At 45.4% G+C, this 71,314-nt stretch overlaps 3 protein-coding genes across 6 annotated transcripts in view; 1 reads left to right on the top strand and 2 right to left on the bottom strand.

Annotated features, from left to right (window-relative positions):
* The window catches only part of LOC115203077 (centrosome-associated protein CEP250), a 193,935-nt gene extending 168,064 nt beyond the window's left edge, over positions 1 to 25,871 (top strand). For 2 of the 3 annotated variants that reach the window (XM_029767425.1, XM_029767424.1), the window contains 19 exons: positions 311 to 541; positions 2,950 to 3,072; positions 4,411 to 4,537; positions 4,795 to 4,952; positions 5,176 to 5,422; positions 6,057 to 6,246; positions 8,543 to 8,696; positions 10,161 to 10,328; positions 11,533 to 11,700; positions 11,793 to 11,960; positions 12,157 to 12,324; positions 16,267 to 16,434; positions 16,766 to 16,828; positions 16,950 to 17,059; positions 17,158 to 17,232; positions 17,979 to 18,072; positions 18,216 to 18,292; positions 22,596 to 22,725; positions 23,020 to 25,871. In XM_029767425.1, the coding sequence (XP_029623285.1) occupies positions 311 to 541; positions 2,950 to 3,072; positions 4,411 to 4,537; positions 4,795 to 4,952; positions 5,176 to 5,422; positions 6,057 to 6,246; positions 8,543 to 8,696; positions 10,161 to 10,328; positions 11,533 to 11,700; positions 11,793 to 11,960; positions 12,157 to 12,324; positions 16,267 to 16,434; positions 16,766 to 16,828; positions 16,950 to 17,059; positions 17,158 to 17,232; positions 17,979 to 18,072; positions 18,216 to 18,292; positions 22,596 to 22,725; positions 23,020 to 23,295 (2,895 nt within the window). In that variant the 3' untranslated portion in view covers positions 23,296 to 25,871. The remainder of the gene's footprint in view (positions 1 to 310; positions 542 to 2,949; positions 3,073 to 4,410; positions 4,538 to 4,794; positions 4,953 to 5,175; positions 5,423 to 6,056; positions 6,247 to 8,542; positions 8,697 to 10,160; positions 10,329 to 11,532; positions 11,701 to 11,792; positions 11,961 to 12,156; positions 12,325 to 16,266; positions 16,435 to 16,765; positions 16,829 to 16,949; positions 17,060 to 17,157; positions 17,233 to 17,978; positions 18,073 to 18,215; positions 18,293 to 22,595; positions 22,726 to 23,019) is intronic. The other variant, XM_029767426.1, reaches the window with a different exon arrangement.
* Positions 25,872 to 46,722: 20,851 nt separating this feature from the next.
* dhx38 (DEAH (Asp-Glu-Ala-His) box polypeptide 38) lies at positions 46,723 to 62,985 on the bottom strand. Of its 2 annotated transcripts, none has more exons than XM_029767422.1 (25): positions 62,702 to 62,985; positions 61,933 to 62,277; positions 61,573 to 61,778; positions 61,306 to 61,470; positions 61,026 to 61,194; positions 60,771 to 60,889; positions 60,588 to 60,661; positions 60,328 to 60,483; positions 60,010 to 60,171; positions 56,660 to 56,767; positions 56,439 to 56,563; positions 56,171 to 56,308; positions 55,642 to 55,828; positions 54,950 to 55,135; positions 54,513 to 54,653; positions 53,592 to 53,819; positions 53,288 to 53,395; positions 53,076 to 53,188; positions 51,251 to 51,459; positions 50,437 to 50,591; positions 50,139 to 50,294; positions 49,704 to 49,964; positions 49,448 to 49,543; positions 49,216 to 49,337; positions 46,723 to 47,130 (listed from the first exon to the last, which is right to left on the bottom strand). In XM_029767422.1, exons 2-25 carry the CDS (start codon positions 62,259 to 62,261, stop codon positions 47,049 to 47,051), a joined length of 3,795 nt encoding a protein of 1,264 aa, XP_029623282.1. In that variant the 5' UTR covers positions 62,262 to 62,277; positions 62,702 to 62,985; the 3' UTR covers positions 46,723 to 47,048. The 2 variants fall into 2 exon arrangements, with proteins under 2 accessions (XP_029623282.1, XP_029623283.1); XM_029767423.1 differs by having other exon boundaries at positions 61,573 to 61,775.
* A 4,885-nt stretch (positions 62,986 to 67,870) lies between these two features.
* On the bottom strand, positions 67,871 to 71,019 carry LOC115203075 (cytochrome b5). The gene is made up of 5 exons (XM_029767420.1): positions 70,719 to 71,019; positions 69,757 to 69,885; positions 69,576 to 69,602; positions 69,435 to 69,466; positions 67,871 to 69,304 (listed from the first exon to the last, which is right to left on the bottom strand). Exons 1-5 carry the CDS (start codon positions 70,863 to 70,865, stop codon positions 69,214 to 69,216), a joined length of 426 nt encoding a protein of 141 aa, XP_029623280.1. The 5' UTR covers positions 70,866 to 71,019; the 3' UTR covers positions 67,871 to 69,213.
* Between the last annotated feature and the right edge of the window lie 295 nt (positions 71,020 to 71,314).

Below are 71,314 nucleotides of genomic sequence, written 5' to 3'. Positions count from 1 at the left end.
GAATGGTGTCAGCAATTTTTATGTAGTATATCTTTTTTTACACAACAACATGAATTGGGGTATTTAGAGTACTATATAGGTAGAGAACATTGAACAGAACAAGGCTGTCAATAACTCCATTTGGACAAAAAAGCAGAAAGAACCATATAGCCCCAAGCGCTCCATGTGTTGTGGTTTTATCTCTGCTGTTTATACCCATGTTGCCAGGAGTTGTTCTTGCGTACATCTCTAGGCCTGATTTATGAGTGTTAATAGCATGTCTTGTTTATATGTGTGTTTGTGTGCCTGCCTGTGTGTCCCTGTGTCCCAGGTGGTGGAGCGGGACGAGCATGTGCTGCATCTGTGTGCCCAGGCGGTGGTGTTGCAGGGGGAGCTGAAGGCCCACAGCGCCCAGCTGGAGAGCGGGGATGACGCCCTGAGTGCCCTGAGCCAGCACCTCCGAGACACCCAGAGAGACCTGGAGGACAGCCGCAAACACAGCCAGGAGTGTGAGATGGTCATCAGCACTATGAGAGACAGCACCGCTGCATTGAGACGACAGGTCAGACAGACAGTCAGTCTCACCAGTTAGGCCAGCCAGTCAGTCAGGCAGATCGGTCAGTGGATCAGTCAGTCAGGCCGAGCCTCATCCACAGGGCTGTAGCTTCCCAATGACAGACTCGTCCGCAAACCCGGTCGCACTGTGCTGATCACTCCCTTTCCACTACAAACATAGATTAATCTACTAGTCCACTCAGTGGTTTCCCCCTACACAGTCAGGCCCACTCATCCTGCTCACTACCCCTGCTACCTGGAACAGTGCCAGTCATGCGGCTAAGTCAAAGCCAGTCAAGTAGTACTAGCACTGTAGTATACCCAACTGGCCTCTCAGGTGAGTGAAGCTACATGCAGGTCAGTTGTCTCGCCACACCTCTGTAGGTAAGGCTCCATCTCTGCTCCTGATCTGTAAACGGGTGGAGTCCGACAGGGTACAACACACTGGGAGTCAGAGGGTCTGGGGACCTGTGGAAGTGTTTGCACTGATTCCTATTGATCGGCGTCATGGCCCCCATACAGGAGGAAACACAATGAGAAAACACAGGCAGTGTGAGCCCCCTGGACAGCACAGAGCACAGCACAGAGTACAGCACAGAGCACAGCCGTTAATGGCTGGCAGGAGGAAGCAGAGAGGAGGGGATGACTGGATTACATGGGCAGAGCAGTGGAGAGGAAGGTTCGATGTTTGGACTTGTTTGGGTGTGTGTGGTTGTGTGCATGCATGTGTGTGTGAGACACGGGGTGGTTGACAGTTCCATGCACGGAAGAAGCAAAGTGGAAAATCATGCTGGGGATGCGATATGTGTCTGAAATAATGGCGGCCGTGCCCAGTGGAGCTCAGCGTTTATGTGGTGTGGAGGTGGCTGGAGATGCAGGGGGGCGCTTACCTCCTGTGAGCCCACAATGGAGGCGCCGTTCCCATCACCTCCAACTCTCACCCTCCCCTCTCCACTGCTGTAACCAAGGCCTTCCCTCTCCACTGCTGTAACCAAGGCCTTCCCTCTCCACTGTATACCCCCCCACACACACCACCTGAGTCCCTAACAACACCCCTTCCCACACAGCAGAGCTCCATTAGCAACACAGAGGCTCTCAATCGCACACACACACACACACACACAGTATTGATCTCTCCCGTCCTCAGCTGGGTCCTTAGAGCACACAGCGCAACACACCACCCGCTCGGTTCATCAGTCTCTATCTCTAACCCACGGTGTGTGTGTGGTGTGTGTGTGGTGTGTGTGCGTGAGTGAGTGTTGACCTGCATACCTTTTAAGTGATCACTTCCTGCCAAGGTATTTTTTCACACCAATGTTTCTTTACCTCTTTCCCAAGTTTACATGTGTTGTCTGGAAACTGGGGTGTGTGTATGTCTGTGTGAGAGAGGGAGGTAGAGAGGGAGGTAGAGAGGGAGGTAGAGAGGGAGGTAGAGAGGGAGGTAGAGAGGGAGGTAGAGAGGGAGGTAGAGAGGGAGGTAGAGAGGGAGGTAGAGAGGGAGGTAGAGAGGGAGGTAGAGAGGGAGGTAGAGAGGGAGGTAGAGAGGGAGGTAGAGAGGGAGGTAGAGAGAGAGGTAGAGAGGGAGGTAGAGAGGGAGGTAGAGAGGGAGGTAGAGAGGGAGGTAGAGAGGGAGGTAGAGAGGGAGGTAGAGAGGGAGGTAGAGAGGGAGGTAGAGAGAGAGAGAGTCTGATTTCATTTAATGAGCCGATCGCTCTGAGTCTGCTGTGAGACATCAATACAACTAGCTGATTTCACCACCTCTCACTCCATCTTCATCCTGGCTTTATGAACACTACAGACACGCTGCAGTGAAGGCTGTCTGGAAAACATAGACAACAAACAACAACAGTGGGTAATGAGAGGAACACTGTATTCAGATATATTATCCAAAATAAACGTACAGGCCATTTGGGAGTGTTTTATAAGTGCAGCAGCACAAAGTCATCCTGACAAACCACCGAAACCTGATAGGACATTTTGTGTGTGCGTGCGTGTGCGCGTACGTGCGTGCGCCTCAGACAGACCGACTCATCTGTGAGAAGCAGAATGTGCTCCAGTCACTAGCCATCAGGCCCAGCACAGCTTCCAGATGGGGGCGACTGAGGGGAAACGTTCTGTTTGCCTGTCTCTGCTTCATTACTGTGAACTCACCCAGTACCTCAGCCCCAAACTTACAGTCTCATAGTGACCCCTGCCTGCCTCACAGTCAGACAGGAGGACCCCATGCAGTCTGCCCTTCAACCATAGTCTCACAGAGTAGCCCGTCCCTTCTGTCTCTACCTCTCAACACTCAACTACACAACACAGGAAGGAAATGGGAGGAGAGACCTACTAAAGTCAACCGCATGACAGTGTTTCTGTACCGGTCTGTCAACGGATATATCTGTGCACTCTGTTCCGGTGTGCCTCTCTCAGGTGGAGGAACAGGAGGAGAGTGTGGTGAAGAGCCAAGCTGATTTCTCTGTCTACAGAGCCACTCACATCCACTCTGACTCAGACTACGACTCTCAGCTCTGCCGCGTCCAGGATCTACAACAGGTACAGTAGGGCAGACACTTCACCTCTTCATGCTGGAGTCCTGCTAACACAACCAGTCACTGTGGCCAGTGAAATCACAGTGACCAGAGAAAGTCATTGTCTTTAAAACTTCACTCATCAACTATAGTTAGAAGTTTGGTCCTACTGTATGTTCAGTAAGTTCACTGTAGTTCTGTGTATTCCAAACCTGGCATTAAACTGACCCTAGACAGGAAGCCAGAGCAGCCATCGCCAGACAGACCCTGACCCACACCAACCAAGGTCCATAACGGCCGCGGTGACTAATTGTTTGTTATGTCAGCGTGCGTGTGCCCGTTTGCCGTTAATGGAGTGTAGTGGGGCGATCCATCAGGCTGTCAAGCAGGCCCAGTGTCAGCTGGAGTGGCTGGCGTGTCAGAGGAGCGCCCGCGCTGCGCTGACGTGATTTACTGCACTGCTCCCAACGCACGCAGCCATCCCTCCCCGCTGCACTTCGACTCAGCCCAGATTGATTACCCACGATGCCCGCCATCTTCTGGCAACCTTTTAGCTGCGTTTTATAGATGGTTAGAGCACCTCGTTTGACTATTTATACATCTGTAAGTGGCCATGAAATCTAGATTTGTCTTGACGGGTGTCAGCGTCAGGGGGTAGTGAAACCAGAGCCTGGTGACAACTCGTTATTTTAATGGTCTGAGATGAAGGGGGAGATGGCAGGATCTTCCCTCCGCAACATGGCTGAATTCTACTTTTTTTTAACTTAATGTTTACGTACATATTTCACTCAAAGCTGTTGGCTTTGGCTTGGTAGGGTCTGAGAGCACTGGGGAGATGACTGGCACACATACACACACACTCTACTGGAGGAAGAGTGAATGTGACATGTTGACCTGTCAGCTGCCTGTGCTCACACACACACACACACACACACACACACACACACACACACACACACACACACACACACACACACACACACACACACACACAAGTTATCTTAGGTAAATATGTCATGGCAGCCACACAGTGCAGTTGGCTGGTTAATTGAATAGTTAAAACATCAGTAGGTCTGTGCAGATTGGATGTGACACCTGTCAGATAGGTGCTCCCCTAACACAGGACACTTCCTCCACACACTGATACTCATGCCATCATGGTGGAAATGCCAAATTAGGGGCAGGCGCTTCACTGAACGCGCTTGAGCAGGTGTGGAGTTGTCCTGGGGGGTGGAGGGGGGGGGGGGGGCATTGCTATGCTGGGTCTCTCAGGTGAGGATGTGGAAAGCCTGGGGCTTTGGTCCTCCCGTTCCCCTCAGGCATAGTCATAGGTGTGTGTGCGTGTGCGCGCGCGTGTGTGTAGGCATTCTCCCAGGCCGTGGAGCAGTGTGCCCAGGGCAGCCAGGACCTCAGTGTGTGCCAGTCGGAGGTTCGTCAGCTGAGAGAGGAGGTGTCCAGACTCACCCAGCTCAAAGACAGCACTGTGGCAGGTGTGGAGGGCATGACACAACTCAACCAATAACTTTGTGTTTACGATAGAATACATAAAGTGTTTATTTTTTACTGCATAGTGTGTGTGTGTGTGTGTGTGTGTGTGTGTGTGTGTGTGTGTGTGTGTGTGTGTGTGTGTGTGTGTGTGTGTGTGTGTGTGTGTGTGTTTGTGTGTGTGTGTGTGTGTGTGTGTGTGTGTGTGTGTGTGTGTGTGTGCATCCATGTGTGTGTTTACGGTGTACTGTGTGTGCTGCAGAGGTGCTGCGGCTGCAAGAGGCTGGGAGGCAACTCCAGGCAGAGGCCATGATGGAGGACCAGCGCAGGCTGGAGGAGGCGGGAGCTCAAGAGCAGAGGGCTGTCAGGCTGGAGCAGGACCTGCAGGCCGCCCACACCCAGTGTGCCAAGAGACAGCAGGTACACACTGGCATGATGCCAGGCCAGGCCCTCACCTCCAACATACCTGGAGGATAGGATAGAAAGAGCTTACATACACCTACTCACTCAGAACTTCAGGAAGTGGAAAACACGCACACACACATAAATGGAACACTCTGGGTAAGAAGATACACACACACAGGAGTTTATGTTCACACACACACTCACACTATGACTGAGCCTTCCCTCTTTTCCCTCCCAGGCGGTGCAGAAGAGGGATAACCTCCTGAGGCGTTCGGAGGCTGACCTGCTGGAGGCCCGGGAGACTCTGAGGAGTCGGGCTGTGGAGGTGGAGCGGCAGGCGGCTGCAGCCAGGGGCCTGGAGGCTGACGTCCAGAGGGCCAGGAGGGAAGGACAGCAGAGAGAGGCCGAGTGTGGCTCTCTCAGGACCCAGCTGATGACCCTCAGGGAGGAACTAAAGGAGGCCCAGGGACGCTGCAGGGACACGGGTAGGAGGAGGACACAGTCCTGGGGGGTGAGCTGGGTGACTGGTGTCTATAAAGGGGCTTGTGTTTCAGAGTGTAGTCAGGTACATTTGTAGCTCTCTCTCTCTCTCTCCCTATTTTTTTGTCTCTTTGTCTGTTTGTCTCTCTCTCCTTCCCCCTTCCTTGGTGGAGAATAGGTTCTAAAAACAGTTAAAAGCAGAAGAGGCATGAGGAAGAAGGAATGAGAGTGATGCTGATGGAAGGAGGGAAGGGGAGAAAGAGGAGAGTGACATGGTTGTAGTGGCAGCAGCAGCAGTGCAGCCTCTAGGGCTGACCTTAATGAGCAGTCTGAGATGGTCACCTGTTTACGTCCTGCCTGCCCCAGAAGCCTCAGCAGCTAGTCAGCAATGAAACAGCCCATCAATTCACAGCCTGGGGCCTTTTGACTGACACACACACTCACTCACACTCACACATGCATACTAACATATGCATATGCACTCAGAGGGACCATCAAAATAAGAAATAACAGAACATGCATGGATGAAGAAGGGCAAATCAACACACAAGATAACAGATAAGATATGTAATATAATAGCGTTGTTGATAGTAAATGATCTGAATATGTTATGTGTCTGTGTTTGTGTCTGTGTCTCAGCCCAGGAGCTGGCTCGTCAGGAGGAGAAGGTGTTGCTGGTGGAGGGGGGGCAGCATCGGACACAGGAACACCTGGCAGAGCGGGTGACAGAGGTGGTGAGGGCAGAGCAGGCCCAGAGGAAGCTACAGGCAGAGCTACGCACCTTAAAGGAGAGACTCCGCACCACAGAACATGAGCTGCAGGGCTACAGGTACTCTACAGGGCTTTGGGCTCCCTAAGTCTGTCTCTATCTGACTCCAAGTAGAAGTCTGCGCATGACTGATTTATTCATGCCATTCCCACCCGCACCCACAGCTTTTCATACCGCACCTACCTACTCCCGCTGGCTTTCTGTCTAACTCCCACCCGCTCCCGTAAAAACTGGTCCCGAACCCAACCACAGTCCCGCAATGTTATTTTAGGCGTATGTGTTGCAGCTAGTTTACTAGCCATGGTCCTAGCAATTTTGCGCTCTATAGTCAATATCAGAATGCGCAAAAATAACCTAAGAAATAGGTTAAATTACCAGAGATCCTCACATTCTCCATTATATTAGGCTATCTATATTACTGGGCTATATCAGCCAATAGGTTAGACGTTGTTTGAAGAGAGCAGAGTTGGAGAGAGAGAGGACACTTGCATTTTCTCTTGAGCTACGTTTAATAGCCTACCTTTTAGGATCGGGACGATTTTCAGACAGAGACAAAATAATATGGGTGATCAATATTTATTACTAGGCAGTGTAGTAAACTATAGCCTAATCATATTTAAGTTAATTTCCTTGGAAAGATTAATCCAAATTCATCCCAAAGTTGTATGTCTGATGAGTGATGAATGCAGGATGAAAAATGCCGACCATGACTCAATGATGTCTGTTGGGACCTGCAGCCCTCTACCGCCAAGCACACAGCATGTCATGAACCTGTCTTTAACCCCAATCCTTTACATTTCACTGTGCCATTAGTTCAACAGTGACTTGAGTATTTACTTATTCCCATTTAGATCCAAACTGAACCTTTTGGTCAGTAAGGCACAGTGTCTTTATAACAGACAAGCCTCTCAAACAATCACTCTAAATAATGCCTGTGAAACAAACACCCATCTGATGTTAAATGTGTTTAAAAACCCACTGTGCCTCACACACTCTCTCTCAATCTTGTCTGTATCTTAGTGGCTGAGAGAAAGAGAGAAAAGTGTTTTGGCTTTGTGACCCTTGGCACGCTGCCTCCCCCGCTCTCCCCCTCCTCCCCCCTGTCCATCTGGGCTGTGTGTGCTCCGGCCGCTCGATAGGCAGATCATTCCAGGTCGGGGCCCTCTTGTGAAATCAGATGTTTAACTGGCCAGGAGAAGAGGGATGGGAGCATCTTAACCAGCACCTTGCCAAAGGTCTCCTGTTCAGTCAGCCGTCCCGCCGCTTGGAGTGAGCCCACTGCCTGCCAATAGGCATTAGGGAGGATTTAGTAATTAAGTGATAGGCTGAGGACTAAATTGGGTGTTTGTGGGCTGGCGAGCCACCCAGAGGTCCCCACAGCCATGCAGATAGGGGATTCTAATTGCCAGGGATATTGATCAACCTGGAGAGGGGGGATGCAGGGGATTCACGAGCCATCGATTTGCTGTTACTGCGGCCGCCTTGTCAATGGGAGAGGGAGGTGAGCACTGAGAAGGCTCTGGGCTTTCCCCCCCCCCACACCCACACACACACACACGCTCTCAAACACTCACTCACTTCTGGAAGGGCTTTACCCCTCAACCCCCGCCCACCTCCTCTATATCTCTCGTTCTCCCTTTTTCTTAGACTGTCTAAAGGTGTTGCTTCTCGGATGGGTATTGGCAGAGAGGAGGGGCAACACCTTGGTAGAACATGTCCCTAGGGAATGCCACCCTCACACTTTGCTCTACATACAGTATAAGTTCCTCCTTCACACTCTGCTGGTGTGTCCCTCGTCACCCTCCCTAACGCGTGGTGTGTCCCTCCCTGGGCAGGCGAGGGCTTTGACGCTTGGCTGTGGTCTGAGTTGATGTCTCAGGGAGAGAGGGCGCTGAACTGGGCCGCTCTCGGGGATTTGATTAGCTGCTTCACCTGGCGGTAAACAGGCCCTGGCCATCCCTCACACACACAGCTCTGATCCCATCACTCACGCCCCGGCGCCCCATCAGCCCAACGCTCGCCCCACTACACCATGCCACACCGCAAAGCACCGCACAGACAGAATTAGTGCAACGTCCCCTCATTAAATGTTCAGGCTTGCCTGCTCAGATTAAATCTGGCAGACACAAACACACACGCATTACTCTCCAATGATTACATTTCTCGCATTACATCACAAGATAAATGAAATTCCCTTTGATTTTGAAAATGTGAACAAGAGTGAAAACAAAGTTTACAGCCTGTGGGGGGTAGCTATGGCAGAGAGAGGTATCAAACATGCCCGTTTGAAAGTAGTGGTCGTTTAAAGACTGGGAGCCCCTGACTGACGGTGTGTCTGGCCGTGTGTGTGTATCAGGATGCAGGTGGAGAGTCTGAAGAAGGAGGCAGGGGAGAGCAGGCAGGCACAGCTCAGTGCTCAGCAGGAGGCCAACACACACCAGCAGGGAGCTCAGCAGCTGGAGGCAGAGCTGACCAGCACCAAGGACACACTCAGGACTCTACAGCAGCAGGTAAGACCCAACATTAACACATAAAGCAAACCAACCAACCAACAGGTTCCTACAAACAGTGTCCTGAAACCACAGTCACCACCTTGGGGAGCCTCTCACAGTAAAAGGGACTTCACAACACCACCTCTATCCTAAGTCATTTAGGGTCTGTTACACTAGAGGAACAGTCTTTTAACGCCACTTCAATACCAAAGTGAATTTGTTGTAGCCGGTTAGGAGACTGAGGTTAAGGTTAGGAAAATGGTTAGGTTTAGCGAAAATGCTCTCCTAACCTGCTACGAAAATCACTTTGTATCAAAGTGGCGTGAAAAGAAGATGTCCCGTTACACTAAATCAATATATTGATTTGAGATAGCTAATGACCCAGTAGCCTTGCACTTGACCTTTCCTGCTAGCAGTGACTTTGCTGATAACTTCTTTATTGAGATAAAAAAACAAACATTCAATCTTGTCTCATCGCTGCAACTCCCCAACGGGCTCGGGAGGTGAAGGACGAGTCATGTGTCCTCCGAAACATGACCCCCCAAACCTCGCTTCTTAACACCCGCTTGCTTAACCCGGAAGCCAGCCGCACCAATGTGTCAGAGGAAACACTGTTCACCTGACGACCGAGGTCAGCCTGCAGGCGCCCGGCCCGCCACAAGGCGTCACTAGAGCGCATTGAGCCAAGTAAAGCCCCCCCAAACAAACCTTCCCCCTAACCTGGACATCGCTGGGCCAATTGTGCGCCGCCCTATGGGACTCCCAATCACGGCCGGTTGTGATACAGCCCGGGATCGAACCGGGCTCTGTAGTGACGCATCTAGCACTGCGATGCAGTGCCTTAGACCGCTACGTCACTCTGGAGGCCCTTTTAAATTTGTTTTAAAGGAACTCAGTCTGGCTTTAAACTTACTCTTGAAGTTGTAGTAGTAGTAGTAGTAGTATACACAGGGTGCAGTTTCAAAATTGGGTAGTGCGTCATCAGTTCCTCTTGTCATGTCAGTCATTGCATATCTTAGAGAGCTATTTATAACTTGTCCAGATCAACTGACCCATGTCAGCTGACGTTTATTTATTTTGTTCGATATATATTGGTGTCATTTTTTTGTCACTCAAATATGGCATGAATACACATTAGACATGGCAAAATGAATAGAATTGCAATAAAATTTGCTTTAAAACTGTAAAATGTTCATTACACCCCATTACAAAATGTGCAGAATTGCAGGAAATAAGCTTTAAACCTACAAAGTTCTCTCCACCAACAAGAGGGGTGTGAACCGTTTGTCATGAACAGTGTTTGTGCCCATTGAAATAGAAGTGGCTCGTGCGCGGGGGGTTGCGGGATGCTCCCCAATGCTGGAAGGGGGGCCCCGAGTGGAAATGACTAAAATGTAAATGTAGCCTAACCTCAGAATATTGCCTGTAAACGTGTGGTCGGTTGGTTGGCTGTGTGACTGTGGTTGTCTCTCTGTGTGCCAGCTGCAGGAGCAGGCTGATGCCAGCCGGGAACTGCGGGCAGAGCTGTCCCAGGAGCAGGCCAGGCAGCAGGAGCTGCAGGAGAGGAACCAGGGGGCCAGGGAGAGAGAGGTCCGGCTGGAGTCAGAGAGAAACCAGCTCAGAACCAACCTGGAAGCAGCTCACAGCCAGGTAGATTCAAACACTATAATTAATCAATAAGGCACCTCTGGGGTTTGTGGTATATGGCCAATATACCACAGCTAAGGGATGTTCTTATGCACGGCGCAACGCAGAATGCCTGGATACAGCCCTTAGCCGTGGTATATTGGCCATATAACACACCCCCTCGTGCCTTATTGCTATTATAAACTGGTTACTAATGTAATTAAAGCAGTAAAAATAAATGTTTTGCTATACCCGTGGTCTGATATACCATGGCTGTCAGACAATCACCATTCAGGCTTGAACCAACCAGTTTATAATAATGTATATAAAACTAGCACTCAACTAGACATGTGCAGTCAACAACTCAGCACTCAACCAGGTGCTTTCACACACATACTAATGTATCCAAAAACTAGCGCTCAACTAGAAATATGCAGTCAATAAATTCACACATATTGCTAATGCATGTCACACTCACACAACATATGTTAATCATACTGTAGTGTTTGTTTGTTGATTTATGACTAAAGGCAATTTCCCAACACAAACAATTAGTGTCAGTGAACATCATGAATTAAACCTGTGCTTGCTGACAGTTAAACGTTTCAAAAGGCATTTTTTGGCTTTACATGTTGTTTTTCCATTCATCAGGACAGTGTCTTCTCCTCACATAGTGTCTGACTGAAGCCTGGCTACACTCATCTACAATCCACTCAGATTCCCCCTCCAGCCATGCTCGCAAATTGAATTAGTTTCCGTCTCTGAATTTGTGTTTCAAAAATAGTAATTCTTTTTTAACCCCCAAGGAAGCAAGAGAAATGAGTCAGATCTGCACACGTCATGAATTTTGTGAAATAATAGTTTTCCACCAGCCAAAGGGATACAAGCCTGAAGCGCAGCAATTTACCAACTGTTCAGCTGCTAGGAAATTTAATTGAAGCACATAATTCATATCTTTAGAAAGTTAAATCAATCTGATCAAAAACTTTCTCACTCAATTACGGCCTGAAATTAATCTCCTTAATCCCAATTTAAAATCTGTCATGCATGTAAGTGCAGATCTCTCATCTATCTGCCCATCCATGTTACTTAATCCTGGAACAGAGAGCTAAGATGGTGCTGCGATTGTCAGATTTAGACCCATCTATCTTTGAGCCTGATATACACACAGTGACACACACACCTGATGGGAGCTGTGATAGGGGTGTGTCTCCTGTCTGTCCTACAGCTGAGGGAGCTGGAGAGGACAGTGGGGTGCCTGCAGGAGCGTGTGGTAGAGCTGCAGAGCACCACCCAGAGGCTGCAGGGGGAACAGACAGCCTGCCAGGCTCAGCTGCAGCAGTGTAGGAGGGAGCTGGAGAGCAGGGAGGGCCAGAGCCAGAGCCACAGCCAAGAGGTCAGAGGTCACAGTCACATACTGTCCATATGCTGAGTGTACTTTGTGTGTAGTTAGGGGCCCATGTTCCATATGTGTGTTCTCCTCTCCAGATAAGCATCCTTCAGGAGACGGTGTCCAGGCTGAGAGAGTGTGTAGAGGAGGCTCAGGCCAGCAGCAGGCAGGGGACCAGGGACACAGCAGCAGCACAACACAGCCTCAGAGAGCTGAGACTGGAGCTGGCCTCCACCCAGGCTTCCCATAGAGAGAGCATGGAGCTGGTGGGTGCCCTGCTTACACACTAGTTCTCTGTCAGGCATGTCATGAAAATACTGACGTTAAAACAATGACACTAACTCTCAACTTCTTTTAGGGCAATGACTGTGAGGAAATAATGTGTAGTGGGACTAACAATGTATATTTTGTGTGGATGTTTGTTTTGTGGTGTGTGGCTGTGCATGTGGTGGTACTGGTCAGCTGGCTGAGCAGAGTGGTGAGGCTGCAGGTCTACGTAGTGAGCTGTCCCGCCTGCAGCAGAGGAGCTCCCAGCTGTCAGAGGAGAGAGGGGGCCAGGAGGAGAGGACCAGGCAGCTGGCTGCAGAGCTCCACAGACTACGCACTGCCAGCAGACAGTCACTGGACGAGGTGAGAGAGAAGGATCTACACATCAACATTTCCATTCATCCTCATGGCAATTAACCAATAACCATCAATTTCATTGTCAATAACCACTGATCTGGTTCTAGATCTGACACTGTCAACAGCCAACCGTTAGGTCATGTACCAGATAACCTCACATTAAATACTAGAATGTTACAGTCTGTATCCAACCGTTAGGTCATGTACCAGATAACCTCACATTAAATACTAGAATGTTACAGTCTGTATCCAACCGTTAGGTCATGTACCAGATAACCTCACATTAAATCCTAGAATGTTACAGTCTGTATCCAACCGTTAGGTCATGTACCAGATAACCTCACATTAAATCCTAGAATGTTACAGTCTGTATCCAACCGTTAGGTCATGTACCAGATAACCTCACATTAAATCCTAGAATGTTACAGTCTGTATCCAACCGTTAGGTCATGTACCAGATAACCTCACATTAAATCCTAGACTGTTACAGCCTGTAGCCAACCATTAGGTCATGGACCAGATAACCTCACATTAAATCCTAGACTGTTACAGCCTGTATCCAACCATTAGGTCATGTACCAGATAACCTCACATTAAATCCTAGACTGTTACAGCCTGTATCCAACCATTAGGTCATGGACCAGATAACCTCACATTAAATCCTAGACTGTTACAGCCTGTATCCAACCGTTAGGTCATGTACCAGATAACCTCACATTAAATCCTAGACTGTTACAGCCTGTAGCCAACCATTAGGTCATGTACCAGATAACCTCACATTAAATCCTAGACTGTTACAGCCTGTATCCAATCATTAGATCATGTACCAGATAACCTCACATTAAATCCTAGACTGTTACAGTCTGTATCCAACCATTAGGTCATGTACCAGATAACCTCACATTAAATCCTAGACTGTTACAGTCTGTATCCAACCATTAGGTCATGGACCAGATAACCTCACATTAAATCCTAGACTGTTACAGCCTGTATCCAACCATTAGGTCATGTACCAGATAACCTCACGTTAAATCCTAGACTGTTACAGTCTGTATCCAACCGTTAGGTCATGTACCAGATAACCTCACATTAAATCCTAGACTGTTACAGCCTGTATCCAACCATTAGGTCATGTACCAGATAACCTCACATTAAATCCTAGACTGTTACAGCCTGTATCCAACCATTAGGTCATGGACCAGATAACCTCACATTAAATCCTAGACTGTTACAGCCTGTATCCAACCATTAGGTCATGTACCAGATAACCTCACATTAAATCCTAGACTGTTACAGTCTGTATCCAACCGTTAGGTCATGTACCAGATAACCTCACATTAAATCCTAGACTGTTACAGCCTGTATCCAACCGTTAGGTCATGTACCAGATAACCTCACATTAAATCCAAGACTGTTACAGCCTGTATCCAACCGTTAGGTCATGTACCAGATAACCTCACATTAAATCCTAGACTGTTACAGTCTGTATCCAACCGTTAGGTCATGGACCAGATAACCTCACATTAAATCCTAGACTGTTACAGCCTGTATCCAACCACAACACCATCACATGATTAGAAGTGTGATGGCTCAATCGTTGTATAATAGGAAAGGGGGTTATCTAGTGTAATATACCCAGAGCTGGAAATGAACACTACACCCTTAGAATGCCTGGTCATTAGTGTGGAGCACACAGCCCCTCTGAAGTAGACTTAACCTCCACAGGTCGCGCTGTACACTAATTGACCACTACAGGAGAGAGCAGGTTCTGTTGTAGAGAAAGAGGTGTGACTTGTAGCAGTGCCCTTTCTGTGTGTCCGGGGCTGTATTCCTAAAGCTGATTGGATAATGAGACCTCTCTCCCAGACTCCCACAGAGTCTGCATGTACCACACACACACACACACACACACACACACACACACACACACACACACACACACACACACACACACACACACACACACACACACACACACACACACATACATACATACATAGAGAAAGAGTTTGCAAAGACAAACATTTACACACACATACACAGTTTTGCTTAGAGGAACTGCCTCACATAATAGCCAAAATATAAATCACAGTTTAACTGAGATACTCTAAGGCCTCACACAGTACAGAAATGTATTAACAGGTTTTCAATTGAAAATGTGTAAGAGACCTTATGGTTTAAATATTCTAAGCATTGTGTTTGTATTGTGACAAATCCAAAGCACTTTGTTTGTGTACACAGGCACATAAGAGCTGGGTGTGCTTGCTCTGCAGTGCCAAACCTCTCTACAATGTGTTTGTATGTGTGTTTAGCCGAGGGCACATCTCTGTGGCTCATCGCTGTGGTCTCACGTCATCCTCCTTAAGTGCTGTCAATGTTGCATGGTAACAGCGGCGCTCTGCCCTCTTAATTGGTTTAGGAAGAGGATCCTTGTCATTTTGCGGTCAGCAAACTCCACCAGAGAAAATGAAATGCGAGTTGCCCCCTCCACGCGCAACCCGTCCCACAAAAAATAATGATTATGTGCAGCAGGGTGTGTGTGTGTGTGTGTGTGTGTGTGTGTGTGTGTGTGTGTGTGTGTGTGTGTGTGTGTGTGTGTGTGTGTGTGTGTGTGTGTGTGTGTGTGTGTGTGTGTGTGTGTGTGTGTGTGTGTGTGTGTGTGTGTGTGTGTGTGTGTTTGGTTGTCTGTTTTTACTTTCCACTTTTAGAAATAATTGCTGGTTGCTTGGTGGGATCAAAGGAAGGGTGCAATGATTCTCTGGCCGTGTGGTATGGCTGGGTTCTGGGGAGGTGGGGAGGGAAGACACTGGGCTGGGGGAGAGCAACTCATTTCACACACCTAAACGTGAGTGTGTGTTTATGTGTGTGAATGTGTTAACATCAGTGTGTGGTGTCTGTGTTTTCTATGTGCTTGATGTGTATCTACATACTGTACTTATGTGTAGTTTAGATGGGGGGGTGGCGTGTGTGGGTTTGTGGGTGTGTGCACCTCTGTCCTAATCCTGTCCGGATTAGCATGTGAACGCAGTAAGAGGATGATCAGACTGGGGTTGCAATGCTGTCACACAGGGGTTAGGGGAAATACAGAGCTGCAGTTTGGAGCCTCCAGTCAGGCTCCCCCCCCCCCCACACAAACCACTTTAATTGCCTTTGCTTCTTTCATTACATGTATTGCCTCTCCTCTGCATTGCGTGCTCCCTGGGCTTGTGGAAAGGTCATTGTGGTGGGGATGTGAACACTGCACAGCCTCCATGTGTCCCAGCCAAGCAGGCAGAGGATAGGGCGGGGGATGTGAACACTGCACAGCCTCCGTGTGTCCCAGCCAAGCAGGCAGAGGATAGGGCGGGGGATGTGAACACTGCACAGCCTCCATGTGTCCCAGCCAAGCAGGCAGAGGATAGGGCGGGGGATGTGAACACTGCACAGCCTCCGTGTGTCCCAGCCAAGCAGGCAGAGGATAGGGCGGGGGATGTGAACACTGCACAGCCTCCGTGTGTCCCAGCCAAGCAGGCAGAGGATAGGGCGGGGGATGTGGCTAGGGAGGATTGGTTATTACTGTCCTTCACATTGTTCCTGTAAAGAAAAACTTGTAATTTATGTTGACCAGTGACCAGTTCTTTGATGTAGTGGCTCAACATGTACATGCATATTAGCATACGCGAGCATTGTTAAGAGTGCTTTAGAGTCAGATGAATGTGACTATGACAGGACAATGTTACATGAAGGAGATGTTTATGGAGGAGTTCACTACAATGTAATTAACTAATGAACTATCGTTTCCCAGTTTCCTACATGGGCAGGGTTATGGGAAACCCTCATGAATAAACATTGCATGTTGCTGTGACTCATTGTTCATCATTCATTTAAAAGGTCCATCAGTCTTCAGAAATGAGAACAAATAGTATATTAGGAAATGCCAGTGACAGGTATCATCCCTCTCTCACCTAGACTCGGTCCTGTGAGGGCAGGCTGGCAGAGCTGAGTGCCCAGCTGGGGAGGTCTCAGCGCTGGGGCCAGGAGCAGCTGGTAGCCCTGGAGGTCCGGGAGGAGGAGGTGGTGCTGATGAAGGTGGAGATGGCTTCTCTCAGGGAGAACTACCATGCCAAGGTGGCCCAGGTCAGACACACACTTACACAATTGGTTCTGGGGACTTTCTGGTAGGGTTTATGATGAGGGATAGCAGGTTTTGCTGACCATGTGACCTGATCAGGAAAAACTCTGGGCCCTTATTGTAGCCTAACTGCCTAACTGTGTAACTAGGCCCAAAGATTTCCTGATCAATTGATGTGCTCATGAAAACCTCTTGGCTCTAGTTATGACATATCCTCACACTTTGCACTGGCACAGAAAGACCAAAGAGCATTGTTAGTAATCACCTCTCAATGGAAAATGAGCTGTATAGCCGTTAGGATGTGCAGCAGGGGTTTGTTCATGTGTCTCTGTTCAGGTGGATGCCTTACACTCACAGCTCCATTCCATGGAGCACAAGTACAGCACAGCAGCTAATGAGGTAGTGAACCCTTAAAACCTCCAGATATGTCAGATAGACACTGTTAGAGTTCTGAGTTATAGACTCTCATTACCTCCTCTCTCTCTCTCTCTCTCTCTCACCCCCCATCTCTCTGTCTCAGGTGGAGGTGTTGCACCAGTCTCTGGGTAATGCTCGTTCAGACAGTTCTCTTCTACACAGGGAGAGTGAGCTGGTGGTAACAAACGTCAACCAGTGGGTGAAGGAGCAGAAGTAAGAGCATACCTTACTCCACACACACACTGATGCCCAGTCACGTTCTACTCTACATTCACTAAGCAGCATTAACCCTGTCTTAACCCTGTCGACAGGCAAGGCAATGAAAAACTGAACATCAAGATCAAAGACCAGAGCAAAAAGATCATCCATCTCACTGCAGAGAAGGAGTAAGAGCTCTTCCACACACATCCAGCCTGCCCTGTTGTTGTTCGACTCACATTGTTTATTTTATTCACAGGAGACGGGATAGTGATAAATGGTGAAATGCTTAAGCAATAAGGCCCGATGGGGTGTGGTATATTGCCAATATACCATGGCCAAGAGCTGTTATATACCATGGCCTGGATACAGCCCTTAGCCGTGGTATATTGGCCATATACCACAAACCCCTGAGCTGCCTTATTACTATTTTAAACTGGTTACCAATGTAATTAGAGTAGTAAACATAAATGTTTTGTTATACCTGTGGTATACAGTCTGTTTATAAACTGGGTGGTTTGAGCCCCGAATGCTGATTGGTTGACAGTCGTGGTGTATCAGACTGTATACCACGGGTATGACAAAACATTTTTACTGCTCTAATTACGTTAGTAACCAGTTTATAATTGCAGTAAGGCATCTTGTTGCGTCGTGCCTAAGAACAGCCCTTAGCCGTGGTATATTGGCCATATACCACACCTCCTCGGACCTTATTGCTTAAATATACCACGGCTGTCAGCCAATCAGCATTCAAGGTTCAAACCACCCAGTTTTTAATTATGATTAGGTCCCCATGTTTAGAGCACTGGTTATCAAGTGTACAGGAGTTAAATGGCTTTAGATTAGATGGAGCAGGGAACATGCTATACTTGTGAAATAAGTGTAAATGGAGCCACCCAGGAGTTGTGACCCGGTTTATTAACTGTATGTCCAGTCACCTGCAGGAGAGTGTGGAGGGTCTGCAGGAGCAGATGAAGAGGCTGAAGGCTGAGCTGGATGAGAGCAGGATTGAAGCCGAGAGGTTCAGGGTACGTCCCATACACAGTTACACACACTGGATAACACTGTCAGACCTCCACACATTTACAACCCTGATATACTGTAATATAACAACACTAATTGAAGAGCATTGTTCCTTTCTATTGAGTAATGTCACTTGTTTTTGGGTCAGGCCTCTCAAGCCAGTATGAGTGACCAGCGCCAGCGCAGTGCCCTGACCAGACTTCCCGTCCAGCTGCTCCACACAGAGTGAGTACTGTACTACTGGCACTGACCTGAGACACTGGATCAGTGGGCTTGGCTCTAGTCCATCCCCTGGCAACTTCCCAGTTCTCCAGGAACAAGAAGCAGCAGGTTCATACGAGACTAATGACTACATGTCCTCTAACTCCTCACTAGTTTCTTTGCCGGGGCTCTAGAGACAGCGTCAGTGACAAAGCAGTGACTTCCCAGACTGAGTGAATTCCTCTCTGTTTCTAGAGTAGAGCTGAGACATGGGTCAATAGCAACAATCACCAACACATCTCAGACAGTATTGGTTAAGAGCGGGAGCCTGTCTGTAACTCATAAGAGCTATTGGCAGCCATGTTGATTTCTGTTGTTCTGGGATTAGCATAGGCCTCTCTGTGTTTCTTGGGGCTAATGGTCCGTGTCGTCCGGCTGTGAAATCAGTGGCCTGAGAGCCTCTGAGAAGCCGGCAGATTGGCGTTTCAAATCCCCACCCCCCTCTAATGCAGCTCAGCGTGTCTTAGCCACTCTCTCCATCTCCCAGAGTAGAACAGTTTCGCTGTTCTTAGTTCCCCCTCCGCACCCTGGGTGACCCCCACTGCAGTTTCCTCACGCCGGGGCCCAGACGCCACCGGCCCTTCCTGCCCCACAGGACCACTGCGGCTTGTTAACACCGAAGATGCATTTGTGCAGTCAGGCGGGAAATCCTAGAGGTGGCTATGGACGGTGGTAATCAAAGACCTGGTGCTCTGACACTGAGGACTGGAGGAGGGCTTAGAGATGACCTCTAGTCTAGCCTCCTATCAGGTCCGATCATCCCACCTAACAGAGACAGCAGACAGACAGATGGACAGACAGGCAGGCAGGTAGACAGAGCCATCCAAGGACACGGTCTCCTCTCCTCTGGGCCAGACAGTTCTTAGTCATGTCTGTTTTCAGAAACCAGTCTAGACACTCAGACAGACATCACACACACATTGCAATGATACCGACTATATCTTTTTAAAATTGAACTTGCATTTTATATGTCATGCTGAGAAAAGGCGATTTATTGGTGAAATTGTGTTCCATTTGGTTGTTTGACAGTTGAAGCCGTCTCATTTCGCCCTGCCTATACCTCCTCGCTTTAAAGTAAGCCAGTCCTGTGCTCAGTGGCATTTCCCTGTAATACGTTCCCGTCTGATTTCCTCCTAAATTGAAATGCGGTAAAGTTAGGGCTGATTGGTGGGATAACTTTTGTTGAGTGTGAGATAGAGGGAGAGAGGGAGGGAGAGAGGAAGAGACTAGGCTGGTTGTGTGAACCCAATCAGAGCCCTGTGCTGACTGTGCTGATTAGAGGCTTGTAGTGAGTGGGATCCATTCTATCCCATTATTCCCTGTGTTTGCTCTGATAACGGAGCCTCAACACTCATCATGGCCCTAACCTCATCCTCATGCTGTCACTTACAGCACGCCATACTGAGCTCTCTCAAACGTCTTACGCAAGGTGGCTAATGTATCAAAAGACCCTTTAGAACTTAAAACCTGCTTTGAAAGAACAGTTAGTTTAACTGGTTGGCTGATTGTGTTAAAAAAACATTTTAAAAAGTTGCAATATGAAGTTGAGGAGCACTGAGGCATTGGGTGGACGTTGCTCTGGAGAGCGTACTGTAGGCTAATAAGTGTTTGTGTGTGCGTTGTGTGTGCGTGCGTCGTGCGTGTTGCCTGGCCTGATACCGATGGAGGGCAGATGCAAACTCAGCCCATAAAGGCCCACTGGATGACTGCGACTTCACTCAGCTAATGTTCCAGGAAATCCAGGAAGCCTGTAGGGAGCTGGGAGAACACAGAGGACCTCTAAAAGCAGCCAGAGAGAGGGAGAGAGAGTAAATACAAATAAATAGATAAATAAGTGAATGGCATGAGAGGAGCGGAGGGATCTGTCGTCCATTCTCACGCACGCACCGCGTTTGTTTATTTATGGCGTCTGAGGGCCTGAGCAGGGCTGATGGGAGGAGGAGGACACTGGGCCTCCTTCCTTATGCATGCCTGGCTCTGCTCCCCAGCTTTCATTAAGTGTCATTACCAGGGCTTTCAGCGCTAGAACCAAGCTGAGACCTGACAAACACTCCATAGATATGTGTCCATATGGATGGACTGCTGATCCCTCTTATCCGCCACTGAGGAGGGAGAATTAGGCCGAGGAGAGGAGGGGAGGGGAGGGGAGGGGAGGGGAGAGGAGAGGAGAGGAGAGGAGAGGGGAGGGGAGGGGAGGGGAGAGGAGAGGAGAGGAGGATGCAGCCATATCTGACTTTAATGGCTAGGATATAGCTATTACTTAAATGAAGGACAGTATTCATGCCTGATTTGTTGTCATGAATATGTCATACAGGTCAGGTTATCCACATTTAGAATGTTTGTACACGTGTACACTCGTAGTGTAAGGGCCATGTACACTGCAGTATGTTGTAGATAAGGAGGACTAGGAGTTTTAGTGCATATCAATACAGTTACATATCGGGATATCTTTTTTTACAATCTATCGTAACGTTTTGACAATATCGCAATATTATTTTTGCACTAGTTGGCTGTACCTGCACCAAAACACCAGTATTTTTTCTTCATCTTCTTTTTAATGCGGAAGCAAAAAAATAATCTGCACTTTTATTTCCATGACTGATCAAAACTCGTTTTCTCATGACTCTCGTCACTGCAGCAGACAGTGACGAAATCACAAATACCGAATCGCAATACATATAGAATCGTGAGAATCGCAGTACACATCGTATCGGCACCTAAGTATCACAATAATATCGTATGGCGAGGTGCCGGGCCATTCCCAGCACTAATGGCCAGTAGCCATTAATAAAGGCATGCAGCTGATGTGAGATGTGCGTTTCCTTCTACGCATTGTGTTCATTTTTCAATGTCCCTTTCCTGTTCACTTCCTGTTAGAAGGCCTGCTGATTGATGGCTTGTGCTGTTTATTTGGCTATCAGCAAATTAAATATTCTTGTCGTCCGCTTTCCCAAGCAGAAGTTATCTAGATGCAGTATAAATGGTACTTGGGATTAGATTTTCACAGCAGATTGCTGTTATTACAGGAGAAAAAGGTGAAAAGAGACTGTGTGAGCAGTCGTCTTCCTGGGAGGCAATCTATTTCTCTTCCACCCAGAGCACCGGAGCTCTGGACCAAGCTCTTAATGCGCGGGAGAGAAAGCGCTTTGGTCTGCAACCTTTCACACCTTCACCTCCCCTTCATGTGATTGAATAGTTAATAACTTTGACTTTCCTTTGAAAGCCTGTGATGTGGCTCCTACTGAACGTCCTGTTGTCTGGCTGACACACCTGCCTATTGCTCTCTCTCTCTGTCTGTCTGTCTGTCTGTCTGACTGCCTGCCTGACTACATGTCTACTTGGCCCCAGATGCCAGATTATCTGATAGCCCTCTCACTTTCAAGCCTGTCCCTCGCCTGAATTACCGCCTAGCTTATCTGTCTGCCTTATAGGAAGGAGCAATTTCTTACTTTTCTTCTCTCCTTCCTTCCTCCCTCAAGACACTTGTACACAAATAGACACACACACACACACACACACACACACACACACACACACACACACACACACACACACACACACACACAGGGAACTCATTAGCGCACCCCGTGCTCACAGCTCCAGCAGAATGTGACCCTGCCTAATTGTGCGCCATGCTCATTTGTTCTCCCTGCATGATGTGGCGATTGCTTATTTATTCTCCTCAGGGCTCCTCTCTCACATTAAAATGATTGACTTATTTCATTCACTGCACATTTGCCAAGCTTTATTTGATAAGCTCATTTCCTTTGGTGCCCAGAATCCCCCCTGTTCCCATGTTTAAAAGTTATAATGTTCCCAATGCAGATTATTATTCATACTTGTGATTGTTTCTTCGGCTAATTATCTGTGTTGGAATAATTTTGCATCTGTGAGCCTGTTTATCCCGGCGGAATGAAATGGCACAAAAGGGCACACATTAACGATGCGGCTGGAATATCCGGGGAGCCAGTTGTGTACACAAAGCTGGCAGACGCGGTCAACAAGAAGCTTAACAGGGATTGGGACATCGTGGAAGGTTTACCGAAATAAGCAGACAGAATTTGCATTTGGTTAGAGGGCTGTTGACGAACAGAGCCATCAACATTTGGTCCATCAGGTAATGAGGCGGGCTCTGTTTTGACGTGGATATATGCAGCGAGGTGGAGCTAAACTAGTTGTAGTCAATAGAGGTCATGGTTAAGGTGGGTAGTGCAGATCCACTCCGCTCTGACCCATTGACCACCATCAGCCCTCTCCTCCCCTACAGTGGGGAGACCCTCTCTGCCCCAGACCAAGAGGACAGTTCTAGAGAGACTCAGCAGTTTAGAGAACAGAGCCCGTACCAGAGCAGAGACACAGACAAGCTAGCAGCAGGAGACCTGTTCAGTAGTGTACCGGTAGGTTAATACACTGAAATGGATATGAACTCACCAACAGAGGACACAGTGGGATAGTATTAGGTAGGGGAATGATTAGCAGTATTTCTGCAGTGGGAAGTGAATGATACCTCATAATGAGTCATGTATTAACAGTAATTCTCTGGATAATATTCATGATGATAAATATGCAAAGTGAAGGTCCATGGTGATGCCAACATACCAATAGTAACACTGAGCTCTGAGGCTGACTATTGACGGTTTCTTAATTGAATGTACAGTAATCTGTTTCTGTCTGCCGCTGCTCTGTCTCAGATCTGCTCTGACTGCGACAGGAGCCTTGAGTGGTCAGGGAGACAACCTGTGGAGGAGGAAAGCTCTGGCTGCCAACCTGCATCTGCGTTAGCCCCAGACGCAGCCTGTGCCTGCCTGGCAGGGAGGGGGGCCACGTTTGCTGCGGAGGTGGCCAGAAGAGTGGCCCTTAGGGCCCTGGAGCGCAGACCCCTGTCATGTGGCCACCAACGCTGGAGCAGACCCCGCTCTCTCAGCTGGGACGGGCCACACCCTACACATCTCAGGGAGGGACACTGATGGGTGCTAGTATGAACCAGTGAGAAGGGAAGTACAGGTAGTTAGTATGTTATTATGACTCAAGAGAATACAGCACAAAAATATATATATTTGATTTGTAGTTTGATAGATATGAATACATGATTGTATTATATTTAAGATTATTTAATGAGAATACTAAACTTGAATAATTTAATTTCTTTGTTATTTTCAGTATGTCCTTTTTTTCAAAATCGTATCTTTTGTGGCACAATATGTTCTCTTTCCTGTGTTCTCGATGACTTAATGTGATTTTGTGGCACTACTACCTTTGCCTTACAATTTATTGAGAAATCAGCTCAGTACTTAGATTGTAATTTACAACTTTATGTATGGATGTACAGAAAATCTGTTGTGAATAAGTAGACAATCATAATGTAGAACTGGGCTGAAAGAGTAATGGTAAGAGATTAGAATCTTACCTGTACAGTATCTGGCTCCTTCCACCAGTTCGGTACCTTTTTAGAAGTGCAATTTGTGATTTCACAAAATGTTGACATTCTGTCCTAAAGAGCACATGTTCAACACGTTGCCATCTCAAGGGGTTAAATTTAAAAAATACTATAGTTAGTGCCTATTAAGTACCGAATAAATTCTCTGGGTTGACCGTATCAGGGTTGACCGTATCAGGGTTGACCGTAACAGGGTTGACCGTATCAGGGTTGATCGTAACAGGGTTGACCGTAACAGGGTTGATCATAACAGGGTTGACCGTAACAGGGTTGACCGTAACAGGGTTGACCGTATCAGGGTTGATCCCCTCGTGACAGGGGAAATGGAAGCTTGTTGTGTGCAACAGGGAGTGGCAATTGAATGCAAGCTAACACACAAAAAAATCGAATTGCTAAAACATTTCTAGCCTGTCTATCTATGGGTAACAGGGTTATTCATGTTATGCTCGACCCGTTAGTTTTCTATCACAAAACAGAAAATGGCCAAACAAGTAGAACCAGCTCACCTACTTTTACACTATGATTTAACTATTAGAAGTTCAAGGTTTCTTTTGTAAAATAATAGTTTCAACATATGAGGGACTGATGTAAATTAATCACTAATCAAATGAAATAAATATCTTCAGAAATGACTTAAAATAACTAGAGATTTACAATGATGGAGAAATGTTTGGATTAAGTGGGTTGAAGTCTTCCTAGAAGTGACATAGGGTTTGCACTTTAGCAAGCCTTTATTCATATTAAAAATCAGATTTATTGAATTCTCCATGCGGTCTATATTAAAGGGCATTTCATTGAATAAAGCAGGCTTTTAAAATCAATATTGGTGGACAATTTCTACCTAAAATATCTAAAGGCACTCTTTGTGGAACAACCCATCTGACAAATACTTGTATCTATCCATTCAGGGTTTTGAGTTTCATTTACATTTTTGTAGAAACCTAGAAAGAAAGAATCAGAAAAAAAGTGTCCAGACTTTTATTGTGGTATGAGAAATAGTCCTGCTTATTTCTGAGGTTGTCAAATGATGACTTGATGTCTAGATAAAAGTCCTATAAATGTATTGGGGGATTTCATGTTTTCAGTCACCTAGAGCAGTACATCCTTGAGTTCATGTAAATCCTAATGAATTGTGTAGGCAGAGAAGTCTTTGTGGCCAAATACAAGTCTGGTAAAGGCATCTAAACCCATAACAAGTGTCCCTTTGTTCTAGCACTACTCCATTCATCATGAGTCGGCTGTGTGAATCCAGGCATTGCTGCAGCTTTGAGAGCAACTCTGACAGTTCCATGCCCACCAGCTTTCAATCACTGGGGATGTCGGAGCTTGACAGTAGAAAGTCTTTTTTCTGACTAGAAGACAATAAGAGCCCTAAGCAATAGTAGATGAGCTGTTAGTAAGCACACAGTCCACTGGGAGAGAGACAACATGGCAGCATACTATACATAGTGCAGAATAAAGCATGTGAAACAGGCGATACTAGCAAGACTGGAGATTAGATCTTTATTCATTTATCAGTGGTTTTATTTTAACATAACGTTACATACATATATAGACAAATATAAATGAAACAATTATATTTTATCGATCTAGTTAAAAGCGAAATGTAATACTATTGTTTGCCGATATTAAAGATATCCAAACTATAGCCCCCCTCCCCCCCAAATACAGTAATAAACCATGCCCATCATTGTAATGATCCACACCAGCATGCAGGGCGAACTTTAGAGGAGGTGTGTTCACAGGGAAGTTATGTGTCCTAAAGAGGCCCTAGTCAGTCGATGGGATCGAGCAGTGGCTGTGGTTCACTGGCAGCCTGCTAGGATTAATCCCAGCCGTACAGGAAGACACCATCTCCTTCTGCCTTGGTCGGATCAATAGGCAACATTCTCTCCAGCACAGCAGTCAATACCCAACACTTAAGGTGTCTGAGGAAACTAAAGAATGCCAATAATTGTTATTAATGCCTAGGATTTCCCCAAGTACTGCATTTATAGGGTAATTCCGGTGTAACAGACATTCAACCAACATCACACACACACAACACCAATGCCCTCCGGAGAAGTATTGTATACATTTTAAGAAACCTATACACAAATACAAAAATGAAAAAAAATCTACAAAATGGAAGTGTATCCTTTTTTCAAATAAGTATAGTGTTTGTAACCCGATTATACATGGTATTGCTCTTTTGAGTCCGATACTATAATGGTACTGAGTAGTGAGCTACAGCACCGTGCTCTGGGTAAAACCTTGGCCCGTTCAGGCCTTATGGAGAAATTGGTCACACTGAGATCCAATAAAATTGGCCACGGTGCTAGTTTAATCAGTATGCCTGATATGCCTTTGGTATATTAAGCAATAAGGCACGAGGGGGGTGTGGTATATGGCCAGTATACCACAGCTAAGGGATGTTCTTACGCACAACGTAATGTGGAGTGCCTGGATACAGCCCTTAGCCGTGGTATATTGGCCATATACCACAAACCCCTGAGCTGCCTTATTACTATTTTAAACTGGTTACCAATGTAATTAGAGTAGTAAACATAAATGTTTTGTCATAGCCGGGGTATGCAGTCTGATATACCACGACTGTCAGCCAATCAGCATTCATGGCTCGAACCACCCAGTTTATAATGGCCTAAGAACATCCCTTAGCCGTGGTATAATGGCCATATAACACACCCCCTCGTGCCTTATTGCTTAATTATAAACTGGGTGGTTTGAGCCCTGAATGCTGATTGGCTGACAGCTGTTGTATATTAGACCGTATACCACGGGAATGACAAAACATGTATTTTTACTGCTCTAATTACATTGGTAACCAGTTTATAATAGCAATAAGGCACCTTGGGGGTTTGTGGTATATGGCCAATATACCACGGCTAAGGGCTGTATCCAGGCCATGGTGTGCGTTAGAACAGCACTTAGTCGTGGTATATTGTCCATATACCACACCCCCTCGTGCCTAATTGCATAATTATGCCACAAACCCCGAGGTGCCTTATTGCTATTATAAACCGGTTAACAACATAAATATTACAGTTAACTAGTAGTTTTTCGTTATACCCGTGGTATATTGTCTGATATACACACAGCTGGAATGCTGTTTCAGCAAATCAGCATCCAGGACCCAAACTACCCGGTTTATAATTGCATTTAATAAAATGTTGAACATTGTGTGTGTGTCTTTAATAGCAGGTGTTATTCCGGCCACGTGCTGAGGAATGGGTTTGTGTTGATTGTGGAGTGTAATAAAACATGATGACAGACATTAAAGAAATAGCACATTTTAATGCCTTTTCCTTGCCTCCAAGATCAAGAGGATTTTTTTCTGAGAGCCAAAGAAAGGCATTGATAATTTTGTCTGATTGCTCAAGGATCATAATTATACCTCTGCCACTTTGAAGCTGCTCTGTCAGGAAGATAAAAAATGTAATTCTAGGCATTGCCTGCCATATGAATAAGATCACAGTAAAATTGATGTTTTAAAATATGACCTTTCTCCCATCAACCCTACCTCCTGAAGTATGTTTTTCATTTGCTGTATGTTTAGATTCCAGGAAGTAACAAAGAATCCAACTTCAAAATTGACTTAACCATGAGAATCTACTCCAGCATGGATGTGGGCTGTCCTGTATGGAGTTTTGATTTCCATCCAATTGTGTGTTAATTCATTCTGAAAGCACAGGGTCAGAGTTCACAGGTTTTAAATGTAAGCAATCGTCCTTTCACAAGGCCTAAATACATACTGTACATACGTGCTGCAAGGACAAGATCTCCCATCGGGTGGGCTGCAGAAGAAAGAGTAGGACTGCTTCAGGGAGAGGGGCCCTCGGAATTGGTTTTATTTCGCTCAAGCACCACCACTCCACACGACACAACAGCCGCTCTAGCAGTGGAAAGTGAAGGACAGTAAACTCCAAGCATACATTCCCTACCTCCTCTTTCCATTGAAAACCACATGTGGGGGGGTTCTAAATTCAATCAAGTGAAGGCCGTCCCCAGCAGGCAGGGACAGAGAGAGAGAGAGAGAGGGGACGGATGGGGGAGATGAGGGGAAACTCAACTTAAGTTTCCACTGGGCCTGCTGGGCTTCTAATGCAGCCTTGGATGTAATTGGGTCCCAGAAGGCTGTTCATTATCGGGGCTGAGTGAGGCAACAAAACAGAGGGGTGGAAAGGAAATAAATGCCTCGCTCCACTCTGCGCCCTCCGCTCTGTCCCAGCGCCATTATGGGATTGGAGTTAATTAAAAGAGCAGTTGATGCCTCTGTTTTCCTCATCAATCTCACTTGTGCTCTTATTACATTTGTAATGACAGTGGGGCTTGTCCCGGTCTGCCACACAGCAGGGGAGAGGAGGGGGAAGAGAGGGGGTACGAGGTATGAGGGACAGTATATTTCAGCAAATCTATCTCAGCGGTCAACAACTAATACACAACATGATTCTTCTTCCTTTAATTCTCCCGTTGAGGATGTAGGTGGGGGGTGGGTGTAGATACTGCAGCGCTGTGAGAGGACGACAGCCCTCTTTATTCAGGGATGTTGAGGCTGAGGACCAGTCAGAGAGGTGTGGCTTTACTCCCTAATCCTGGAACTCCCATCCCAGTCACCTTGGAGGCCATTTTAATTCCTTTCATCATTACACAGACTTTCCCTGGAAACCTCCTGGCAATCTCAGGTAATTAATGCTGGGAAATTCTGTGGCATGGTGTTGCTTGACCTCCAGAAAGCCTTCGATACAGTAGACTACCAGATTCTACTCTACAAGCTAAGGGCCATAGGTTTTAACACCATGGCAGTAGAGTGGCTCAATTCATATCTTTCAGGAAGGTATCAGAGGGTTGATTTCAATGGCACTTTGTCTAATGCCAGGTTAATCAGCTGTGGAGTACCACAAGGGAGTGTTTTAGGGCCTCTTCCTGTTATATATCAACGATATGAAATCAGCTTGCTCCTGTCAATTTTTTTTGTATGCAGACAATTCAGCTATTTTGGTCTCAAAAAGACAAGAGTGGTAGAGACTAGGGAGCCAGCTTTTGCAGAACTGGAGGGTTACGGTAACTGGCTGTCGGATAACAAGTTGTCTATTCATTTAGGGAAAACTGAGTCAATTATATTTGGCTCTAGATTAGGCTAGGTAGATCACCACGCTTCAGAGTCATGGTTGGTGACAGCGGTTACAGCCAAGAACTGTGTTAGGCTGTGAACTTGACAGGTTTTTGACCAAGGAGGGCATGGGACAGAAAGTTATTGCCAAGGTGAACCAGAAAGTCACATTTCTTGCCAGAAAAGCCACATTTCTGGATAAGGATACCTTTCAACAGCATTGGTGCAGCCTCACTATGATTGTACTACTGGTACAGTAGCTCCCCAAAGGTTATTAAGAACAACCTGCAAACGGAGCAAAATAAAATGGTACAGGTGATACTGAATCTTAGCCCTCGTTCTCAGGTTGGCCCTTCTCAACTCAGAGAACTCCAGTGGCTAACAGTTTAGAAAAGGGAATTGTTGGGATTGACTCACAAAATCCTGTATGGCACAGTCCCCCGGTATCTAAAAAGCTATTTTACTTCAGTAAGGGACTCACATTCTTATGCCATGAGGCAGTGCCACAAACTTTGTGCAATATTTTTTACTTTAGTTTATTTAGTAAATATTTTCTTAACTCTATTTCTTGAACTGCACTGTTGGTTAAGGGCTTGTAAGTATGCATTTCACGCCGCATGTGACAAATAACATTTTATTTGTTTTAAGAGCTGTACTGGGGAAAACGTTTTTATATACGGCATTGGTAGAGTGGAACAAACTCCCGGCTGCAATAAAAACAGTTTCTGACAGTCATAGTTTCAAACACCCCTGAAGGGCTTGGTTAATAATGTAAACCACCCTGCTCTATTGGAGGGATTTTCTATGTGTGTATATTTGCCTTTTTGTCTACACTGAGTGTACAAAACATTAGGAACACCTGCTCTTTCCAGGACCAGGTGAATCCAGGTGAAAGCTATGATCCCTTATTGATGTCACTTGTTAAATCCACTTCAATCAGTGTAGATGAAGGGGAGGAGACTGGTTAAAGAAGGATTTTTAAGCCTTGAGACAATTGAGAAATGGATTGTATTTAAGTGCCTTTGAACGGGGTATGGTAGTAGGTGCCAGGCGTACCATTGTTGTGATTGAATAACATTTTGGGGTATACAGTATGTCTTGCTGGGTGTTAAATGTTTATGCATATTAAATTGGCAAATTAATTTTTAGAAAAGGTGACGCTGACACAAATGCATAAGGACTATTTCAAAATGTCAGCCTATAGCCTGAGTGACGCAGTGGTCTAACACACTGCATCTCAGTGCAAGAGCTGTCACTGCCGTACCTGGTTCGAATCCAGGCTGTATCACATCCTGCCATGATTGGGAGTCCCATAGGGCGGTGCACAATTGGCCTAACGTCGTAAATAAGAATTTGTTCTAAACTGACTTGCCTAGTTAAAAAAGTTTTAAAAATGTGTCTCATTAAATTTGGTGGAGTCCATTATAGCCGCCTACTCGCAATCAAGCAGACTTGGGGAATTGAGTTTGAAGAAAATGTTCACAATCATCTTCATTTGCATAAGGGTTACTGGGAGAGAGAACTAAATTGACCAAGTAGAAATGAAAATTCAAGAGGGAGGCTGCCTCCACACAGCACAGGGGAATAGGCAGCAAGTTGTTGCACACCACTCAAGAAGGAATAATTCACAACAAAGCATCGAATTTTCATCTAGTCCTCCAAATGTTTGCCAAGCAGAATGTAAGGTTTCAACTAGAAAACAAAGACATCAAGATATGTCGCCAGAAACACAATGATGACACTGGCACATCATTAAGGCTGTTTGTTTCATACTGGGTGTGACCTCAGAGGATTTACATACGGCTTCAGACTCAGAGAGATGCGAGACACATCTACATAACTCCTCTCTTTATCTCCAACACTCAACACATCAACATCTCACAGCTGAGAAAATCCAAAGCACTGGAATCATTCATGTACTGTTGAGCTGTTGCTGCATTATGGGAGGAATTCAAACCCGAGTTACATAGACATAAATGGAACATGTTTCCCTTTTTATGCATGTTCTCTCGACACGTATTCTGACCTTGGGGAAACGCATGTGCCAGCCAGGTATTTGTTTGGGGTGTCAGAGATGTATCTACTCTGCCAGTAGTGGTGTGTGGGTAAAATCACCAGGGAAGCCAAATCAGGGAAAAAAGGCATATTATAACCTGTATTGTGATAATTGTGTTGTTGCTCTATAACCTGTTAGTTCATAGGCCTTGCCACTGTGATATATAGGCCAAAGGCTGAGACAATAAGAAGACACAGTGGCAGAATAAATTCAACCACACATTTGTTTCATCACAAAACCGGAGAGCAACATCTGTCCACAAAACATATTGCATGTAATAAACAGTTACATGATCTACAGCATGGTCAAGCAAGGTAATGTTTCCCACATTTTCGGACTACTAAACAACTATTGATTTAGAACCAGAGTTACAGCAAGTCGCAAAGAAAACAGGCGCTGCCTCCACTATTATTCCAGCACCATTTCAACATCATCTAATCACCTATACTTAGTCTAATACAGTGACAACTAAAAGAAACCAAAAATGATTTAGTCCAATTAACGTAAGCTAAATATGATGTGGCTATCAATGGTACTGGTGTGTGTCTGTCTGTCTGTCTGTCTGTCTGTCTGTCTGTCTGTCTGTCTGTCTGTGTGTGTAAGTAGATGTATAATTTTTTTACTCACCCTACTAGTAGAAAAATGCCAAAGCCATCCTCCTCTTTCAGGTTGCCTAAACGGTCTATGACTGTCATACAGACTTTTAGTTTTGTTGTCCTTGGCTACCTGGCTAAAATGCTTGCTCGCTAGCCTAGATTCCTTTCATGGGCAACGATGTGCCGTGTCCAGCTAGTTAACATTAGCCTTACGTTACTACATCTGGCTGCATGTTTAACTTCCATCCTCTCAGGCCAGGAGCAAATGTTTGAATTTATGGTTGGATCAGAATCACAGTTATAATCATTGGACAGTACGGAGAATTAAGTAAAACCACAAGTCCAAAACATCTCCATCCATGGCTAATTTAGGAAAGGGACATTTTTAGCTAGCTAGCTAGCCACTGGAGGACAACGACACAAGGAGATGGAACAATTCAAGTCTTGTCAATGACGTTTGGCTTCTAATATGATGTGATTGGTGTGAAGCCAAATCTAAACTGGCTTCCGTCAATACTTTTTTTGGTACGCCAGGACCATCCACAGCTGAGCTCACTCAGTTTAGCTCAACGCTGATTAGCTATTATTTTATTTACAAAAATATCAAGAGAGGCCAAATGCTCGCTGGCTTCCCTTGCATTCAATGCTATGATTTGACGAGACAGCATAGATGGGCTACACATCAATCAAATAAAATAAAATGTTATTGGTCACATACAAATGGTCAGATGTTATTGATAGTGTAGTGAAATGCTTGTGCTTCTAGCTCTGACAGTGCAGCAATATCTAACATGTAATCTAACAATTCCACATCAACTACCTAATACACACAAATCTATGTAAAGCAATGGATTAAGAATAAATACATGTAAATATATGGATGAGCAATGACAGAGCAGCATAGGCAAGATGTAATAGATGGTATAAAATACAGTATATACATATGAGATGAGTAATGTAAGATATGTAAACATTATTAAAGTGACATTATTAAAGTGACTAGTGATCCATTTATTAAATTGGCCAATGATTTCAAGTCTGTATGTAGGCAGCAGCCTCTCTGTGTTAGCGGTGGCTGTGTAACAGTCTGATGGCCTTGAGATAGAAGCCGTTTTAAAGTCTCTCGGTCCCAGCTTTTATGCACCTGTACTGACCTCGCCTTCTGGATGATAGTGGGGAGAACAGGCAGTGGCTCGGGTGGTTGTTGTCCTTGATGATCTTTTTGGCCTTCCTGTGACATCGGGTGCTGTAGGTGTCCTGGAATGCAGGTATTTTGCCCCCGGTGATGCGTTGTGCAGACCTCACTACCCTCTGGACAGCCTTGCGGTTGTGGGCGGTGCAGTTGCCGTACCAGGCGCTGATACAGCCCAACAGGATTTGCATATGTAAACGTTTGTGAGTGTTTTAGGCGACAAGCCAAATTTCTTCAGCCTCCTGAGGTTGAGTTCTTCATCTGACTCCTTTCTGCAGTGTAGCAGGCAGGCAGTTGTAGGAGAATTCTGTCACTTTGTCACCGTCTGTGTGGATGGACCACTTCAGTTAGTCTGTGATGTGTAGCAATTTGAAACTTTCCACCTTCTCCACTGCTGGCCAGTCGATGTGGATAGGGGGTGCTTCCTCAAGTCCACGATCATCTCCTTTGTTTTGTTGACATAGAGATAGCGCGGCGCGGTTTCTTTCGCCTGGATGCTTTCTCCAGTGAGATATATTCATCCTCTTTTGAATTGAAGGAATTTTATGAAACCCAGAGACTACATTTGCACACACTGTACATTTTTCTATTGTGTTATTGACTGTACGTTTGTTTATTCCATGTGTAACTCTGCGTTGTTGTTTTTGTCGCCCTGCTTTGCTTTATTCTTGGCCAGGTCGCAGTTGTAAATTAGAACTTGTTCTTAACTGGCCTACCTGGTTAAATAAAGGTGACATTTAAAAAAATTATAATAAAAAGATACGAAAGAGAAATGATGTGGTATATATTTTTTCCTTGGTAATTTTTTTGCCTGGCTTCCCTTGGCATCGATGAATACACGCCACTAACTACAGATATGCCACATTCTGACGCGCAAGGATCATGAATAAGGATGCGCGAACCTGTCGGTTCCAAGAAATAACACCACTCTCCATGCACTGTAATTTATGAATTGATAAGATCTATTAATAAGCGCCAAGTAAATGAGTAATCCGTTTGGATATGGGGATTTTAAATGCGATGAGCAATTGTTTTAGATCATTTTTTGTTTTGATCGCTGGAGATGAATGTGAAACCAGTCAAGGCCGCAACGTGAAAAGCATTTCCGCCCCTTTCCTTTCCACAGTGAAGTATAAAATGCTGTGACCTTATGCATCATTTTTATTGTATGGCATTTGAAGGAAATTGGAGACGCAAGCCAAATAGGTAGGCCAAGAGCATGTGATGATGATGCAAGCATTGTGCAATTGACAGTCGGCCCATAATTTAACCTTTGGGAACTCTCGAATGTTTTAATTATATGCCCTGACTTTCTCTGTATCCTACTATTTATTCATGTCAAATATTAGCCTCTATCAGTATTGACTGTCAGTAATAACCACACATATTTAACTGCCAATTTGTTTGGAATAATACTGTAAAATTGTAGAAATTATGATAATGCCCTTTTAGTGTTAGTTGAAAAGGCCGTCTGAAATTTCTGTATTTGGTTGCCTGGTGACATCACTTAGTTAATAGACCAATAAGAAAGTTCCAAACCTCTCTGCCAATAACAGCTAGTTTTCAGTTTTCCCCTCCCACTCAGACCACTCCCAGACAGTCCTAGCAAAGTTCTTGCTTGAGAAATTGGTCTTTGCTAAGATGCTATTTTAGTTTCTTTTTTACCATTTTAATTCAAATCAATTACAGTAAGGTACTTAATCGTTACCCAGAAATGATTTGATACTGAGATAAAAAAAATTCTGCATTGAAACTGATGCATGGTGCAATACTTGGCGTGTCATCACACAGTTCCATGGTCAGTCAGGCCAGCAATAGCTCAGGGTACACTATTCTCCCTATTAGAATTATACGCACATTAACATTACAACATTACCATGGGTTGAAGAACTGAATGTGGCCATTTTCAGAATGAATCCAACCACAGTTTTTTTTTATTATATATATTTTGTACTCCATAGGCTGCATTCTACTGTTGTGCTGAACAAATTAAAAGGTACACAGTATTTAAAGGGATTGCTTTAGATAAATGAAGAGAAAAACAAATTGAAGATAAACTCCCTGATCAAATTGGTAGGCCACACAGTGGGTGTTTTCTGGGATTTAATAAAAATGTATTCAGTGCGTGTAAGGGAGCCACATCCGCAAACCTCGTTACACACATGCTTAAATCAAAATTCGTAAAAAGGCATACATTTCCTATGTCTGAATTGGACCCTATGTGCTGGGGTTTAATTGGGAATTCAGAGGTTGGGGAGTTATGCCAAGATTTGGGATAGGGCTCAATTCAATCCATATCGTGGAAGTATAGCACTATAGGGCAATTACAATTTAAAGGCAATGTTCCTGCATTAGCGCAGACTGCATTCACGGTATACGCTGCATATGTTGGCTCAATTGGAAATGAACTTTACATTTTACCTTTAAATTGCGCTATAGCACTGAACTTCCGCAATACGGATTTAATTTAAGCTAAGGTTAGGGTTGTGGCTAGGGTTACACCGGTATGTGGGGTTGAACCCGGATATGGACATTAAGCTACGGTTAGGGTCAGGGTTGGAGCTAGGGTTAGGGTTGAGGTTAGGGTCAGGGTTGGAGCTAGGGTTAGGGTCAGGGTTGGAGCTAGGGTTAGGCTTGAGGTTAGGGTCAGGGTTGGAGCTAGGGTTAGGTTTGAGGTTAGAGTCAGGGTTGGAGCTAGGGTTAGGGTTGAGGTTAGGGTCAGGGTTGGAGCTAGGGTTAGGGTTGAGCTAGCGGTCAAATATAAGGCTTGGGACAACACTAGCTCAATAATCCCTAATCATAGCTCAACACAACCCCAACCCTAGCTTCAAGTCCACGTCACGGTTCAACCCTAGCTTCAACTACAACCCTAGCTTCAACTACAACCCTAGCTTCAACTACAACCCTAGCTTCAAGTCCACGTCACGGTTCAACTCTAACTTCAACTACAACCCTAGCTTCAAGTCCACATCACGGTTCAACTCTAGCTTCAACTACAACCCTAGCTTCAAGTCCACGTCACGGTTCAACCCTAGCTTCAACTACAACCCTAGCTTCAACTACAACCCTAGCTTCAACTACAACTCTAGCTTCAACTACAACCCTAGCTTCAAGTCCACGTCACGGTTCAACCCTAGCTTCAACTACAACCCTAGCTTCAACTACAACCCTAGCTTCAACTACAACTCTAGCTTCAACTACAACCCTAGCTTCAAGTCCACGTCACAGTTCAACCCTAGCTTCAACTACAACCCTAGCTTCAACTACAACCCTAGCTTCAACTACAACCCTAGCTTCAAGTCCACGTCACAGTTCAACCCTAGCTTCAACTACAACCCTAGCTTCAACTACAACTCTAGCTTCAACTACAACCCTAGCTTCAAGTCCACGTCACGGTTCAACCCTAGCTTCAACTACAACCCTAGCTTCAACTACAACCCTAGCTTCAACTACAACTCTAGCTTCAACTACAACCCTAGCTTCAACTACAACCCTAGCTTCAAGTCCACGTCACAGTTCAACCCTAGCTTCAACTACAACCCTAGCTTCAACTACAACCCTAGCTTCAACTACAACTCTAGCTTCAACTACAACCCTAGCTTCAAGTCCACGTCACAGTTCAACCCTAGCTTCAACTACAACCCTAGCTTCAACTACAACCCTAGCTTCAACTACAACCCTAGCTTCAACTACAACCCTAGCTTCAACTACAATCCTAGCTTCAACTACAACCCTAGCTTCAACTACAACTCTAGCTTCAACTACAACCCTAGCTTCAAGTCCACGTCACGGTTCAACCCTAGCTTCAACTACAACCCTAGCTTCAACTACAACCCTAGCTTCAACTACAACTCTAGCTTCAACTACAACCCTAGCTTCAAGTCCACGTCACAGTTCAACCCTAGCTTCAACTACAACCCTAGCTTCAACTACAACCCTAGCTTCAACTACAACCCTAGCTTCAACTACAACCCTAGCTTCAACTACAACCCTAGCTTCAACTACAACCCTAGCTTCAACTACAACCCTAGCTTCAACTACAACCCTAGCTTCAACTACAACCCTAGCTTCAACTACAACCCTAGCTTCAACTACAACCCTAGCTTCAAGTCCACGTCACGGTTCAACTCTAGCTTCAACTACAACCCTAGCTTCAACTACAACCCTAGCTTCAACTACAACCCTAGCTTCAACTACAACCCTAGCTTCAACTACAACCCTAGCTTCAACTACAACTCTAGCTTCAACTACAACCCTAGCTTCAAGTCCACGTCACGGTTCAACCCTAGCTTCAACTACAACCCTAGCTTCAACTACAACCCTAGCTTCAACTACAACTCTAGCTTCAACTACAACCCTAGCTTCAAGTCCACGTCACAGTTCAACCCTAGCTTCAACTACAACCCTAGCTTCAACTACAACCCTAGCTTCAACTACAACCCTAGCTTCAAGTCCACGTCACAGTTCAACCCTAGCTTCAACTACAACTCTAGCTTCAACTACAACCCTAGCTTCAAGTCCACGTCACAGTTCAACTCTAGCTTCAACTACAACCCTAGCTTCAACTACAACCCTAGCTTCAACTACAACCCTAGCTTCAACTACAACCCTAGCTTCAACTACAACCCTAGCTTCAACTACAACTCTAGCTTCAACTACAACCCTAGCTTCAACTACAACCCTAGCTTCAACTACAACTCTAGCTTCAACTACAACCCTAGCTTCAAGTCCACGTCACGGTTCAACCCTAGCTTCAACTACAACCCTAGCTTCAACTACAACCCTAGCTTCAACTACAACTCTAGCTTCAACTACAACCCTAGCTTCAACTACAACCCTAGCTTCAAGTCCACGTCACAGTTCAACCCTAGCTTCAACTACAACCCTAGCTTCAACTACAACTCTAGCTTCAACTACAACTCTAGCTTCAACTACAACCCTAGCTTCAAGTCCACGTCACGGTTCAACCCTAGCTTCAACTACAACCCTAGCTTCAACTACAACCCTAGCTTCAACTACAACTCTAGCTTCAACTACAACCCTAGCTTCAACTACAACCCTAGCTTCAACTACAACCCTAGCTTCAACTACAACTCTAGCTTCAACTACAACCCTAGCTTCAAGTCCACGTCACAGTTCAACCCTAGCTTCAACTACAACCCTAGCTTCAACTACAACCCTAGCTTCAAGTCCACGTCACGGTTCAACTCTAGCTTCAACTACAACCCTAGCTTCAACTACAACCCTAGCTTCAACTACAACCCTAGCTTCAAGTCCACGTCACAGTTCAACCCTAGCTTCAACTACAACTCTAGCTTCAACTACAACCCTAGCTTCAACTACAACCCTAGCTTCAACTACAACCCTAGCTTCAAGTCCACGTCACAGTTCAACCCTAGCTTCAACTACAACCCTAGCTTCAACTACAACCCTAGCTTCAACTACAACCCTAGCTTCAACTACAACCCTAGCTTCAACTACAACCCTAGCTTCAACTACAACTCTAGCTTCAACTACAACCCTAGCTTCAAGTCCACGTCACGGTTCAACCCTAGCTTCAACTACAACCCTAGCTTCAACTACAACCCTAGCTTCAACTACAACTCTAGCTTCAACTACAACCCTAGCTTCAAGTCCACGTCACAGTTCAACCCTAGCTTCAACTACAACCCTAGCTTCAACTACAACCCTAGCTTCAAGTCCACGTCACAGTTCAACCCTAGCTTCAACTACAACCCTAGCTTCAACTACAACTCTAGCTTCAACTACAACTCTAGCTTCAACTACAACCCTAGCTTCAAGTCCACGTCACAGTTCAACCATAGCTTCAACTACAACTCTAGCTTCAACTACAACCCTAGCTTCAAGTCCACGTCACGGTTCAACCCTAGCTTCAACTACAACCCTAGCTTCAACTACAACCCTAGCTTCAACTACAACTCTAGCTTCAACTACAACCCTAGCTTCAACTACAACCCTAGCTTCAACTACAACCCTAGCTTCAACTACAACTCTAGCTTCAACTACAACCCTAGCTTCAAGTCCACGTCACAGTTCAACCCTAGCTTCAACTACAACCCTAGCTTCAACTACAACCCTAGCTTCAAGTCCACGTCACGGTTCAACTCTAGCTTCAACTACAACCCTAGCTTCAACTACAACCCTAGCTTCAACTACAACCCTAGCTTCAACTACAACCCTAGCTTCAAGTCCACGTCACAGTTCAACCCTAGCTTCAACTACAACTCTAGCTTCAACTACAACCCTAGCTTCAACTACAACCCTAGCTTCAACTACAACCCTAGCTTCAAGTCCACGTCACAGTTCAACCCTAGCTTCAACTACAACCCTAGCTTCAACTACAACTCTAGCTTCAACTACAACTCTAGCTTCAACTACAACCCTAGCTTCAAGTCCACGTCACAGTTCAACCCTAGCTTCAACTACAACTCTAGCTTCAACTACAACCCTAGCTTCAAGTCCACGTCACGGTTCAACCCTAGCTTCAACTACAACCCTAGCTTCAACTACAACCCTAGCTTCAACTACAACTCTAGCTTCAACTACAACCCTAGCTTCAACTACAACCCTAGCTTCAACTACAACCCTAGCTTCAACTACAACTCTAGCTTCAACTACAACCCTAGCTTCAAGTCCACGTCACAGTTCAACCCTAGCTTCAACTACAACCCTAGCTTCAACTACAACCCTAGCTTCAAGTCCACGTCACGGTTCAACTCTAGCTTCAACTACAACCCTAGCTTCAACTACAACCCTAGCTTCAACTACAACCCTAGCTTCAACTACAACCCTAGCTTCAACTACAACCCTAGCTTCAACTACAACCCTAGCTTCAAGTCCACGTCACAGTTCAACCCTAGCTTCAACTACAACTCTAGCTTCAACTACAACCCTAGCTTCAACTACAACCCTAGCTTCAACTACAACCCTAGCTTCAAGTCCACGTCACAGTTCAACCCTAGCTTCAACTACAACCCTAGCTTCAACTACAACCCTAGCTTCAACTACAACCCTAGCTTCAACTACAACCCTAGCTTCAACTACAACCCTAGCTTCAACTACAACTCTAGCTTCAACTACAACCCTAGCTTCAAGTCCACGTCACGGTTCAACCCTAGCTTCAACTACAACCCTAGCTTCAACTACAACCCTAGCTTCAACTACAACTCTAGCTTCAACTACAACCCTAGCTTCAAGTCCACGTCACAGTTCAACCCTAGCTTCAACTACAACCCTAGCTTCAACTACAACCCTAGCTTCAAGTCCACGTCACGGTTCAACTCTAGCTTCAACTACAACCCTAGCTTCAACTACAACCCTAGCTTCAACTACAACCCTAGCTTCAACTACAACCCTAGCTTCAAGTCCACGTCACAGTTCAACCCTAGCTTCAACTACAACTCTAGCTTCAACTACAACCCTAGCTTCAACTACAACCCTAGCTTCAACTACAACCCTAGCTTCAAGTCCACGTCACAGTTCAACCCTAGCTTCAACTACAACTCTAGCTTCAACTACAACCCTAGCTTCAACTACAACCCTAGCTTCAAGTCCACGTCACAGTTCAACCCTAGCTTCAACTACAACCCTAGCTTCAACTACAACCCTAGCTTCAACTACAACCCTAGCTTCAACTACAACCCTAGCTTCAAGTCCACGTCACGGTTCAACTCTAGCTTCAACTACAACCCTAGCTTCAACTACAACCCTAGCTTCAACTACAACCCTAGCTTCAACTACAACCCTAGCTTCAACTACAACCCTAGCTTCAACTACAACCCTAGCTTCAACTACAACCCTAGCTTCAACTACAACCCTAGCTTCAACTACAACCCTAGCTTCAAGTCCACGTCACAGTTCAACCCTAGCTTCAACTACAACCCTAGCTTCAACTACAACCCTTGCTTCAACTACAACCCTAGCTTCAACTACAACCCTAGCTTCAACTACAACTCTAGCTTCAACTACAACCCTAGCTTCAAGTCCACGTCACGGTTCAACCCTAGCTTCAACTACAACCCTAGCTTCAACTACAACCCTAGCTTCAACTACAACTCTAGCTTCAACTACAACCCTAGCTTCAAGTCCACGTCACAGTTCAACCCTAGCTTCAACTACAACCCTAGCTTCAACTACAACCCTAGCTTCAAGTCCACGTCACGGTTCAACTCTAGCTTCAACTACAACCCTAGCTTCAACTACAACCCTAGCTTCAACTACAACCCTAGCTTCAACTACAACCCTAGCTTCAAGTCCACGTCACAGTTCAACCCTAGCTTCAACTACAACCCTAGCTTCAACTACAACCCTAGCTTCAACTACAACCCTAGCTTCAACTACAACCCTAGCTTCAAGTCCACGTCACAGTTCAACCCTAGCTTCAACTACAACCCTAGCTTCAACTACAACCCTAGCTTCAACTACAACCCTAGCTTCAACTACAACCCTAGCTTCAACTACAACTCTAGCTTCAACTACAACCCTAGCTTCAACTACAACCCTAGCTTCAAGTCCACGTCACAGTTCAACCCTAGCTTCAACTACAACTCTAGCTTCAACTACAACCCTAGCTTCAACTACAACCCTAGCTTCAAGTCCACGTCACAGTTCAACCCTAGCTTCAACTACAACCCTAGCTTCAACTACAACCCTAGCTTCAACTACAACCCTAGCTTCAACTACAACCCTAGCTTCAAGTCCACGTCACAGTTCAACCCTAGCTTCAACTACAACCCTAGCTTCAACTACAACCCTAGCTTCAACTACAACCCTAGCTTCAACTACAACCCTAGCTTCAACTACAACCCTAGCTTCAACTACAACCCTAGCTTCAACTACAACCCTAGCTTCAAGTCCACGTCACAGTTCAACCCTAGCTTCAACTACAACCCTAGCTTCAACTACAACCCTAGCTTCAACTACAACCCTAGCTTCAACTACAACCCTAGCTTCAACTACAACTCTAGCTTCAACTACAACCCTAGCTTCAAGTCCACGTCACGGTTCAACCCTAGCTTCAACTACAACCCTAGCTTCAACTACAACCCTAGCTTCAACTACAACTCTAGCTTCAACTACAACCCTAGCTTCAAGTCCACGTCACAGTTCAACCCTAGCTTCAACTACAACCCTAGCTTCAACTACAACCCTAGCTTCAAGTCCACGTCACGGTTCAACTCTAGCTTCAACTACAACCCTAGCTTCAACTACAACCCTAGCTTCAACTACAACCCTAGCTTCAACTACAACCCTAGCTTCAAGTCCACGTCACGGTTCAACTCTAGCTTCAACTACAACCCTAGCTTCAACTACAACCCTAGCTTCAACTACAACCCTAGCTTCAACTACAACCCTAGCTTCAAGTCCACGTCACAGTTCAACCCTAGCTTCAACTACAACCCTAGCTTCAACTACAACCCTAGCTTCAACTACAACCCTAGCTTCAACTACAACCCTAGCTTCAACTACAACCCTAGCTTCAACTACAACCCTAGCTTCAACTACAACCCTAGCTTCAACTACAACCCTAGCTTCAACTACAACCCTAGCTTCAACTACAACCCTAGCTTCAACTACAACCCTAGCTTCAAGTCCACGTCACGGTTCAACTCTAGCTTCAACTACAACCCTAGCTTCAACTACAACCCTAGCTTCAACTACAACCCTAGCTTCAACTACAACCCTAGCTTCAACTACAACCCTAGCTTCAAGTCCACGTCACAGTTCAACCCTAGCTTCAACTACAACCCTAGCTTCAACTACAACCCTAGCTTCAAGTCCACGTCACGGTTCAACTCTAGCTTCAACTACAACCCTAGCTTCAACTACAACCCTAGCTTCAACTACAACCCTAGCTTCAACTACAACCCTAGCTTCAACTACAACCCTAGCTTCAACTACAACCCTAGCTTCAAGTCCACATCACGGTTCAACTCTAGCTTCAACTACAACCCTAGCTTCAACTACAACCCTAGCTTCAACTACAACCCTAGCTTCAACTACAACCCTAGCTTCAACTACAACCCTAGCTTCAACTACAACCCTAGCTTCAACTACAACCCTAGCTTCAAGTCCACGTCACGGTTCAACTCTAGCTTCAACTACAACCCTAGCTTCAACTACAACCCTAGCTTCAACTACAACCCTAGCTTCAACTACAACCCTAGCTTCTACAACCCTAGCTTCAACTACAACCCTAGCTTCAAGTCCACGTCACGGTTCAACTCTAGCTTCAACTACAACCCTAGCTTCAACTACAACCCTAGCTTCAACTACAACCCTAGCTTCAACTACAACCCTAGCTTCAACTACAACCCTAGCTTCAACTACAACCCTAGCTTCAAGTCCACATCACGGTTCAACTCTTACCCTAACTTCAACCACAACCCTATCTATCTTCAAGTCCACATGAAGGTTCAACCTTAACCATGATTAAAGCTGTGGTTCATGTTAAATCCTAACCATAGCTGGCTGCAACCCTAATTTTAGCATAACCTTGGTTTATCATACTTTTATTCTACTTTTCTTTTTGGACCCGTAAGGTGCTGAAGCTCTACTCTGCCTGTCACTCCCTTTAACAAGGAGTCTGGCTCTGGGTAGCCTGGCTCAATTTAACCACTGCATATGTGAAGGGAAAAGGTATAGCTAGTCAATTGCACGACTGAATGCATTTAACCCAACCCCTCTGAATAAGAGATGACTGGGCTGCCTTAATCGACGTCCAGAGTAGTTGTTGTCTGGGGTTAACTGCCTTGCTCAAGGGCAGAACGGCAGATTTTTCCACCTTGCCGGCTCAGGGATTCTAACCAACAACCTTTCAGTTACTGGCCCAACACTGTTAACCGACAGGCTACATACCTATGTTTGTGTGAGGGAGATGCATTGATTTCTTTTGTTTTATCTGACAGGTTTAATCATCTAAACTCAAGTTGTGTTCACTCTCTCCTATGTCAATAGAACGTCACCGCAATCTGATCTTCTGTCAGAGCTAGTGTTGAGCACCCGAGCCATTTCTGCTCTACTACACAGTGAAATCAGTCATGACCATTGCACTTCACCCCTAAGGTCAAACATGAGAAATGAGAAAAAAGTACAAAAGGCCATGTAAATCTATGCTAGCTGACTGGGAGAAACATTTAGAAAAGAGTAAAAAGGACACTGCTTTGTTTGTCCAAGGAGGGTCATCCATCATAATTATAATTAGAAAGTGTCACCTCACCTTTCTGCCCGATCAGCAGCTGATTAAATATTCTCTGGCTGCAGCCAATAATTGAATTGTGTGTGTATGTGCGAGCAAGTGTGTGTAAAACCTAAGGGCTGCTGGGAAAAGCAAAATTAATTACGCACAGGTCTGGCGCCACTAATGAGCGAGCAGTGACTAGCTCCTTATTTCTTCACATTGTGTTGTTGGGCAAGGTTCACCTTTGTCTGGCAGAAAAGCTGTTGGAACTGTAGTCACTACTAGTCAGACATTAGCAGGTTATATACATGAAAACCTATCCACCTATCAATCATTAGCAGGTGATTAGTCCGGTCTTTTACCTGTATGTAAACTACATAAACATGGACTGGATAAAAATCCGTATCACAGAAGCTCTGTGTTCAAATGTAAAGGTAATTTCCGATTGAGCCGACATAGCCTATGCAGTGTTTACCGTGAATGCAGTCTCCGCGAACAGTGCCTTTAAAATTGTATTTGAGCTATAAACGCAGATCTTCCGTGATACGGATTGAATCCAGCCCTTTAAGCGTTGATCATTATTTCAGAGATGAGGTTTAGGGGATGGATTCAATCCGTATCGCTGAAGTTCCACGGTATAGCATGATTTAAATGTAGGGCTGGATTCAATCCGTAGCATCGAAGATTAGCGCTGTTTCCCGGTACAAATGTTACGATCATTTTCGATTGAGCAGACATGCAGTCTCCGCAGATACATTGCCTTTAAATTTCATATCACGCCATAATGCTGATCTTCGGCGCTACAGATTGATTCCAGCCCTTAAAGGCAATGCTCCCGCGTTCATGGAGACTGCATTCACAGTAAACGCTGCGTGTCGGCTCAATCAGAAATTACCTTTACATTTCAATTATGCTATACCAAAGAACTTCTGCAATACGGATTGAATCGAGCCTTTAGGCTCGCTACACTTGCATTAACACAACCATGTGTACGTGACAAATACATTTGATTTGATTTTGCTTTGACTGAACTAGTGTTTACTTTGTGGTGAGTGAATCAAGGACACATAAACCAACAGAGTAAAAAAAAAAAAGACCATTTATTTTCAGTTCCCAAAAGTAGTCAAGTTAAAAATTATATTCGCAAACCATGGGCTGGTGTTACCAGAGCCTAATTTCACATCACAAAACAATCACTGACCACCAACAAGACAATATAGTCTGTACAAAACTATACAAAGTCAATCTAGTACACAGAGAATGAATGACTTCAGAATCAAGTCCACCACTTGGAACTTGCTGAACCACCTTGCTAAACCTGACTACTCAAGTGCAGGACATATCAGTCTGGGGTCCTGGGGCCCTCCAGGTGCACTTTTGGGTTTTTGCCCTACACAGCTGATTCAAATAACCAACTCATCATCAAGCTTTGATTATTTGAGTCAGCTGGGCAAAAACCCAAACGTGCACCTGGGACCGAGAGACGTGCACACACACACATATCAACTCCAACCATGGCCCCTGCAAAATACATTTCTGGGATCATTCACTTGACTTGGAGAGGGGAATCTCAAGATAAAATTGGTGGGCATTTTTAACACAAGGATCATGAGAGGCTGAGGCCGTCATGAGTTTCATCCAGGTTCTGACATTCATGTGTAAATGGAGAGAAGCTGACTAATATATATATATATATTTTTTAATTTAACTAGGCAAGTCAGTTAAGAACAAATTATTTTTTACAATGACGGCCTACCGGGGCTCAGTGGGTTAACTGCCTTGTTCAGGGACAGAACGACAGATTGCTACCTTGTCAGCTCGGGGATTCGATCTAGCAACCTTTCGGTTACTAGTCCAACGCTTTAACCACTAGGCTACCTGCCGCCCGTCAGTGCTTTGAAGGGCTAATGGGGTTAGGAAAAGCTCAGTTGCTAAAGCTTGTCCTCCAAACAGTTTGCATGAAGGGTGTTGTTAAGGTAACTCCAGATATATGGTCTGAGCCACTCATGCCACAAGCACAGTTTGGATAATGCTTCAGTCAGTGAAGGGGCACTTCACCATGGCACAGGCCATTTGCTACACATGACATACAAAGGATACAGAGGTCAGCCAGTTGTACAATGTGGAAATGATCTCTTGAAGGAGATTCGAGAGGGACATGATGAAATTGAAAAATAACTAAAGAAAATCGGGCAGAATTCATGAACACACGACACAGTACTACTTCTGCCTCCTCTCTCTACTCACACTGAATGACATACAGCCCAATGAACACACTACGGGATCAGACTAGTTTGGACAGTTACATATCGGGATATTATTTGACGATATTTCGTACTGTTTTGACAATATCGCACTAGTTGGCTGTACCTGTACCAAAACGCCAGTATTTTTCCTTCATATCTTGTTCTCTGTCTTCTTTTGTATTCAGCACTTTTATTTCCATGACTGATCAAAACTCGTTTCTCATGGATCTCTCTTGTCCCTCTGCAGAAGATATATGGTGAGCAATATGTTTGGAACATCGACTCACAATAAAATCACAGTATTGAATCGCAATACACATCGTATCGGCACCTAAGTATCACAATAATATCATATCGTGGGGTCCCTGGCAATTCCCAGCCCTATTGAACAGTTTATATTGATCGGGAGAGACTACAATCAAAAAAATAGCCCCTTGTAGGGTACAGTAGGAGATGGAACAACTAAACATTTCCTGCTTGGACACTGTAGCCAGTGAAGGATTATGATAAAGGCCTTGACAGATTTTCAAGGTATATCAAATACTCTTTAAAGACGATACCTTTTCAATGATGTTTCATCATTGTGTTTATATTTTTTTTTACAATCACAGAAATAGAAAATACTGCATTCTAACATACATCTCTGCACATAAAAATGGAGCGACACTGTGGATTTGCTGACAGAAAAGGTCTGTTATGGGAGCCTCATGCCTTATACAAGTTCTACCTCTGCTGGCCTCTGTCTGAACTGCGGCTGGTTCCAGACAATAGGAGGGGACAGTTTTCCAAGGCCTCACAGCAAGGCTCATCCAGTGATGGTATGGTAAACATACAGGTGATATTTAGTGGGGAGTTCAAGTGTTTAAGTTTTAACAGAGAAGATCTAGAGCCCAAAACGAGCTGGGGTGCGCTTTGGGGTCATGGGTGCCTCCTCCTTCCTTCCCGGGGTGCAGATTTTCACAGCCCTATCGAGACAAAAGAATAAACAATTGGCAATGACAGAAGAGAATTAAAAAAACAACAACTTGCCATGTCAAACATAATGGGACAGGCTAGTAGGGAGGGACAGGCTAGTAGGGAGGGACAGGCTAGTAGGGAGGGACAGGCTAGTAGGGAGGGACAGGCTAGCAGGGAGGGACAGGCTAGTAGGGAGGGACAGGCTAGTAGGGAGGGACAGGCTAGTGAGGGGGGACAGGCTAGTGAGGGGGGACAGGCTAGTGAGGGGGGACAGGCTAGTGAGTGGGGACAGGCTAGTGAGTGGGGACAGACTAGTAGGGAGGGACAGGCTAGTAGGGAGGGACAGGCTAGTCGGGGGGGGCAGGCTAGCAGGGAGAGACAGGCTAGCAGGGAGAGACAGGCTGACAGCAAAATCTATCATCTTTAATTACAGTAGTGCAACACCCTGACACTACCCAGTATTCTCTCCTCAGTCCTCACACACTCCAGCAGCAGCAATTACAGCCATCAGGTCATAACCCAGTCCTTCCCTTCATCCCTAAGTTCTGACGTAAAGCTTTGAGCCCACTTATCTGAGTACGGGTGGTGGTGGTGGGGGGGGGTTGCTGAATGACAGACAGGAACCAGATCAAAATGTGTAGTAGAAGTGTTTCATGGGGCCCCGGCACGGTGAAGGGACGCTTGTGTTCACAGGCAGAGGAGGACAAAAGCAGCTGAGAGCCCACGAGAGCCAGCCATGTTTATTATCATAATTCTGAGGCACTCGCTCTCTAATCTATTCCTTAATCCTCCGTGTTTTAATGTGATTATTTTGGAGAATGGCTGACACACACAGACTGATTTAGCAATACATCTGCTGATTCATTAACAATAAAAGTGTTATTTCTTTCCTCCCAAACCCATCTCTCTTTTGTGAGCCTTGTGGAACGAGTGTGAAATAAAAAATGTCCTTTCTAATTTGAAAATTAACGCTGGCTCCTTTCTCCCCTCTGCTGTGGCACCATTTAAATTGCAGCAGTAATGGGGGTCAGCCAGGAGTCAATATTATTCATTTTGTCTCGTCTGGAGGGACTGGAGGTGAGAAAAGCTCATCATGGAAAGAGAGAGGCAGAAAAGACAGAGAGGATAAGAGAGAAGGAGAGGCAGAGAGAATTAGAGAGATAGGTAGAGAAGACAGAGAGGATAAGGCAGAAGAAGAGGCAGAGAGAATTAGAGATAGGAAGAGAAGACAGAGAGGATAAGGCAGAAGAAGAGGCAGTGAAAATGAGAGAGAGATGGGTAGAGAAGCAGCTAAATTAACCAGTTTCTACGACTCGGAATAAAATCCATTCTGGAAAACTAACATTGTTTCCCAGTGACCCCCACTGTAAAATAGCAAACTTCGTCGTCCATTTTTTTGTTATACAGAAATAACAAAACATGCAGAAAAGCTGCTGCTGTTGTTTAATGCACATGTAACCAGGTCAAAAATCACAACCTACGTTCACAATGCTCCCACGTAGGGAAATGGAGCCTGCGAGAAGAGCCCTGTGGATTCAGGCTATTTGGGGTGGGAGAGTGGGAAATGTAGGGATGTGGTGTCCAATTAGGCTACATGTAGCTATGTGTGTAAAAAAAAACATTTCATCACAGGGAAGACATTTAACTTGTTAAGTACAGTCTGTTTGTAACTCCACTCACTACTTGTAGCTGTATAGTCTGTTGTTGACCTGGCTAGCTTAATGTTCTGGTTGGTAGGTAGCTAGCACTCACATGGCTAACGTTAGCGCGTCATGAAACGGGGCACGAGGGAAGCCTTTCAATATTACGTTTTTCTCAGTAGCGGGAACGCTTGGCAATGTTGAAAAGTCATGTTTAGACATGTACTTTTCTTAACTGTAGCTTTGTAATTGACTAAAACAACCAGACAACAAGAAAATTGCGTTTGAAAAAAGGTCAAGATTTTGCTGTGAGCCAATTGGGTAACCAAGGTAGCCACAGGTTGTTTTCCCCACAGGCGGGTGGGGCCGCCGCGGTCTATTTCATAGCGACTGGGACTATTGTCAGAGTGAAACCTCTCTGTGAAGAATAGATGAAGGTAGATGAGTGTATACCTGACGCTGCCCACATTACTCTTCCTGTCCTGATCCTCTCTCCTGCTCCTCAGTTGCTGCTCTGCCAGAGACATCTCCTCCTCCATGTTAGTGATCTCCTCCTTGGCCCGCCGCCGGTTCTCCTGCACACAGAGAGAGAGGAACAGAGGGGTGAGAGGAGAGAAAAGGGCAGAGGGAGGAGGAATTAACCATGAGACATAGGGAGGGAGGAAGTAAAGGCCGAAGAGCTTACCATCCTGCTCTTCCCTGCCTGTTTGACACTGTAGAACATAGGCCCCAGCTCAGCCAGCCACTCCCCATCCACCGCAGTCACACACTGCATGTACTCCTGCCGGAGGGACAACAAACACAGGTTACAACATTAGAACACAGTAACAGAGCTAGAAGGCTGATATACACGACAGCTCTTTCTGGTGAGTCAAGGTGTAGAACATCATCTCTGAAAAGTCCAGATCAGAGCGTAGCTGTGTGGAGGCTGGGTCTGTTACCTTGGTGGTCATGACCAGCTCGTGGTAGGTGATGTAGTCTGGGGTGTAGCCCATGCCAAACAGAGAGCTGGTGGGGTGGAGGTGGCAGGGCATCCCTGTCCTCACGTTCACATACTCCCCTATGCCCTTCAGCTTGGCTGCCTGGTGGAAGTAGGCAGCACAGATACACTTCCTGATGATGTCCCAGTCTGAGCCACAGGACACCAGGTTCATCCTCTGCTGCACCATGATGTCTTTGAGCTGGGAGCGGACCTCGCGCACCTGAAACGCCCACAGACAGAGACACGTTAGCTACCGGAGAACCAACACAAGAGGACATTCAATACACATTGCTCAGTGTGTGACTATTGTGATGCAAAGTGGTAATGAAGTGCATTTGGATCCTAAGCCAGGGCGACTGGTCAGAGAGGGTGAAGGACAGGGGCGTGGTCTGACCTTACGCATGGCCTTGGTGTGGATGAAGTGTTCGTTGCACCAGATGCTGGAGTAGTTGTTGTTCTTCCACTGCAGGTAGACGTTCAGGTAGGTCAGGTGGTCGCTCTCTGGGACCGAGAACTTCTCCCTCACCTGGTCACTCTCCTCCTCACGACCCTGGAAAGGTCGGGACACAGAGGAAATACAGGGGTCACAACTGTCCAGTGTGTAATGTGAATTTTTCTTAATGACAGAAAGAGAAACAAACATTAGCAACACATTAAGAAATGAATCGGTTGGCGATCTCAATGACATCTACCTTAGGCCTGTAGAAGATGGCCGGTACAGACAGCATGGAGACGATGATGAGGATGTCAGCACTGCAGCCCATGTCACATGATACGATCAGCATCTTGGACAGAGCCGGGTCCAGAGGGAACTCCACCATCAGCCTCCCAGTGGGCGTCAGGGAACCTGAGGGGGACACAAATAATAACACTTCCTGTCTACAGACAGAGGAGAGGGGGAACACAATACAGGTGACACCTTCCTGTGTTGACAGTGGAGGATGGTTGTAAAAAATATTTACATCAAACTTTGCCAGGTCTGATTTAAATGATTACATGACAGACTATAAGGAGCTTAGAGGGAAAGTGCAGAGGCAGAACAGGCTGTAATGGCCAGGTAAACCTTAATCAGAGATAATCTGCTGTTAACACACCACACAGGCAAACGTCAAAAGTCCTCCACAGACACCAAATCCCCTAATCCCCAGGGATCTGGCTCAGATGAGACAGAGATGAGACTCAGCCAGTCAAATCTAACAGAGGATAAAGCACTATGCAATTACTCCACTACCTACGCCACAGTGCTACCTAGCTCTGTACTTTACGGTGTGCAGTGTGTGTACATACCATTACAGCAACCTATTGACTAGTTCCATCATCCAAGTCTCTCCTCGCAACACATGAAGTAGTTATTGTTAATCTGTTGGCTGTATGCTGGTGGGGAACACATACTTATCCCAGCGTATTTTAACCTTGTTTTCTCAGATAGAATAATTTATCTGATCAGTTTGTGCATTTGGTGGCCTAATCTTGAGTGATGTGGTCCAGGCCAGGGCAGAGACCCACCTGTGTTGTCCAGGGCCCCCAGGATCCACAGCTGGTACATGGAGTTGAGCATGTTGTCCTCGGGCGGGGGGTCCATGAAGTGGAAGAGCAGCAGGTCCTGGACTCCCAGGGATTTGAGCAGCAGCACCACGTTGGCCAGGTTGGTCCTCTGAATCTCTGGGATGGTGGTGGTCAACATCTCATTCTTGAAGGCGCTCTGGGTGTACAGCCTGGATGGACAGAGGAGGAGAGAAGGAGAGATGGCGTGACAGAGACAACGACAGGGGGGAGATTATTGAATCATCTAGCAGACACACCATTTTTCTAAACGCACAAATGCTCCATAGAGTGACAGGTCTGGAGACGCTGTCTTCACCACCTGGTTAAACCCACTCTGCATGGCACCGATATGATTTCACACAGTGCTCACACCTGTAACAGTGGCACCGGGATTGAGAAGCCTCCGTTTCCATGAAAGCTGAACTCTCCCCAACTGACATTTAGAGAAGGGCAAAGAAACAGGCCTACTGCACATGATTAACATTTAACCAAGCTACTTATGAGGTATTTACTATCCAAACTATTTAGAGCAACACCCATTGCTGCTTCAGACTGATAGGTCTGGCCTAACAAAGCATCTCTCAACCATTTCAGTTAGTGGCTAATCCCTCTGAAGTGTGTGCATTATGGGGGAATGATCTGCGTTTGTTTACGCCGGGTTGTGTGAATGTCCTCGGGGCTGGAGATGTGCGGTGTGTGTGTGTGTGTGTGTTGGGTGCAGTCACAGCTAAGAGGTGCTTTGAGTAGCAGATTCTCCACACAAGTCGAGTCACCCAGCACGGCGCATCCACGTCACCTCCCGCCCCTCCAAACGCCTCGGCCCCACTCACTCTAAAGCTCCACTCCCAAATTGATTCTTCACAGATCTGTGCGTGTGTGTGAGGGGAGGGGGGTAATCTTGGTAGAGGGCGCTTTTATAACATTCCCAGCTCATTTACAAGGCAAAACAATCACGTGTCTGGTGCGTGTCACCATCTCCCTCAACTTGGGGAAGTATGACAGATAGGAGAAAGGTCATGTGAAATCTCAGAGAGAACAGGCTTTTGTGTCACATTCTCCCTGCTGTAAACAGAGTTAAACTGCATGAAATCCTGTGGAGATTAGGATTCTCCCTCCCTCTCTCCCTCCCAGCCTCTGATGGCTTTGAAAGCAGCCGGCCGCCTTGCAGATCAGAGGCATGGACAGCCCATCTGAGGGGAGCTCTGATGTGCATCAGCCAGAGGATGAAACACCGGCGGCGGCATTGCACACAACACACACACACAATCGCGCTTCAGATAGACACCAGTTTCAGCACGGCTCACCATACAAAAGGATGCTAATGTTTGTATCTGGCTTTCTACCTTTTTGGTAGATAGGAGAGGTTGGAATGAGATAGCAGGCAGAGTGAGGAGAATTGTGTAATTCAGCCTGTATCTAGGCCCAGATAGACATAAAAGGGGGAAGATATGGCTGATCTAAGGTTTAGTTCCAGACTGCTTCCGTCAGATGCAGGAGTACTGAAGTATCTTTCTAGAAGACAGGACACTCTTGACATAGACCAGTGTCAGACATCTGAATACTACTTCCTGCTAGCCCTGACTGGAACACTCAAACATCACACCAAGGTGACACCTTCAAATAACTGCCTTTCATTACACCTTCATTATGGCTCCATACTTTACAACAACTGGAGGACAAAGGAAGCCCTCTGGAAACTGAGGAAGGTGGGAGGACTGCACATTTGGAGTGCGAGACTGCGCGCTTGTGAGTAAGTGTGCGCTTGTGTGTGTAGACAGTGACTGACCTGTAGCACTGGCCCGGCCCTGTACGACCTGCTCTGCCCGCACGCTGGTTGGCGTTAGCCTGGCTGATGGGGTACACCTGCAGGGCATCCATGCCAATGCGAGGGTTGAACACCTGCCAAAGAGAACACATCAGCATCAGAGAAATACTATCCTAACATGGCTTGTCTTATCATTCGATAGTCTGGGGAAGATATGGAGGGTGACAGGGTACCTTGAGTTTGCAGTATCCAGCATCCACAACAAACATGATACCATCCACAGTCAGGGAGGTCTCGGCGATGTTGGTGGCAACGATGCACTTCCTCACACCATCTGGAGCCTGGCAGTTAGAGAACACAACAAAGACATTACCTACACGTCACTTTACCAGTAAGGAGGACGAGTTCCTTTTTGTGTTAGGTATATGCATTCCGACTAGCTAATAGCAAGCATGCTTGTGTACAAAGGATACTGCAGTATGTTAAGATTTCCAACTGTACATGTTAGTGGAACAGTAAGTGGGTGTTATTGGTTACCTTCTGGAAGATCTTGGCCTGGAGGTCAGAGGGCAGCTGGGAGTAGATGGGCAGTACAGTTAGAGGAGGGGCGCTCTCCAGATCCTCCAGACGCTCCACGATCTGGTCTGACGTCACCTCGATGTCCTCCTGGCCAGGCATGAAGATGAGGATGTCTCCCCCCATACCACTAAGGTGGATCTGTAGGGCCTGCTTCACTGCTGCCTCCACATAGTCTTCCTGGGGAGTCTGCACTCAGACAACACACAACACTGTTAGAATACACAGCAACCACACACTACCTTGGTACAAATAACAATAGTCTTATCCCATGACTAAACCGGCCCCGCGGCTGCGGCTGCCATTGTTGAGCATGATCATTTTGTCGATCCCCACCAGACGCGACCGAACACGCAGGTTAAAATACCAGAACCAACTGTGAATCCATTATATACATTTCGGGGAAGGTCAAAACACATGAAACATTCATGGACATTTAGCTAGATAGCCGTTGCTAGCAGTTTGTCCAGGGATGTTATTTTACTTGACATGCAAATGGTTCTCTTTTCAGTTGGTTCTTTGTACAATTTTACAAATTAGTGTTTCTCTACTCCGACGATTAATCCACAGACAAAAGTGAAACCCAGTTAGTTTTTTAGTTATCTTTGATTAATCTCTCCTTGTTGGTCTTTAAACAACCACGTGGGTTTGCATCTTTGTGAAAACCAATAATGAGATGGAAATGGTGGGACTTGCATTGCATCAAGCATCTTAAATAGAACCAAGTAGTGTGGATGAAATGACTGAAAAACATGCATGCGTACATCTATTTTGCAACGCTCGCCCCGGTCTAGTCAGGGTGTAAGTCATTATACAAATGAAATGGCTGTGTTGAAACAAATAATAATAAATGGATGTTGAATGGAGAGTTGGACACAATACCTTGCTGAATAAGATGTCTACAGGGAATGTTCTTCCTGGAATGTGGAATATGGGAACGTTGCCGAAAAATGCAGCAAATTTGTCAGAGTCCATGGTGGCTGAGGTGACTATCAGCTTGAGGTCAGAACGCCTCGATACAACCTGGAAGAAAAGGACAGAGAGAGAGAGTTCTAATACTGCTTACAACAAGGCAAACAAAGCCTCTGAATAAAAAAATATGCATGCAAAATAATCACAATTGAATAACATCCAGTGAGCTGTAAAAGTGTCTCCCTGGTCTGGCAGTCTAAGCCACTGTCCCTGGAACACATCACTGCCAGTATGAGTTTGAATCCAGCCCACTGCTCTTTCAGCACTCTTTCTCCAACCTTTCACCTCTATATCGCTCTATCCAACAAACATACAAAATACTTTAAAAAAAAAGTTGTCTCTCTGACCTCTCGTAGCAGGCCAAACAGCACGTCTGTGTTGAGGGAGCGTTCGTGGGCCTCGTCCATGATGACAGCACTGTAGTGGTCCAGATCTGACTCCCTGAGAGACTCTCTCAGCAGGATGCCGTCTGTCATGTACTTTATCACAGTCTTCTCCGACGTACAGTCCTCAAAACGGATCGCATAACCCACCTGCAAAGAAAAAAAACAAATGGTTTAGTAGTGAACTACATACATTTACATTCCACGTATGAATCACGGCCTTCAAACGACAGTGCTACGGACCAACCAAAGAAACGAGCTGGCGAGGACAGTTCTATTACAAGTTGTAGAAAGGAAGTGGTGTATAATCTCTGAATCACCACTAGATAGCAGTGTTGCACAACATATGAATACAAGTGTCAACTCCATAAGGAGAAAACCAAGTCAGGACCATGACTCAACATCAATTGACAGATGACCTCTATAAAAACAGTGAAGATTGATATCTGGTGAAAAAAAACACTTATTGTGTTCTGGAGTACTTCTTTCCTCTATAAACAAGTTAATTGCAGTTCATAAACTCTTGCCAGGTCTGCTACACTGGGTTAACTGATAAGACTAGTTATCCACTGCTTTGACTGATCCATAGATCAGTGTTTCTAAGACCTAGTTAATGTTTGTCTAGTGGCTCCTCCATCAGCCAACTGAATGCTCACCTCCTCTCCCAGGTTGCTGCCCAGCTCCTCGCTGACTCTCTTGGCCACGCTCATGGCTGCCACTCTGCGGGGCTGGGTGCAGCCCACCATGCCGTAACTGGTGTAGCCGTCCTCGTGAAGGTACTGGGTCAGCTGGGTGGTCTTCCCACTGCCCGTCTCCCCCACCACGATCACAATGCTGTTGTCCCTGGAGAGAATCACATCACAACCAATAATATTACAATCCTGATGGGACTTTCAACCTTACGAAACTGTGGAAACATGAATAACGGCTCACGAAAACAGATCCGGAAGTGTATTCGTCAATGTTTTACAAATGCTGTCTAACATTACCTAAGTCACCTTTAATGTGGTCATTCTCTAACCAAAGGTAAATCACATATGAACATTCTGACTTCACAGCCCCCAACTCCCCCCTTCATTGCCATACATGTCTTGTCCTACACCCTGAATGAAAGCCTGCATCTGGGGTAAGGCTGGGGGTGACGTGGTCCCAGGACAGCCAGGCCGGGTCCAGTAGAGTAGCTACCTGATGATGTTGAGCAGCTGCTGTCTCACAGCGAAGATGGGCAGATACTGCCTCTGCTCCAACAGGGTCTTCTTCTTAGCAAACTCACTGCTGGCCTCACTCTTATCTTTCATGTGGTCTGCAAACTTCTGATCCGTTCTGGAGGGAAGCAGGAGAAGAGAGGGAGGGAATTAATGAGGTTGTTCTTGTCACATGTTCTTGTCACAACGGATGTTTAATAAACATTCAAAATGGACACAAAATAAGCCTTTAGTAAAGGGCTTGTTACCTGTAGTCCACCTTGCCATCCTCGCCCACTGGTTTGCCCCCAGAGCTATCCCCGTCCTCGGTCTTCTTGATGCCCATAATGTCACCCAGCTTGGTGCCTGCCAGCTCCCAGTGTTTCTGTTGAGCCTGGAGAAACAATCAAAATAACAGTCAGATATTCAGCCAGTAACCATACCATCAAGTACTTTATAGCTGTTTTAAACTTCATTCCACTCAGCCTACCTTCTTGCGTTCCTTCTGCTCGCGGTGCTTGCGGACCAGCTGGCTGCCCTTGCGGGAGATGATGGCCATGTCAGAGGTGGCGTCTTTCACAGGGATGACAGGCTCCGGCTACAGCACAGAGAACCATCAGCAACAGTACGCATTCAGTACACAGCAACTCTGATAGTAAGTCCACTAGTTATTACTCAACCAGTACCAAATACTTTACAGCAGACTCTCACAATCCCTCAACAAGCCTGCAACAGCTCTCCCCCAACGGCTCTGACCTTAAAACTATATACACTCCTCTACATATTTGGACAGTGAAGAAAAAATATTTGTCTCTATACTCCAACATTTTGGATTTGAGATAAAATGTTTTATATGAGGCGACAGAACAGAATGTCACCTTATTTAGAGAAGGGTACCAAAAAATGTCTGCAGCATTGAAGGACCCCAAGGACACTGTGGCCTCCATCATTCTTAAATGGAAGACGTTTGGAACCACCACTCTTCCTAGAGCTGGGTACCCGGCCAAACTGAGCAATCGGGAGAGAAGGTCAGACTGAAAGAGCTCCAGAGTTCGTCTGTGGAGATGGGAAAACCTTCCAGAAGGACAACAATCTCTGAATCACTCCACCAATCAGGCCTTTATTGTAGAATGGCCAGACGGAAGCCACTCCTCAGTATAAGGCACATGACAGCCCGCTTGGAGTTTGCCAAAAGGCACGTAAAGGACTCTCAGACGATGAGAAACAAGATTCTTTGGTCTGATGAAACCAAGATTGAACTCTTTGGCTTGACTACCAGGCGTCACGTCTGGAGGAAACCTGGCACCATCCTTACGGTGAAGGATGGTGGTGGCAGCATCATACTGTGGGGATGTTTTTCAGCGGCAGGGACTGGGAGACTAGTCAGGATCGAGGGAAAGATGAACGGAGCAAAGTACAGAGAGATCCTTGATGAAAACCTGCTCCAGAGTGCTCAGGACCTGAGACTGGGGCAAAGGTTCACCTTCCAACAAGACAATGACCCTAAGCACACAGCCAAGACAACACAGGAGTGGCTTCGGGACAAGTTTCCGAATGTTCTTTAGTGGCCCAGCCAAAGCCCGGAGTTGAACCCAATCGAACATCTCTGGAGACCTGAAAAAAGCTGTGCAGCGACGCTCCTCATCCAACCTTACAAAGCTTGAGAGGATCTGCAGAGAAGAATGGGAGAAACTCCCCAAATACAGGTGTGCCAAGCTTGTAGCGTCATACCCAAGAAGACTTGAGGCTGTAATCGCTGCCAAAGGTACTTCCACAAAGTACTGAGTAAAGGGTCTGAATAGGTATGAAGTATGAATAAAATAAGTGAATAAATTTGCAAACATTTCTAAAAACAAGTTTTTGCTTTGTCATTATGGGGTATTGTGTGTAGATTGATGAGGAGAAAAAAACAATTGAATCAATTTTAGAATAAGGCTGTAACATAACAAAATGAGGTAAAAGTCAAGGGGTCTGAATACTTTCCGAATGCACTGTATATTTGGCCTTGTGTTGTAGGTTATTGTCCTGCTGAAAGGTGAATTTGTCTCCCAGTGTCTGGTGGAAAGCAGACAACCAGGTTTTGCTCTAGGATTTTGTCTGTTTAGCTAAAAAACTCCCTATTCCTCACCAATGACCCATAACATGATGCAGCCACCACCATGCTTGAAAATATGATGTGATGTGTTGAATTTGCCCCAAACATTTCTTTGCCACATTTGCTGTTTTACTTTAGTGCCTTATTGCAAACAGGATGCATGTTTTGGAATACTTTTTTATTGTGTACCGGCTTCCTGCTTTTCACTCTGTAGTTACTCCACAATACTACCCTCATTGACCATGTTAATGATCAATCCTCAATTTTCTCCTATCACAGCCATTAAACTCTGTAACTGTTTTAAAGTTACCATTGGCCTCATGGTGAAATCCCTGAGTGGTTTCCTTCCACTCCGGCAATAGAGTTAGAAAGGACACCTGTATCTTTGTAGTGACTGGGCGTATTGATATGCCATCCAAAGTGTAATTAATAACTTCATCATGCTCAAAGGGATATTCAATGTCTGCTTTTGTCATTTTTACCCATCTACCAATAGGCTCCCTACTTTACAAGGCATTGGAAAACCTCCCTGGTCTTTGTGGTTGAATCTTTGTTTGAAATTCACTGCTCGACTGAGGGACCTTACCGAGATAATTGTATGTGTGAGGTACAGAGGTATTCATAAAAAGATCCTGTAGAACACTACTATTGCCCACAGTGAGTGAGTCCATGCATCTTATTAAGCACATTTTTACTCCTGAACTTATTTAGGCTTGCCATAACAAAGGGGTTAAATACTTATTGACTCAAGACATTTCAGATTTTCATTTTTAATTAATTTGTAAACATTTCTAAAAACATAATTCCACTTTTATATTATGTGGTATGTGTGTAGCAGTGACCCAAAATCTCAATTGAATAGATTTTTAATTCAAGCTGCAACACAACAAAATGTGGAAAAAGTCAAGGGGTGTGAATACTTTCTAAAGGCACTGTATTTGGACAAATTCACTTATAGTGTATTCAATTCTGTGAAAGTTTAGTATTTGGTCCCATATTCCTAGCAAGCAATGACTACATTAAGCTGTGACCCTACAAACCTGTTGGATGCATGTGCAGTTTGTTTTGGTTGCGTTTCGGATTATGTTGTGCCCAATGGTAAATTGTGTCATTTTGGAGTCACTTTCATTGTAAATAAGAATAGAATATGTTTCTGAACACTTCTACTTTAATGTGGATGCTAGCATGATTACAGAGAAAAAAAATGTATGAAATGTATGCATTCACTACTGTAAGTCGCTCTGCTAAATGACTAAAATGTAAAAATAAAATTACAGATAATCATGAATTAATCTTGAATAATGATGAGTGAGAAAGTTAGCGGCATAAATATCATACCCCCAAACAATGCTACCCTCCATTATTGGTAAAGGAAACAAAACACGAACCAAATTTAACTTCTTTAGGAAAACAGCCCTAATGTTAGAAACAAACATCATTATGTTGTCATCCAGAGTCACATTTATTTATTTTCCAAGCTATAGAACACAATATTTTACATACAGCAGGTTTTTAAAGGACCTAAGAGAGTGGTCTGCTTTGTGTTTTCATTTTTGCCATGGAAAAAAATATTGCGCCACTGTTATCGTCAGAGCCCTAGTGTCGCCTCACAAAACATTTGATCTCAAATCCTAAATGCTGGAATATAGAGCCAAATGAAAAGTTTTAGCTTCTCTGTCCAAATAAATAGGTAGGGGAGTGTTGGTAATTTCATTGGCCCATAACGTGCTGTAATGATGCATTACCTGCTTGGTGAAGACTATCCTCCCGTCCAGGAAGGGAGGGACCAGGTTGTGAACCAGCAGGTGGACCTTGGCAGCGTTGTCCTCCTCAAAGTCATCATCCACCTCCAGCCTCTGGACCACTCCACTGGTCAGCATACGGTTAGTCTCCCAGCGCTCATTATCCTAGCAGGAGGAACACAACATGCATCGTTAAACACAGACAACACACACACAGAAAATTCTAATCCACGGATGGTAATAACGATCAAAATGATAACTAAACGGGCTACATGCACCCAGGGCTGGAGGTGGTCAAAGAGTAGCAACACAGTGCCATACCTCATTGATCTGTCGTCTCTGGGCAGAGATGCGTTTCTGTGTCTGCTTCTGCAGGATCTGCTCTCTTTTCTTCACATAATCCTCAGAGGTGGAGGTCAGTGGGTTGTGGAACTCGTCATAGCCTTCGTCCATCATGTACCAGTCTCTGTCCGCTTGCTGCAAAACCACAGGACAATAGTCAATACAAAGAAATGTGCATTTATGAATGTTGGGAAAGCTATTCATTTGTGTTACTGCTAAGACTCCACATGTCCACTCACCTTCTGGTCCTCCTCCCACTGCTGCTTCTCATCATCATTATCAAAGGCGATGCCATCCTCCCCTTCATTCTTACCTGGGGCACAGAGACACAATCCACAAACATCAACAAGCCTTATCAGAGCATTAATAAGAGCTCAAACGTGACTGGGGGAAGAGGGAGAGGGGAAGGAGGAGGGGCTTACCTTTCCCACGGGACAGACGAGGAGTGGAGCCCAAGTGCTTCCTGTCATTTGCCCATTCGTTGTACTTGTATGATGGGGTGGGAAGGGGTGTGTCATCAGGATACCGGCCTCTGACTGACCTGGGAACAGAAACAAGAACAGTTCATTTAAAAGCTGAAAATAACACATTTCTAATAGCCACTGAAAATGTGTCTTTTAATAGTACTATAAAACCCAGTTAAATTAACATACGAGTGTTGAGCTGCAGTTGCTTACTTGTCCTTCCTCTCGCTCTCCCGTCCAGAGCGGGGGCTGCGCTCCGACCGTTCAGACTTGTCAGAATCCTTGTGTGAAGGGGCAGGAGACGGAGATTCCCAGTGGGAACGGCGTGAGCTGGCATAGCCGCTGTCATCCTCATCCCAGCTGGTGCGCGAGGGAGTGCCATCTGAGTCAAAGGGTATGAGGAATGGAGGGAGAGAGAGTGCTTAGTGTATTGTAAGCATGACCTAAGGACCTTAAAGAACTGCCTATCCGGGGGTGTGGCAGGGTTACTGACCTTTGGGGCGTGTCTGGGGCGTTGGAGGCTCCTCTCTCTTGCTACCCCGGCTGATGCGTTCGGAGGACCAGCCTTCTCTCTGTGAGCGCTCACTCCTCTCACTGCGGTCTCCACGCTCCGACCGGCTGCTGCCGCCGCCGCGGCTGTTACTGCGCTCCCGCTCATCTGCCATCAAAACAGTTAGTCATTACTTCAGTTACAAACGCACAACAGATAGAAAAGATTGCTATTGCCTGAATATTAACATTGTATACATTTTTTGCTCACCTCTTTCACCCCTTCGATCTCTGTCCGTATCTCTGATCCTCTCTCTGTCCTTCTCCCTCTCTCTGTTTTTGTCCTCTTTGGAGGAGGCGTACATTCCATGCTCACGCCGGTCTTTCTCCCTCTGCTGGTGTTTGCGACGGAACTCTTCGCTGACCCCTCCAGGGTTAGAGGGTGTCTCTGAGCCAGTCACACGGTATTTCCTGCTGCTTTATGAAACATAGAATAAAGTGTCAGTAAGACAACACTGCATGCATGACATCAGTTTAGATATGATCTCTTGATAGGGAGAGAGTATGTATTCTATGCCACTACGAAAAGAGGCTACAGTAACTCAAACCAAATCACTTCAAAACAACATACCTCTCTTTTTTACCACCTTGGTCCTCCTCGTCTTTGTCTTCTTCATCAGACCCAGAATCACTTTTCCCTTCCTCCCAATCCTTGTAGGAGGACACCTTGGATTTCTTGTTATTTCTGTCATCACTGTCAGCCTCAGCCTGCTCCTTGCCCTCACGCTCCTTTCTCTTTTGAGCAGCCAGCAGATCCAGGCCCAGGAGAGAGGTGCGTGGAGTGGGTGCACGAAAGACATGAGGCTCTACTGCTGCACTCTTCTTCTTCACGATCAGCCCGCCGACCTGCGCAGTGGGGTCACTGCCCTCCAGTCGGTGTAGCGACGCATCATCCTCCATGGTCTCAAACAACTGTCTGGATTGGATACCACATTTTTTGGGAGATTAGCCAACTACTAATTCTGTAACGTTACGTTGCATATGGAAATTACATTAAACTAATCGATCCAAAGTATAAAATTGCGCCCGAATAATTCACGGGATGCATTTTAGATTGCTACAGTAGCTAGCTACGCAGCTATTTAGTCACTACTGTAGCTACTTATAGTATATTTGTTACTACTACATCTAACTATTATAACTTAATGACAGATGTGACTTCAAATATATATTTGTTTAAGTAGCTATAGTACCCAGCTAGCTAACTGGATATCGCTCCAGCCAATGAATTAATTAGCGAGCTAGCTATTACGTTACAAAAAGGAAATTAACTAATAGCTACGACTATACACCTGATATTACAGTTGTCAAATCCCATTCATAAACACCGGCTTGCTTACCTTAACAATAGGTGGTGAGTCTATCAAGATCCTGACACGCTAGCTAGTATGTTTTAAGCGAGCTAACGTTAGCTAAACCTGCCACATGTATTTATTGTAACTCAAAAAACGAACTTCAATTACATTAACAACCCGAGTTACTGGGAAAATACCATTCGTGTAAGTACTAAACTGTGTCACCCACTTGAGATGATTCAAACCATTACGAAATAATAGCTATTATCTTTTGTAAATTATGCGTTTTTTGTTTACAAAGACAGAAGTCGCCATTGCTATCCCACAATTCCACGGGATATTCATAAGAAAAACTTTATTAAAATTCTGTACCAGAACAATGGACAATCTACTTTCTTCTTCCTGTGGTTTTCGGCAGACTAGTTTCATATTGCTGCAATTCGCAGGTTGGAGTGCAATTTGCACATTTTTGTCACAAAAAAGGGAAAAGCAGAATGGGGAAAACTTCAATTGCACCACCATCTAACCGTGCACTTATACACTATCCCCAAAAATCCACCACCCCATCACACTACTTTGGTCCTAAATTATCCTCACCAGGCCGTTGGCCTGGGAGGATGGAACCCCTTCTCTCAAAACTTCCTGTAGCTCTTCGGCACTAAAATCTCTCACTTCTCATTTCCGCTCCATCAGTGCAGTGCAGTTGATCACCATGGCTATAAACGCAAGAAATCCAACCATACTAAAAAGCTCTACTCTGGCTCTCTCTCTTCAGGCTTACTCACTGGGGACCTCCCAGTCAACTCACTCACCCTTAGGCTATCCTCTACTCTCTTCACTGCCTCAGCATATGAAACGTTCTGCCCCACTCAAACTCTGGCAATCTCAACCTGTCTCTCACAGGGCACTTTGGATCTCCAGCTGAATGGGCACCCACACAGTTGACACACAGTGCTTTCTCTATCCCAGCTGTACACTACCTCTGACGATGCACTCCTGCACATTTCTCACATCTTGGGACTTCTCTTCTACACAAATCAAATGTATTTATATAGCCCTTCGTACATCAGCTGATATCTCAAAGTGCTGTACAGAAACCCAGCCTAAAACCCCAAACAGCAAGCAATGCATGTGAAAGAAGCACGGTGGCTAGGAAAAACTCCGTAGGAAAAACTCCCTAGAAAGGCCAAAAACCTAGGAAGAAACCTAGAGAGGAATCAGGCTATGAGGTGTGGCCAGTCCTCTTCTGGCTGTGCCGGGTGGATATTATAACAGAACATGGTCAAGATGTTAAAATGTTCATAAATGACCAGCATGGTCAAATAATAATAATCATAGTAGTTGTCGAGGGTGCAACAAGCACGTCCGGTGAACAGGTCAGGGTTCCATAGCCGCAGGCAGAACAGTTGAAACTGGAGCAGCAGCACGGCCAGGTGGACTGGGGACAGCAAGGAGTCATCATGCCAGGTAGTCCTGAGGCATGGTCCTAGGGCTCAGGTCCTCCGAGAGAAAGAGAGAATTAGAGAGAGCATATTTAAATTCACACAGGACACCGGATAAGACAAGAGAAATACTCCAGATGTAACAGACTGACCCTAGCCCCCCGACACATAAACTACTGCAGAATAAATACTGGAGGCTGAGACAGGAGGGATCAGAAGACACTGTGGCCCCATCCGATGATACCCCCGGACAGGGCCAAACAGGCAGGATATAACCCCACCCACTTTGCCAAAGCACAGCCCCCACACCACTAGAGGGATGTCTCCAACCACCAACTTACCGTCCTAAGACAAGGCCGAGTATAGCCCACAAAGATCTCCGCCACGGCACAACCCAAGGGGGGGTTGTACACACTGCTGCAACATGTCTGAATCCTTGGCACCTAAAACACAGAAGCGGGTTCGGAACCCTCACAGAATGCAAATATAACCTAACCTGATCAGGTAGAAGCTCTGTGTCAAAGCTCAACAAGACAGACAGGGTATTCTCAGACTAGCCATTGCCACTGGGTCTACGTCTCACCAAACGGTGGACGTCACACACATATTCCCTTCAATTTTGTCAACCTCTACACTCAATGCTACCCCATTGATCACCCCTTTTAGTTGCACCTTGCTCCGGAGAGCAAAGCACACCACAGGTTGAGCCCAAACCGTATGACTCGAAGTGCCCGCTTCCTCTGGGAGGCAGATATACAAAAAATTTAAACAACCTTCACAGATCTAACCATTCCCAGTTTGTCCTTAACCCAGTTTTACACATATGGGTCAGCCAAAAAACAGGAATCCACTCTTTCCAAAAATCTCACTCCTACCGTTCCAAAATCATCTTTGGTAGGATTCTCAGAGCAAACGTTGGAAGACTCTACCACACCTGTCGCCACATTTAGGCCCACTATATCCTGGACTGCACAGGAGGCTGCTGAGGGAAGAACAGCTCATAATAATGTCCGGAACGGCACAAATAGAATGGCATCAAACACATGGAACGCATATGTTTGATGTATTTGATACCGTTACACTTATTCTGCTCAAGCCATTACCACAAGCCTGTTCTCCCCAATTAAGGTGCCACCAACCTCCTGTGCTGGACTGGCTCAACTTCAGAGTTCACATCTGCTGACTGACTCCATTTTGAGATCATCAAGGTTCTCAAGACAGCATGAAGACCTATAAGTAAGACTACTTGGTTTGTAATCTGGAGATGTACACCTCGAACAAAGGTGTATACTCAGGAGACAAATCTCTGATCTTAACAGTGCCATTCTTACACTTTCACACCGTCGCACTTCTTCCAGCTGTCTAATGTCCTATCCAGATTCCCGACAATCTACTTCTGTGCAGAACAAGATTATATAGGCAGGAACTACATAAATGCTGTATACTGAATTAAGTGATGATACAACTGCAGAATTTGTTTTTAACATTCTCCGACCGTAGCTATTAAATGGAATTTAAAAAAAAAAATCATACAGCTTTCAAAATATTATTTTCAGATAAAACTTAAGAATTTTATAGGAAATGGCAGTCAATGACAGTAATTGACGTTACATAGTGTAACGACCCTGGGTTTATAAGCGCGGAAATCGACTCTGCCGGACGAGCATGCTTTTGCGGCAGTCGATAGCGCGCCGGACTTCGGGCTTGAAGGTCGAGGGTTCGAGACCTGCTCCCTGCTTGCCTGTTTCATTACAATAGTGTATATCTGAATGAACTGATCTATCACAAAAAAAATAACAAATATTTCCTTACAGTATTTGAGTACACCTCTCAAATTGTTCCCTGTACTATGAAAAGCATATCATCAAAGCATGAAGCTTATAAAAGCCTATCACCTCCTCTCTTCTCCAGACCATTTCCGGAGACCTTCTCCCTTACCTCACCTCGCTTATCAACTCATCCTTGACCGCTGGCTACGTCCCTTCCGTCTTCAAGAGAGCGAGAGTTGCACCCCTTCTGAAAAAACCCACACTCGATCCCTCCGATGTCAACAACTACAGACCAGTATCCCTTCTTCCTTTTCTCTCCAAAACTCTTGAACGTGCCGTCCTTGGCCAGCTCTCCTGCTATCTCTCTCAGAATGACCTTCTTGATCCAAATCAGTCAGGCTTCAAGACTGGTCATTCAACTGAGACTGCTCTTCTCTGTGTCACGGAGGCTCTCCGCACTGCTAAAGCTAACTCTCTCTCCTCTGCTCTCATCCTTCCAGACCTATCTGCTGCCTTTGATACTGTGAACCATCAGACCCTCCTCTCCACCCTCTCAGAGTTGGGCATCTCCGGCGCGGCCCACGCTTGGATTGCGTCCTACCTGACAGGTCGCTCCTACCAGGTGGCGTGGCGAGAATCTGTCTCCGCACCACGTGCTCTCACCACTGGTGTCCCCCAGGGCTCTGTTCTAGGCCCTCTCCTATTCTCGCTATACACCAAGTCACTTGGCTCTGTCATATCCTCACACGGTCTTTCCTATCATTGCTATGCAGACGACACAATTAATCTTCTCCTTTCCCCCTTCTGATAACCAGGTGGCGAATCGCATCTCTGCATGTCTGGCAGACATATCAGTGTGGATGACGGATCACCACCTCAAGCTGAACCTCAGCAAGACGGAGCTGCTCTTCCTCCCGGGGAAGGACTGCCCGTTCCATGATCTCGCCATCACGGTTGACAACTCCATTGTGTCCTCCTCCCAGAGTGCTAAGAACCTTGGCGTGACCCTGGACAACACCCTGTCGTTCTCCACTAACATCAAGGCGGTGACCCGATCCTGTAGGTTCATGCTCTACAACATTCGCAGAGTACGACCCTGCCTCACACAGGAAGCGGCGCAGGTCCTAATCCAGGCACTTGTCATCTCCCGTCTGGATTACTGCAACTCGCTGATGGCTGGGCTCCCTGCCTGTGCCATTAAACCCCTACAACTCATCCAGAACGCCGCAGCCCGTCTGGTGTTCAACCTTCCCAAGTTCTCTCACGTCACCCCGCTCCTCCGCTCTCTCCACTGGCTTCCAGTTGAAGCTCGCATCCGCTACAAGACCATGGTGCTTGCCTACGGAGCTGTGAGGGGAATGGCACCTCCGTATCTTCAGGCTCTGATCAGGCCCTAAACCCAAACAAGGGCACTGCGTTCATCCACCTCTGGCTTGCTCGCCTCCCTACCTCTGAGGAAGCACATTTCCCGCTCAGCACCGTCAAAACTGTTCACTGCTCTAGCACTCCAATGGTGGAACAAGCTCCCTCACGACGCCAGGACAGCGGAGTCAATCACCACCTTCCGTAGATACCTGAAACCCCACCTCAAGGAATACCTAGGATAGCATAAAGTAATCCTTCTAACCCCCCCCCCCCCCCTTAAAGGATTTAGATGCACTATTGTAAAGTGGTTGTTCCACTGGATATCATAAGGTGAATGTACCAATTTGAAAGTCGCTCTGGATAAGAGCATCTGCTAAATGACTTAAATTTAACTCAAGTAATTGTATTAAAATGATAACACGATTCAGCCTTTTACTTCGCATGACAAGGGCAATGTCAGACTCGACGGGAACGATCAATGCAAATGGGACTGGTCTTTGAAGTGTCCAAATGGAATATGTTAGTTATATGTACAAATCAGTAGTATGAAGTCTTGGGCAAATTGTTTTCAGGTGCTTCCCAAGTAGTGAATAGCAACATTTATATGAAACATACAATAGCTGAAATATATTGTTGACAGCAGTTCAAAATTGGTATCCACATATGCTTTCAAGTACACAATTCCCATAGATCCAAATTTACATTTAAAAATGGCATGACCAACACTACAATAAATGAACAGCTAACACAATACCAAAGTAAAGCAGTGTTTTATGCCTTCAGGAGTACAACAATTTTAATCCAATCGTTAGAATTCACTCACTATAGGGTAGCATTTTTTATTTGCTAAAGGATGTGCATAGGAAGAGAAAGATATCCTGCACAATGTGTGTAATGCAATAGAATTAATCCAGGTTATAATACATACCAATTCTCATACTTAATGTTTAAAGCATAGTATCACCAAATAAATGCTTAGTGTAAAATGGGGATAAGTACATTTCACTTTAAATAATCAATACATCAAGAGAATACTGTACATGGCGTGCAGTCTTTGTAATGCAAAATGTAGATTGGGAGAAGGAGGCCTAATCTAAATCACTTGATGCATGCAACGCAATAATCATAGCTGAACATAGAGTACTTTTAATGAGGCATATTGTTCAAATCAATGATTTAAGTTTGAAATGACAAAACTGCATGACAATGTACACTCAAGCAAACAGATGTGTTATTCAGTCACCAGAAATTAAATACTGAGCAGCAGTCTGAGAATTAAGACTCACAAGGAGTAAGTAACTCAACCTAAAAAACATGCTATTCAGATTTCACCATAAGAAAACAGTATTATTTCTTATAGATATGACCCCATAACCTGTGTTGCTATGCTCTACTACACAAATAAATGTCTACTTCCTAGACCTACAGTCAAACAGATGTGGGGTTAGCCACAAAACATGTCTTAACAAATTGAGAGAAACACAGAAAGCTCCAGAAGTATTAAGACAGTGAAGTGACACACCAAAACCCCACCACCACTTTAACCGCATAGTCATTGTATCATTTAAAGTCTAAAGTGCTGAGTACAGAGATCATTTTTTAAATATAATAATCACTGTCCAAATAAGTTGAGCTCACTGTGAAAGTCCCAAAGCAGATATACATTACAGATTAGATCACTTGCATATTAAGTAATTTAAGACACCACACAATAAGTATTACAAAAGGCAGAGTGAGTAAACAATATGAATAGATTAGAAACCAATTTAAAGAGACTAAGGGCAGAAAGTTTCCAGATGCATCTCACCCCAAAGCCTGTTGGATGAGGTGTAGAAAAGAAAGCCGAGGGGCAAGGTGTGGGCACTGAGTTGAGTGGGGGCGCACCTCTGAAAAGTTGTGTTCAATGGAAGGGGGGGGGGTTTGGGCAAACATGTCAAGGCCTCCAAACAGAAAGAATGAGAAGAGACGACAGCATCAGGACTCAGGAAGACTTGCGCTCCTTCGTGTAGCATCGATGCATGATACCCACAACAACTGCAACTATGGCATGCATCAACCATGTTATCCACGAGCTAGAGGAAGACAGAAAGAGCACTTAAACATTGAGCCAGGGAACAAAAAAACTCAGTGAAGAATGATTAGGAGACAGAATACTTAGTCAAGGCAAATGGAATAATCAAATTCTTATCACTTATGACTGACCTGGAGCCATCTGAAGTTGATATTAATTTTTCCTGTGGGAGAATTTTTGTTGTAGATTAAACAAAGTTCAAGACTTAGCATTAGCAAACTAGGTATAACATTATAAAACATTTTTACAGAACATTAACTTGAATACTTTACCTTTGCACTGTCCTTCTTCCGGTCATCCTAAAAGACAATGTGAAATAATCATTTATACACTTTTTACAATCCGAATAAATCATGCCACAGATATGTTTTTGTTCCATCATTAATTGATAACTGTTTCAAAGACACTTGTGAACAAACACATTTGCAATGATTGAGAAAAAGCAATCTCTACCATCTGGAGCTCCCCAATGTAGAACTGGATGAGCATCCCTCTGGCATCTGGAGAGTGACCAACAGACTCAAAGCTCTCTGTGGCATCTGCACCTGCCTCCATCATCACAATTTCCACTCCTCCTGGATGCTGGAAACAAGCAGACTTACTTTCATCATGATCTGTCACGACCAACAGTTGGAATGTAATCACACTACACAATTGTAGCATATGATGTCCTACATGACATGGATGGCTTGCTTATGTCAACATGATAAGTGTTAAATAAAACTCTGAACTCTTAATTCTCTGATATCCCCAAATGATTACGCATTGACATTATTGGGATAGATTGCATCATCATAATGGTTAAAGCTCTATTTACCTTTGTTGGCAGGCTTACTCTTTGAAGGTAAACAAATCTTAGTGTGGCTTTACTTCACAAATACAGCTGTGATAATGTAACATGAAAGATGTCATGCCAACCTGAAATCCAGAACCTGTTTTGCTAACATTCCACTCCTTATACCGCTGCCATTATCAAATTGTTCAGCACGACATGGAGTGGAATGATAGCTAAACAGACTGGTACATCATGATGTGCCATTCGCATTGTATTTGGACTTCTTTTCCCATTATACCTTTACATGGCGAGTTGCGCGCCTGACCTCTAACCGCCCTAGCTAGTTTTGTAACCTTTGCCAACTGGACTAAAGTCCCACTGTGGTAGTTATAGCTACAGTAAGAGGACCAGACAAGGATGAACTACCTAGCTAACGTTAGGCTATGGTAGTTAGTTAGAAAGACCCATACCTTCACAGGCGCATTGTTACTTGGTTATCTAGCTAGACGTTTAGATTGGCTTTGGATACGAAATTAATTTGAAACCAGGCAACGGACAGAAGTGACCGAGATTTTAGCCACCTAGTAATGTCGTAGTTAATGTGTTACGTTAGCTAGTAAAGGTGGTATTTTGAGCTTACCTCTTGCAAGAAACTGGTGACGTTATACACTTTATCGTGGATGATAAGCCATGCGTCCGTGATCGTATTATGAGTCTTAACTTCTTCCAAGGTGTAGTATGTCACATCGCTGTCTGCTGTCTCTTCTGCTGTGTGAGTCACGTCCATGTTATCGTTAATTTCCTCGGCCACTCTGTCTAGTTTAACACGCGAAGTCCCTTGGCTATGCACTTTGATTATCCAACGTTAATGATAAATAATGAAGGCTCGTGTATCCAAATGCCTGTGTTTCGTAGGAAAATACACAGCAAGCCACGGTTTCCCCTTTTGAACCGGCATATGGAAAGGAAAGGACCAATGATTTCATTCCGGTGTCACCTTCCAATTAACGTGTATTACATTTTAGACAAGTAACCAATGAAAGGCAACGTTGTAGAATTGTAACCAATCACAGCTGACTTTTGAATGATCACGAGACCTCGTCAATTAGCACGTCAAATCAAATCAAATCAAATTGTATTTGCCACAAGCGCCGAATACAACAGGTATTACAGTGAAACGCTTACTTACAAGCCCTTAACCAACAATGCAGTATTAAGGAAATACCCCACCAAAAA

Source organism: Salmo trutta, chromosome 12 (genome assembly GCF_901001165.1).
Source record: "Salmo trutta chromosome 12, fSalTru1.1, whole genome shotgun sequence".
Classification (NCBI taxonomy): Eukaryota; Metazoa; Chordata; class Actinopteri; order Salmoniformes; family Salmonidae; genus Salmo; species Salmo trutta.
Note: the sequence above shows the minus strand (reverse complement) of the source record. Positions and strands in the feature narration are given on the sequence as shown.

Coding starts and splice junctions, on each gene's coding strand:
- LOC115203075 (XM_029767420.1), bottom strand. CDS start 70,865: ATGGACGTGACTCACACAGCAGAAGAGACAGCAGACAGCGATGTGACA. Junction 69,603..69,756: donor ACATTGGGGAGCTCCAGATG/GTAGAGATTGCT, acceptor ATTGTCTTTTAG/GATGACCGGAAGAAGGACAG. Junction 69,467..69,575: donor GGAAGAAGGACAGTGCAAAG/GTAAAGTATTCA, acceptor ATTCTCCCACAG/GAAAAATTAATATCAACTTC.
- dhx38 (XM_029767422.1), bottom strand. CDS start 62,261: ATGGAGGATGATGCGTCGCTACACCGACTGGAGGGCAGTGACCCCACT. Junction 56,564..56,659: donor AGCAGAAGGAACGCAAGAAG/GTAGGCTGAGTG, acceptor TTGTTTCTCCAG/GCTCAACAGAAACACTGGGA. Junction 47,131..49,215: donor AGTAATGTGGGCAGCGTCAG/GTATACACTCAT, acceptor TTGTCTCGATAG/GGCTGTGAAAATCTGCACCC.